Here is a 71,433-nt window from a genome sequence, read left to right on the forward strand (position 1 = left end):
ATAAACTCCTTTTTCCCTGACCCCGTCTCTGAGTGCTTCTTCCTGCCCCCCGCGCCCCACCGAAGGTGGCTGTCCTGGGTTGAGTGAGTGGTGGAGTTTTTTGGTGGCAGGGGAGGGGGCTATCGGGGCGGCCCCTGTGAGAAGCTTCTCGAAGCTCCCCCAGCTCCACGTCAGCTCCACTTCTGTTTGGGAAATTGAGCCAATCGGCTGCGCCTCTGCGACAACGTATTTAAGAAGGGACGTGGTGACGGGCAGTCGGACTTGTGAGGAGGAGTTGCTGCAGCTGCATGAACACCAAGGTCAGTGGAGGAACGGAGGAAGAAAGGAGGGGGGAGGAGTGCCGGAGCAGAGACCCCCCTGTATCCTGTGGTGAGACGGCAGGGCGGCCCCCCCCCCCGCCACCCGTGAAGATCTACGGTGGAGCAGACATTGATTTACAGCCTGTTGTTCCTGCTTGGCTGATCAAGGTTCTGTGCCCGAAGAAGGCCGGGGTCTCATGGAAAAAGGTAGCCCCGCTGCTGTAATTCAGTGCTGGGAGGATTGCAGCATGCGGGGGAGTCCCACGCTGGAGCAGCTCGGGAAGGGCTGCAGCCGTGGGAGAGAATCCAGTCGGAGGAAGTTAGTGACCCATGACGGAGCAGTGTGGGGAACGCTGCGGCCCATAGGAGGAATTCAAGTCAGAGAAAGTTTGTGGAGGACTGTCTCCTGTGAGAGGGGGACCACGATGGAGCAGGGGGTAACAAGTTTTGGACACTCCCCTCACCGAAGATGAAGGAAGTGGCAGCACTGACTGCACCCCCCCATTCCCTGCCCCTGCGCCACTGGGGGAGGAGGTAGAGATATCGGGAGCAGAGCTGAGCCCGGGAAGAAGGGAGGGGTGGGGGGTGTTCTCAAGATGTGGCAATGCTTCTCACTGTCCTACTCTGTTATGTGTTGTTAGTGTCTGTAATAAATGTATGTTCTTTTTTTTCTTCCCCTAACGAGTCTGCCTTTTGCTCATGATCATAAAAGGGGGATTTTCCCCCATCCCAGTCCTATCTTGAACCCCAAGCCTGGCTCTCTGTCCCTTCTCATTGCCGGAGGGGAAGGGAGAGAGAGTGCTGCATTGTGGTTGGCTGTCAATCAGGCCTAAACCACGACAGTGGCGCCCGCCTGCTGGGGGGCACGGCCGTGGGCCCCCGCAGCCCCAGGGCCGTGTCGGCGGCGCCTCCTCCCGCTGGGAACCCTGCTGCAGCCGCCCGCCCGCAGCGCAGCGGAGGCCCAGGGCAGAGCGGGCAGGGGGTGGCTTGGCCGCAGGCCGACGGGGACCCAACTGGGCATCACCCCCGGTCTCTGCTGGCGGTCAGTGGAACCGGTCGCGATGAGCTGCAACCCTGCCCCCTCCAGCACGTGCCTCTGCACCCCACAGCGGGTGACGAAGCAGGAAGCTCTCCAGGTGGGCTGATGTCTGTGCTGCTGGAGGTGTCTGCGCCTGCGCCGGGGTTTGGGCTTCGGGTCTGTGCGTGCAGAGCTCAGGTTCAGGCGTCTTTGGAGTCGGTGAGGCAGCCCGGTGTGGAAAGGAGTGACCCGCCAGCGAAGGGGCTGGATAATCCCCCGAGTTCCGCTGTTTCTCGCGTGGCTTGGGTTCAACAGCTGCTGACCACCAGCGCTTCAGCGCCGACATCTGGCCTGCTGGTGTGCTGGAGGAGCGAGTGTCACAGCCGCTCTCCCTGCCGCAGACGGCCCGTGGATTTGCGCCGCTGTAATGTGGAGAACGTTCACAAGAGGGTGCAGAGACCTGATCTTTCTGCTGGGTTCAGCAGCTGCCGTGTCGCGTGGCAGTAGGAATCACGGCAGCGGGCTCCTTTGTAGATGCCCCATTGCTTCTCCCCAGAAAAGAGCCCTCGGAACTCTGCTTTATAACAACAGGCTCCTGCCTCCCTTGGCTGTGCCCTGGCATCCAGAGGAGCCCAGCTGCTGTCACGGGAGGCGTGAGAACAGACACAGATGCGGAATGGTGCCTCTTGACAGATCTCATCCCTGCAGGGCGCAGAGAAGCAGTGCCTGAGGCGAACTGGTGCTTATGCCCTGGGAAATGCCTCGTCAGCTTTCTGCCCGGGTCTCTCCCGGAGGCTTTGCTTTAGGAGAGGGGTGACCTGGAATCCAGAGGACGGTCATTGGTTCTGACAGGGATGGACTTTCTTAACGTTGAACCCAGCCTCAACTCTCCCTCAGTGCCCTGAACTGCGTGAGAAACAACTTCTTGCTGTGTTTTGGGGAATGCAGGGGGACTGGTTTCAGCAAAGGCCAGACCTGAGGGTGAGAGCTTCTTCCACAGCTCTCCCACTTCCGCATTGCCAGCCGAGGAACTGATGGCTGCCCCGGCTGCAGCGTCTCTGTGCCACGGAGCAGCTCAGCAGTGGACACGAACGCACACGGGTCTCGTCAGAGTTATCACGCTGGGGGTGCTGGCTGTGCCAGCAAGCAAGGTTGGACAAGGAGCCGTGTGTGTGCCCTTAAGCCCAACTCCGTCGCTTTGGCAATGCCTCCAGGTGCCGTTACAAATGCACATCATCGGGGTCTTGGGAAGGCTCCCGGTGCAAAGTGCCCCCGGTGCCCTCCCCTGTCCGTGGGACCGGCTGTGGCTTAAGCTGCATAAGCAGAACCTGTGTCCGCGGCAGGGAGGAAAGAGGCGATGGCTAGATTACTGCCTGGCTCCCCAAAACACGACTTAGGGATACATTTTCACAACGAACACCGGCCCTTTCCCCACTGCTTGCCACACACAGGGCTGTCACTTGCACCACCTCCCTCCCATCACAGTGGGACAGGACCACCTCCCGACCCTGCCCTTTGCCTCCGTGTCTTCTGTGCGCAGGCACCGACCTCCCCTAACTGCCCACGTGCACCTGAACAGCGATGACGGGCTGCAGGGCGTCACTGTTTCCATACTCTTAATTCCTTCCCAGACACCTCCAGCTCACGGCGGGTACCTTTGCCAAGTCATCTCAGCCTCAGTCACCATCACGCTGGGGTCTTTTTCAGTATAAAATGTCTCATCCACCTAAAATAAAGCTCTTGATAAGATTAGTCTTATAAACTGTGTGGATGCTGAGGCGGTACGCTCCAGATTGGCCCACAGTAACAGAGTGTCAGGATCTCAGGAAACGGCTTCTGCACGCCCCCCGTGCCTTTGTCTTGGTTGCAGAGCAGAGGCAAGCACGAGGCCCACGGTTTGACGGACATGACCCCCCCCCCATCCTTGAGAAACCACTGTGAAAACAGAGGTGACATCATTTTGTGAAGGACACAGCGTTCTTCCACTCACACAGGCCATGAAAAATAGGTGGCAAAATCAAACACGTGAGGCACAATTTATGTCATAAATGTACGGCAAATTTGAACCACTGGCAGTTAGTCAGGTTGTTGGCTTCTGGTTTGCGGGGACCGGTTGTCCCTGCAGTGCTGTGGCTTAGGCCATAGGGTAGTTCATGTCGCGTGACTGATCTGACACTGAGCCCGGTAAAGGCATTCCAGCCTGTTCGGATGTTCTTCGCGTCTCCCTGCTGAGGCAACCAGGAATTACAGGTTCATGCGAGTTCATCTGTACAAAGCCACAGAACACCTCCTTTCTCATGCAGGAACCTAGCAGATACAGTCCGCTATTGGCAGGGATCGCTAATGTGATGCAGGAAGACTCATCCTCGAACAGTTTTCCGCTCCTCGTCCTGGAAGAAAAGTTTATGCTTGCAGTGTTGTCCAAGGACAAAACCAATACAGACGTTCAGGAACAGAATTTTTTGTACCCAAATGGAAGCTGCATCTTCTTAGTGCGATCTCTCAGCCATGGCATCAGTTGAGGCAGGTACCGAGAGGTAACCCTCATTTCAGACCGCAGGGTTGAAACCGGGAAGACCAGTCGAGAGAACGAGAACTAGACCCTGATGGAAGCGGGACAAAACCCGCCTTCGGGCGACCGTTACCGCCGCGACGCGGCCCGCGGGCGCCATCTTGTGGGCAGGCGGCCATTAGCCGCGGGCGCGCCGGTCACGTCCCCCTTCTCCTGAGGGGGCTCCCGGGCGGCCGGGCCGATCGGTACGGCCGGCGCTGCGGAGCGCGCGGGCCCCGCCGGTCGGAGCGGCGGCGGCTGCCGGCCCCAGGGTGCCCTGAGGGGGCTCATGTCGGGGGCGCTGGCGGCTGTTTCCAGCACAGCGCCCAACAGTGACCTGAGTGCACGAGTTGTGGGGGCGTGACGGCTCCGAGGCTTTCAGAATTCCCTTGTTTCCCCTTTCTCTCCGAGCACTTGATTTACGGATGAAAGACTTCGCAACTCAGGGTTGTAAAGCAGGTATGCTTATTCGGCGCCGGGCGCACGGCGGAACGCTCCCCCGCAACAAGCGTGCGCGCCCCCCTGCCGTTCTAGTCTTGCTTATATGTTACAGTGTGTTGCGTATTCATGAGACGCGTATACATATTCATAACCTATTCCCGCCTACCCTCGCTTCTTATTATAATTAGGTCTCCTCCTCCTTGCGGCTGCGCAGTGAGCTCCTTTGGTCCGGGGCAGGGGTCGTGAAGAGCTGGGCAGTGGTCGGGGCAGGAAGTATCTCCTCTACCTCACTGCTGGACTTTTCATCCTGAATTCCTGCGCAGTCTCTGTCGCCTCCTGGACCCGGGCTAAACCGCAGAGCGGGTTTGTGCCGGTTGGGAGGTGATATTTTGCTGATACACACTTATTTAAGGAAAGGAAAGGGGGGCCCTGTTTTGAACAGGAAATAGAGGCAGAGCGATACAAGCAATGTGTCTTGTCTCGTGCAAGCATGATACCAAATTTGGCTAATATCCCATTTCACACTGACCCTTGTTTCAGATCTGCTGAGGGTTCTCCTCTTGGCTGCTGCCTGGGGAACGCTCACTAAGACCTGGCAGCTTGTACTTTATGACAGGCCATCCATTTGCTACTGAGTGCCGAAGGCACCCTCTGTGGTGGCTGGAGGAAGTGCCCTGAGCCCTTCTGGAATACGTGCTCATTTCATGGCTGATGCGCCTGCAGGAGATGAGATTTAGTGATCCAGGTAATCCCTGTTTCTGTCTTGCCGCTGCTTTCCTAGCAGTTCAGTGGACGTGCACAGTGGACTCTGTGCCATGAATAAGCGCAGTTCCCCTTGAGGGATCTGGGCCCCCAGAGGAGGAGGCACATCCAGACGGCCCAAGTACCAGGCTAGCCCCGGTCTCCTGGGCTTTTCGTATGACCTCAGAACTACTTTTAGCCCAAGCCTATTGGGAGTTTGGGCTGCATCGGTACGCGACATAGGCATCACAAGGGTGGAAGGGTTTATCGTTATCATTATTGCTGTTTTCATGCGGCAAAGGCTCTTCTGGGCTTTCTCTATCTAAACATCCCGAGTCAGTGCGAGTGCCAAGTGACAGTTTGTATTCGCAAAGCACGCGTGTCCGTACCACAGTTCGGTGTTTGCCTTGTCAGTAAATGGAAAAATACAGTTCCTGTGATGGAATTCTCACATTACAGCAAGACATCCCAATTTCGGCATTTCTGAACACCTGCCAGTGCAGAGCCTGGCTCCTGCCACCTGTGGGCATTGGTTTTCTTCATGCATTGCTGTGAAGTGTGGGAGAAGCGAAAGAGTGAAAAAACTGTAAAATGCGTATTTCCTTAACACTTGGTGCCCCAAACAAGCACAGGACAGTGAGAAGATCCAGTGTTTTGTGTTGTCATGGCGCCACGGAAGAATGTGAATTGGAGGCCACGTGGTCCTATTCTCCCACTTTTCTCAAGGAATATTTGACAGAATTATACAGGTTTATCTCCTGCTCTTCCCCTTTTCTCAAGGAATGTTTTGCACAACTCCGCAGACACTCTCTCCCATGCTTCCGCTTTTCCTACCGTAACTGCGTGCACATTGTGCCAAGGAATGTGCTGTATCTTTATTCCAGAAACAACGGATTGACCACAGTCCCACCCACTCGCACATACACATCCAGATAAATACTACCCCAAGTTTGTATGTAACTCAGAGGGACGATAATCTGACAGGTCCTGCAGAGGCCGAGGAAAGCCTTGGGCAGGTCCCAGCGCTGGAGGTGGCCGGGCTGGCCACGAAAGGCTGGCTCGGCTGGCTGGGCTCTGCCTTCCCAACGGCGGCAGCCCGTGCTTGCCCTCGCCGCGCAGTGACTCGCAGGCAGCCAGCCCTCAGCTGCCGCGCCCGCCCTGTCCCGGGTCTCGGCCCTGCCCGGCTTCACCCCCGGCTGCTCTGCGCTCTTCTCGCTGCAGACTGGTTGGGGCACGAGGGCCCACGAGACGCCACCCGGAGCAGCGGGCTGGGCTCGGCCGCTCCTCTGAGAGCTACGGGCCTGAGCCCGGCGCTGGGGCGCTGGGGCGCTGGGGGCCCTTCTCCCCGGCCACAGAGCTGAGGCCCTTTTCTGCTGTGTCCTTTAGCAAGGGGGAGAAGACGAGGCTGCTGGAGCGCCGCGGGAGGGCCCAGGGACTGCCCGCCATGCCAAGGAGCTGCGAGCAGCCCCGAAGAGCTGTCACGGCGCCCACCCTTTCCAGCCGGAGAGCTGCCAGCAACGGTGACGTGTGGAAAACAGATTCCACAATCTGATAGATTGTAAAGTAGGTAAGTTTATTCAGCGCTGGGCACACAGGGGATCGCTCCTCCTAATGTGTGTGCTGCCATGTGGCACCGTTGCCTTAGATTTATAGAGCAAATGATTACATATTCATAATATTTCGCAATACGCCTATACATATGCATCACCTATCCCCGCTTCGTATTAAAATTAGCATTTCCATGATCTCCTCCCAGTTGAGTCTGCGCAGTGAGTTCCTTTGGTCCTGGGCAGGGGTCGTGAAGGACTGGGCGGTGGTCGTGGGAGGAAGTATCTCCTCTTCCTCAGTGCTGAACTTTTCACCCGAATTCCTGCGCAGTCTCTGTCAACCCCTGGACCCGCAGAGCAGGTTTGTGCCGGTTGTGGGGTAATCTTCTACTGACACCCACTTACTCAGGGGTGGAGGAGGCTTTGTACTTAAACAGGAGATAGTGGTCGAGCAACACAAACACAGCAATATCTGTCTCGCACAAGCTAAGCAAACTCTTATCTCGACTATTTCCCTCGTCATCCCCTTCTTGCTATTCCCATATTAACCCTTACATCCCCTGTTCCTATCTAGGCCCTGTATCAACGGGTGGCAGGGGCGAGGAGCGCCTTTCCAAGGGGAACGTGCCAAATTAAGGCTGCTGGTGCCTGGGCCCAGCCAGCGTGGCCGTGCTGCTGCCTGCCTTGCCTTTCTCTGCGGCCACGGGCACGGGAGGGGCCCCGCAGCCCCCTGCTCGGAGGGGTCTCTGGGCAAATGGCCAGAGGACTGGTCCTGCCAGCCGGTCACCACAGGCCATGCGACCAGGAGCGCGGTGTCCCTTCCAGGACATGGGCCTCAAGGTCTTCAGAGCACAGCTTCTCTGCATCTAAACACCACTTTTCATGGATGACCAGAGCTCCGTGGCTGGTCACATCACTCTTAGAGCAGATTCACACTGCCAAAAGAAAATGGTGGGCCTGATGCTCCTTGAAAGGCTACACTCCTTAGATGAGCCCTTGGCTAACTGTTGGGCCTGATGCTCCTTGAAGGGCTACACTCCTTAGATGAGCCCTTGGCTGACCGTCAAGAACTGTCCAATGACCTTTGCAGAATGTTTATTCATTTAGGAAGGAGCATAACTTTTGAAAAAGCCCTTTTTTTGCCAGGTAAAGCACTGCACACAGGAGAAAACCATGATTTGAAAGGGTAAAAGAGCACTAGGAGCAGTATGTGCAACTAAGCCGGACATGTCTGGAACATGAGGTGACTCTTGCCTCCCAATTTGTCCACTGTTTGCTCAGGCCTTGGCAACAGCCGCTCTGAACCCTTGTACTGAGCACTGAGCAGTATAAGTGCTCTGCTGCTACTGCAGTGTTAGCAGTATTCAGCCTGCATGTTCTTTGGAGCTCAGACCAACCTCACAAAAGGGAGCAAATTCCAAAATGTGTCTTCTGGCATCCTCAGAAAACTACAACACAAGCGGAATTGCTGGAAAGTTGGGATGAGTGTCGTGAAGGAAGCGGTAGACTGGATTGAATAGAGTATGCACAAGTCCATGGGACCCTGGAATAGGCCTCCCGTGGTCCTGAGCGAACAGGCAGATGTCATTTCCACGCCAGCCTCTGAAATGTCACGGCAGTCAGGCAAAGACCCCGGTGACTGGAAAAAGGGAAACTGCACACATTTTCAAACGAGGTAATAAGGAGGCCCCTGGGAACTGCTGAGCACTCAGCCTCACCTCAGTGCCTGGTAAGATCATGGAACAGATCCTCCTGGAAGTTATGTTGAAGTTATACGTGAAAGTCCTCTGCAGCACCTTGGCCTGAGTTGCAGCAACAGAGCTGCAAAGTCCTTCCTCGCCCTGTTACACTAGAGAGCGTGAGCGGCTGCTCTTGCTATGCGGTTGCACAACAGGAGAGATCACAAGAAGAGTCTCTTCTTGGGTGCATTGATTGCAGCATGTCAGATTAAACAAACTATTCCAAGCATGTGAGAGCTCTGTTCATGACAAGCTGCTGCAGTGAAGCTTTGTGTGCTGGTATTCCAGACTTCTTAGTTTGAGCTGTTAAACACCTCACACCAGCTTGGTTATGCAGCTTTATAATTATACATGGTTTGCTTGCTAACAAGAAGTCAACTGTTAAGGCCTTGAGAATGAATCCTGTTTCATTCATGTGTACCCCAGCACGTCTGGGGTTTTTAGAACCTGCTGTGTATTACTGTCCATTTGTCAACATTAAACTTTTTTCACCATCTGTCAGGCCATTTGCAGAGCAATTCCAAATCCTTATTAAATCTGTTTGAAACTGGCTTAAGGCTCAGCATTTCACTTTCTCCATCAACACTCCATGGAGGTGATCTGCACAGAAGAAAACAACAGGGGCTTCAGTTCTAGTCCCCTTCGAGACCTACTTTAATACTTGGCCCAGCTTGAAGAGGTCCTTCAGTATTGTGCTGTCTTCTGTTTTATGGACCATTACCTTATTGGGTCTTTTAACTGGGATCCTCACTACCGAGTGTTGTGCAGAAGCTTGGCAGAAAGTGAAACTTTTTAAAGTTCAGATATTCTACGCTATTATGTGAGCTGTTCATCTGTCTCAGCAGTGCTAGCAGGGACATAACTTCCTGTTTGTCTTGAAGCTATTCCTGAGGTTTTGTTTAAGGCCTTCCAAATCACAGCAAATGGCTCTTCTAAACTTATTGAATACTAACTTGTGAATTAAACTACACATATACGTGTCTGTGGCCGAAGAGATGAATTAGAAGCAGAAATAAGAAGTTTTCTTTTAGGTATATTATGAGAACAAATCCAAATTGCTGGCAGCTTGTCAAGCTTGAAAGAAGATTTGTTCATTCACACATAAAGCACTGCAAGTTACCCAGATAACGGAAAGGAGATTTTCCTCCTTTCTATCATTCCCATGGTTTTTCCCTTTTAATAAATTTGTTCTTGAGTTGGCTTGATTTAGCCAAGCAAAAATGATAGAAGAATTTATTTTGTCACAGTTGGTGTCCAGTCAGGCAAGACAAAGCAAAATAACATGCAGGGGAACTAGTTCAGCTTTTTTAGCTTGGGCTGAAGAGTGTTGCCTCTGCATTGGTTCTTACCTTACCTTCCTCTTTTAGGTCACAAGACAGCTTTAAATCTGAGCAGGGAAAGTAAATGGATGTTACCGGGAATTAGACTTTCATAGGAAATGCTGAGAGACAAACTGTCTTTTAAAGCTCTGTGTGTGTGTGTGTTGGATGTATTTCTCATGCAGCACAAAACTCAGACATTCATTTACTCAGCAAGTGAAATCATTACTTAATTTGATCATTGACTGTTTCCTTGCTTTTCCCTGGATGTGGGATGGGGCTCTGCCTTGGGAGCTGAGGCTTTAAGGATGCTGAGATGCGTGGAGTTGTGACTCTTAGTGGCCAACAAAATGAGCAATCAAAGAACTGGAGGGAGAGTCCTGGGAAACTCCAGTTGTTTCTGAACACGCGTGTAAGTAATATTGCATCAAAACTTTGTTAGGAATTCCCAGGGAAGCTGAGGTTGCACAAAGGCCTGTTTAGGAGAAAATGTCTGTCGACAAACTACAATAAACTGTACATCCTTTTTCACTTTGGAGTTTGGTTGGGAAGAATCCCATCAGTTTTCTCAGGGGCCAGAAAATGCACAGACCAAGGAAGTTCTATAGGAAAACCCAGCGTTTTCTTTTAAAACTTTGACTTTCCCTTTCTTTGTCATGAGAATGAACATTCAAAGCAAAATTCTAAGTTAATGGATGATGTGTAGAGAAATCTTTCGCTTGCCATGTGAAATCTCAGTCTTGAGTTAAGGGCCTGTTGCGTTCTCAGGGATGAAGAAGGTTTTTAATGCATGGTAAAATATGAAAGTGATATCCTTAGATCACTTCAGGGTAGAGGAAAATTACCATTTTTAGTGCACATGTATTGTCGGAAGTCAACGTTATTCTGCCTTGCTGTGGTGTGATGTTTTAGGATATTGACAAAATGCTGGGTACTTTTCCAAAGCTTTGCTTGAAACTTGGCATCATTTACATTCATCGCCAAAGTGCTTCAATTCATTTACGGTTAGAAAAAAGAAGAAAACCAAAACTTGGCATCATTTACACTCATTGCCAAAGTGCTTCAATTCATTTACAGTTAGAAAAAAGAAGAAAAACAAACCAAAACAAAACAGACCAACTTCTTCATCGCTATGTTCATATGCATAACTGGCAATCCAGTGGTACAGTATGTCAGTGGTTTCAGTACCATAAAGACCTGCACACGAGCCAACTCCCACACATTGTGCTGCCTTAATTTGACTCTTATAAGAGGAAACAACACATGCCTGCGGAGAGACCGAATGACTGCAAATGTGAAAATCATGAACCAGAGCCTCTGGAGAGCAAGAAGCATTCGGGCAGGGAGTACTGGTAGGGAGCAGGCAGGAACTTTTATGAAGGAGAAAAAATAGTCAAATGAAGGAAGCCTTTTCCTTTCAGCCACAGATATGCAGTGCTTGTACCTAACCAATTGCATTTAACCCTCTCCATGATTTTAAAATACTTTGAGGAAAGGTGTCCAAACATAGGTGTAGTCATCAGATACGCAGCATTCCTTTAACCTGTCTCAGGGAGAACGGAAAGCTGGAAAATAGCATACCGTCCCAGTGCCACCTGGTTCTGTATGATAGTGTAAGATCCGTAAGGTCTTCTCCGCCACTGCCAATTCCTATTTGTACATCCAGAAAGCTTGCTCTGAGGGAAGTGGGGGGAAGCAGTCGCTTTACCAACTCCTTGTTAGAACGTGAAGCTGCCGCAAGTTGCCTGCTCTTTGTGACTCCGCAGGGAGAAAGCAGCAGCTGAACAGGGTCCTGTTAAAGACAGGTGAGCTCAGGGGCCTGTTGCCCACTGTGACCAACACCTCACCCCTGGGAAAAATGGTAAGTTGAGTGAGCATGACAGCCGTCCCCTGAATGCCCTCCGACAACGTGGGGCCCTGCTGTTCAGGTTGTCCCAGAGCAAGAGAGATTTTTTCTGCCAGCCGTGCCCTGTGAGGAGAATAATGGACTCCGGCAACTCTGTAAGAGTCATAAATCCAAGACGTTTGTTGCCGATACAAGCGCGCTGTTTATATATCCTCCTAGCAACTGATCACACATAAACAAAAAGCTTGATGGGTTACATGCATTCTTCACACGCTGTCCATGCGCCTAAGGCTAACATCTGATTGGTCACTACCCTCTGTCCGTAATACACCAGACAGCTCATCGGCTACAAGTCCGTTACTGCTATCCTAGGCCTATTGGTTCATTAAATCTCACACGCACAAACACAACGTTCTATGCACCTTTAGCTCAAGGTAGAAAACTCTCCACTGTTTAAGAAACGGCCAGATGTTTTCCATTAACCGTCGCCTTGCATGTTTTCCTCAGACAAAGCTCGGCATCCTTGTCTTGTTTTTCTGCATTCCTGTTTGCTAGTCCCGAGGCTTCTGGCCGACGAAGGTCCAGATGTCCTCATCATGCACCAGCTGTACAGCGCGCTCAGTTCTTCTTCCTCTTTTCGCGTCCCTTTGGCGATGTAGCCAAAGACTTGCTCTTGTCCAGCGTTGCCATCGTCCTCCAAAAACGATCCCACAGCCCTATGGGTTTTTCTTTCCAGAGATTTTTTTCCCAGCCCTTTTTCAGTGCGCACCATTTTAAACAGCAGCTGCCAACCACTTCCTTTCAGCACTGCCGCGATTGGAAGAGGCAGCTCAGTACTCATTTTTTTTTTGCCACTTCTCACGGTTGTAAGCTTTCCATTAAACGTGCAGCTTCCTTTTTCCAGAGTGAAAATTCTTGTCTGCGGGCTTTTCCAGGGTAGTCTGTGTCTTGTTGTTTGTTTACTGGAAAGTCTGAGTGGACAACTGCATTTATACATGTGTGACTTGCAGATTTTACACAACAGAAACAAAGAAGGAGGATGCAGTTTTAGTGGTGTGAACACGGTTATTGGAATATGAATACAGTATTAGTGGTAGTGTGGCATGGTGTACACAGTATGTGGCAGCCCAAACGTAATACTGGTTCAGTGACAGCATCTTTTGTCTGTAAACAAGACCTAGGAGGCAGAGTGGCTTCCTCTTTTCCTCTCACATCCCGTGGTGGTCTGTAGACTTGCCATGCACTTCAGCCCTTACCTTATGGTCCATGTGAAGGTGTTTCCACTGGGTTTTTTTGGAACTTTTCCGCTGGGGTTTTCGGATGGCAAAAGAAAGAGAACCTGAGACTTAACAAGTGACAGTACTGCAGTTTAGTAAGTTTAAAGTAGTGGGTACAGATAACGGGTTTTTATGAGAATGTTTCGAGCTATCCAGCTTCAAGAGGAAATCAAGTTTTATCCGCTGGCTCTGACGAGCAGGCTGGGGAGATATCACTGAAAATAACTGCTAGAATGTAGAGCTAAATCATGCACAGACATAAATTTACAGTTTTGGGTAGTGGAGGCGAATAATATAATATCTGCATTGAAATGTGTTGCATGTCTTTTTTAAAAAAAAATGAAGCGGAAAAAAAGTATTTACAGAGAGTTACCAACAATTGTCACATTTCAATTTCCTCATGAATGGTTTTATGGGCTGCACTCGTGGAAACACCTTTTTAAAGGGAAGGTTAACATGGTTATGTCAAATACAAACTGGATATTTTGTATAATGTAATGTTATGTGTACCTAACCCATACAATTTACTAAACGTTCATTCTGTTAAATAAAGTGAATGTAACAGTGCCACTGCAGTCTTTGACGAAGCAATAAGCCAGTTGTCAGGTGGATAAACTTTGAAGCCAAAGGGAAGGAACAGTCTTGTATGAATGGGATACCACATGAACTATGCAGCTTGGGTCAATATGTATACATATTTGTGTCTTTGTCTGTTTAAAAATAAATAGCTGTTTGTGCACTGAATGCAAAGTGAAGAAGTACAAGGGTGTACTGGTTTTGGCCAGGATGGAATTATAATTTCTTCATAGTAGCTTGATTAGGTCTAGGAGCAGTATGGTGCTTATCTGTCACGCGGGGTTAAACCACAACACAGGGAGACAGTGGAAATTATTATACCAGGACGGCCAATGCACACTTCCATAGAAAAGGCAACATATCATGCTGGTGGAGAAAAGTTTCAACTACAAATCTCACTTTTATTTGTTCAGTAGTGTAATAAATAAGCTAAAAAGGCAAAAAGTCCCATAGTGTGGCCACTACAACCACTTTGCTAAGAAAATTCTCCAACGCTTTTGACTTATGAGAAAAATAGTTGTGAATCATCCAGAAAAATTTTCCGTACCTCTGTCATAAAGAATTAAAAGAGAAAGATAAAAGCAGATCACACCTAGGCATTCAAATCCTACCATATGATACGATGAGGAAGAATGTCTGACTTATCTGAAAACTATTTTTTTGCATCTAATTGCTGCCACATGATGACTGTCTAAGCTGAGTATATTCTACATAAAGCTTCTCCCAAGTATGTGCTTAAAATGAGAGACACCGTGTCTATGCGATCAGAAGGAGATAATTCTAACTCACTCTCTTTGCATAGAAAGTATACTTGCCCTTTGGGTTAAGAAAGTATGTTTTGATGTGAGACATATGAATCTAATTCTACGACTCTATTTTTCAGGTAATCATAGGTGAAACACAGGGAAACTGAATTGAATTCACCTTTGAATAAGTGGGAAAGCAGAAAAGTTTCTTTGTTCATCGCTACCGCACTCTTTCTCCATTCCTTTAGTGTGTATTTACAATATAGTTTTTTAAACAGGAAAGTAAATCAAGATTGTAGAATGCTGCTGTATGAAAAACATGATCAAATTCAGATCCCTTTTATGGTAGGATGAACGACAGCTAAAAGTCATCAACATACTTATTCCATAATGCAATCTATCTTAAAATCCTAAAAACCCATTATGTAAATTGGGCTAGTATATGAATGAGAAATGTTTTGAAAAACTTCAACTGTTTAAAAAACCCATCTTTTCATTTCAGAAAAGAAAGTTTATACGATGAGTGTATCTGTTTATGCTTATTAATTGACAGTGGTTCCTCTGAACCCGCCAGGGTTTCTTATTCACAATATAAAATTCATCATAAGCATTAATCTTTACAACATTGGATTGAAAGTATTTACTATTCACCTTCTGGATCTGGCCTGCATTAATGATACTGATGAAGTCAGTATTTTTCAGAGAAGATATAAACTTGGAGTTCCAAGTGATAATGACTCTCCTGGATTTCATGATTCTCTGGACTCTTGGACAATTTCACTTCAAACAGTTGTTTTAGGACCATCTAATTTTTTTCCTTTTCTGAAAGAATGTCCTTTGTGGACATCCTTGGAACTGGCTTGAACACTCTGGTGGCCTTCGGATTATAGGATGATCGGCTATGATTCAGTATCTCCTTGAAATGCTACTTGTTTTTGAAGAACTACCATGTTTTAAAGTAGGAGTTGTTGCCTGTCGAATAATGATGACCCAAGCATTTAGGTACAATTTTAGTGTTTATTGGACACCTGAATTATTTTTCTTGCTGTCCTGGGTTGAGTGAGTGGTGGAGTTTTTTGGTGGCAGGGGAGGGGGCTATCGGGGCGGCCCCCTGTGAGAAGCTTCTCGAAGCTCCCCCAGCTCCACGTCAGCTCCACTTCTGTTTGGGAAATTGAGCCAATCGGCTGCGCCTCTGCGACAACGTATTTAAGAAGGGACGTGGTGACGGGCAGTCGGACTTGTGAGGAGGAGTTGCTGCAGCTGCATGAACACCAAGGTCAGTGGAGGAACGGAGGAAGAAAGGAGGGGGGGGAGTGCCGGAGCAGAGACCCCCCTGTATCCTGTGGTGAGACGGCAGGGCGGCCCCCCCCCCCGCCACCCTGAAGATCTACGGTGGAGCAGACATTGATTTACAGCCTGTTGTTCCTGCTTGGCTGATCAAGGTTCTGTGCCCGAAGAAGGCCGGGGTCTCATGGAAAAAGGTAGCCCCGCTGCTGTAATTCAGTGCTGGGAGGATTGCAGCATGCGGGGGAGTCCCACGCCGGAGCAGCTCGGGAAGGGCTGCAGCCGTGGGAGAGAATCCAGTCGGAGGAAGTTAGTGACCCATGACGGAGCAGTGTGGGGAACGCTGCGGCCCATAGGAGGAATTCAAGTCAGAGAAAGTTTGTGGAGGACTGTCTCCTGTGAGAGGGGGACCACGATGGAGCAGGGGGTAACAAGTTTTGGACACTCCCCTCACCGAAGATGAAGGAAGTGGCAGCACTGACTGCACCCCCCCATTCCCTGCCCCTGCGCCACTGGGGGAGGAGGTAGAGATATCGGGAGCAGAGCTGAGCCCGGGAAGAAGGGAGGGGTGGGGGGAAGGTGTTCTCAAGATGTGGCAATGCTTCTCACTGTCCTACTCTGTTATGTGTTGTTAGTGTCTGTAATAAATGTATGTTCTTTTTTTTCTTCCCCTAACGAGTCTGCCTTTTGCTCATGATCATAAAAGGGGGATTTTCCCCCATCCCAGTCCTATCTTGAACCCCAAGCCTGGCTCTCTGTCCCTTCTCATTGCCGGAGGGGAAGGGAGAGAGAGGTGCTGCATTGTGGTTGGCTGTCAATCAGGTCTAAACCACGACAGTGGCGCCCGCCTGCTGGGGGGCACGGCCGTGGGCCCCCGCAGCCCCAGGGCCGTGTCGGCGGCGCCTCCTCCCGCTGGGAACCCTGCTGCAGCCGCCCGCCCGCAGCGCAGCGGAGGCCCAGGGCAGAGCGGGCAGGGGGGAAGGTGGCTTGGCCGCAGAGCCGACGGGGACCCAACTGGGCATCACCCCCGGACTCTGCTGGCGGTCAGTGGAACCGGTCGCGATGAGCTGCAACCCTGCCCCCTCCAGCACGTGCCTCTGCACCCCACAGCGGGTGACGAAGCAGGAAGCTCTCCAGGTGGGCTGATGTCTGTGCTGCTGGAGGTGTCTGCGCCTGCGCCGGGGTTTGGGCTTCGGGTCTGTGCGTGCAGAGCTCAGGTTCAGGCGTCTTTGGAGTCGGTGAGGCAGCCCGGTGTGGAAAGGAGTGACCCGCCAGCGAAGGGGCTGGATAATCCCCGAGTTCCGCTGTTTCTCGCGTGGCTTGTGTTCAACAGCTGCTGACAGCACCAGCGCTTCAGCGCCGGCATCTGGCCTGCTGGTGTGCTGGAGGAGCGAGTGTCACAGCCGCTCTCCCTGCCGCAGACGGCCCGTGGATTTGCGCCGCTGTAATTGTGGAGAACGTTCACAAGAGGGTGCAGAGACCTGATCTTTCTGCTGCTGGCTTCAGCAGCTGCCGTGTCGCGTGGCAGTAGGAATCACGGCAGCGGGCTCCTTTGTAGATGCCCCATTGCTTCTCCCCCAGAAAAGAGCCCTCGGAACTCTGCTTTATAACAACAGGCTCCTGCCTCCCTTGGCTGTGCCCTGGCATCCAGAGGAGCCCAGCTGCTGTCACGGGAGGCGTGAGAACAGACACAGATGCGGAATGGTGCCTCTTGACAGATCTCATCCCTGCAGGGCGCAGAGAAGCAGTGCCTGAGGCGAACTGGTGCTTATGCCCTGGGAAATGCCTCGTCAGCTTTCTGCCCGGGTCTCTCCCGGAGGCTTTGCTTTAGGAGAGGGGTGACCTGGAATCCAGAGGACGGTCATTGGTTCTGACAGGGATGGACTTTCTTAACGTTGAACCCAGCCTCAACTCTCCCTCAGTGCCCTGAACTGCGTGAGAAACAACTTCTTGCTGTGTTTTGGGGAATGCAGGGGGACTGGTTTCAGCAAAGGCCAGACCTGAGGGTGAGAGCTTCTTCCACAGCTCTCCCACTTCCGCATTGCCAGCCGAGGAACTGATGGCTGCCCCGGCTGCAGCGTCTCTGTGCCACGGAGCAGCTCAGCAGTGGACACGAACGCACACGGGTCTCGTCAGAGTTATCACGCTGGGGGTGCTGGCTGTGCCAGCAAGCAAGGTTGGACAAGGAGCCGTGTGTGTGCCCTTAAGCCCAACTCCGTCGCTTTGGCAATGCCTCCAGGTGCCGTTACAAATGCACATCATCGGGGTCTTGGGAAGGCTCCCGGTGCAAAGTGCCCCCGGTGCCCTCCCCTGTCCGCGGGACCGGCTGTGGCTTAAGCTGCATAAGCAGAACCTGTGTCCGCGGCAGGGAGGAAAGAGGCGATGGCTAGATTACTGCCTGGCTCCCCAAAACACGACTTAGGGATACATTTTCACAACGAACCGGCCCTTTCCCCACTGCTTGCCACACACAGGGCTGTCACTTGCACCACCTCCCTCCCATCACAGTGGGACAGGACCACCTCCCGACCCTGCCCTTTGCCTCCGTGTCTTCTGTGCGCAGGCACCGACCTCCCCTAACTGCCCACGTGCACCTGAACAGCGATGACGGGCTGCAGGGCGTCACTGTTTCCATACTCTTAATTCCTTCCCAAGACACCTCCAGCTCACGGCGGGTACCTTTGCCAAGTCATCTCAGCCTCAGTCACCATCACGCTGGGGTCTTTTTCAGTATAAAATGTCTCATCCACCTAAAATAAAGCTCTTGATAAGATTAGTCTTATAAACTGTGTGGATGCTGAGGCGGTACGCTCCAGATTGGCCCACAGTAACAGAGTGTCAGGATCTCAGGAAACGGCTTCTGCACGCCCCCCGTGCCTTTGTCTTGGTTGCAGAGCAGAGGCAAGCACGAGGCCCACGGTTTGACGGACATGACCCCCCCCATCCTTGAGAAACCACTGTGAAAACAGAGGTGACATCATTTTGTGAAGGACACAGCGTTCTTCCACTCACACAGGCCATGAAAAATAGGTGGCAAAATCAAACACGTGAGGCACAATTTATGTCATAAATGTACGGCAAATTTGAACCACTGGCAGTTAGTCAGGTTGTTGGCTTCTGGTTTGCGGGGACCGGTTGTCCCTGCAGTGCTGTGGCTTAGGCCATAGGGTAGTTCATGTCGCGTGACTGATCTGACACTGAGCCCGGTAAAGGCATTCCAGCCTGTTCTCGATTTCGGATTTCGCGTCTCCCTGCTGAGGCAACCAGGAATTACAGGTTCATGCGAGTTCATCTGTACAAAGCCACAGAACACCTCCTTTCTCATGCAGGAACCTAGCAGATACAGTCCGCTATTGGCAGGGATCGCTAATGTGATGCAGGAAGACTCATCCTCGAACAGTTTTCCGCTCCTCGTCCTGGAAGAAAAGTTTATGCTTGCAGTGTTGTCCAAGGACAAAACCAATACAGAAGTTCAGGAACAGAATTTTTTGTACCCAAATGGAAGCTGCATCTTCTTAGTGCGATCTCTCAGCCATGGCATCAGTTGAGGCAGGTACCGAGAGGTAACCCTCATTTCAGACCGCAGGGTTGAAACCGGGAAGACCAGTCGAGAGAACGAGAACTAGACCCTGATGGAAGCGGGACAAAACCCGCCTTCGGGCGACCGTTACCGCCGCGACGCGGCCCGCGGGCGCCATCTTGTGGGCAGGCGGCCATTAGCCGCGGGCGCGCCGGTCACGTCCCCCTTCTCCTGAGGGGGCTCCCGGGCGGCCGGGCCGATCGGTACGGCCGGCGCTGCGGAGCGCGCGGGCCCCGCCGGTCGGAGCGGCGGCGGCTGCCGGCCCCAGGGTGCCCTGAGGGGGCTCATGTCGGGGGCGCTGGCGGCTGTTTCCAGCACAGCGCCCAACAGTGACCTGAGTGCACGAGTTGTGGGGGCGTGACGGCTCCGAGGCTTTCAGAATTCCCTTGTTTCCCCTTTCTCTCCGAGCACTTGATTTACGGATGAAAGACTTCGCAACTCAGGGTTGTAAAGCAGGTATGCTTATTCGGCGCCGGGCGCACGGCGGAACGCTCCCCCGCAACAAGCGTGCGCGCCCCCCTGCCGTTCTAGTCTTGCTTATATGTTACAGTGTGTTGCGTATTCATGAGACGCGTATACATATTCATAACCTATTCCCGCCTACCCTCGCTTCTTATTATAATTAGGTCTCCTCCTCCTTGCGGCTGCGCAGTGAGCTCCTTTGGTCCGGGGCAGGGGTCGTGAAGAGCTGGGCAGTGGTCGGGGCAGGAAGTATCTCCTCTACCTCACTGCTGGACTTTTCATCCTGAATTCCTGCGCAGTCTCTGTCGCCTCCTGGACCCGGGCTAAACCGCAGAGCGGGTTTGTGCCGGTTGGGAGGTGATATTTTGCTTGTTGTCCTTTCAGTGCTGTGTCTTAGGCCATAGTTTAATGGCATGTTGCATGACTGATCTGACGCAGGAACCTAGCAGATAAACTCTGCTATCGGCAGGGATCGCCAACGTGATCCAGGAAGGCTCATCCTTGGGCTTTTTTCCGTTCCTCATCCCGGAAGAAAAGTTTATGCTAGCAATGTTGTCAAAGGGCAAAATCTTTTTAATGTGATCTCTCAGCCATGGCATCAGTTGAGGCACGTGCCAAGAGGTAACCGTCATTTCAGACCGCAGGGTTGAAACTGGGAAGACCAGTCGAGAGAACAAGAACGAGACCCTGATGGAAGTGGGACAAAGCCTGCCTTTGTGCGACCGTGGCCGCTGCGCCCCAGCCTGCAGGCGCCATTTTCTGGGCAGGCGGCCATTAGCTGCGGGCGAGCTGGTCACGTCCCCCTTCTCCTGAGGGGGGTCCCGGGCGGCTGAGGCCTGCGGGAGCGTGGGGCGCGGCTGGTGAGCTCCCAGCCCCGCTCTGCAGACGGTGCCTGTGTTGGTAGCAGCAGGTTCGTTGTGTCAGCGCTGCGCTGAGGGTGCCCGAGGATCCCGCCTGTCCCCGCGGCGCTGGGTGGCGGTGGTTCCGCCTGCTCTCCAGGGGTGCACGGCCTCGAGGGGCCACAAATCCCCAGCCAGGACCCGCCGCGTCCCAGGGTCTGGTGGGACACAGCGGCTGTGAGGCTGCCGCACGTCCAGGGACAGCATGGTGTGGTGTTCTTGGGAAGATGCGCATTGCAGCGCCTACCTACTGCTTGCTGCAGGCGTTGCCCCGGCTGGCCGTCGGCAGCTGTCAGGCAGCCTGTTCCTCATCGCAGAGCGTGCTTCGGTGGGAGGCCGGGACGAAGGCAAACGCCGGTTAACGGACGAGCTCAAACGTAAGGACGTAATCGTATGTCACCACAGGAAGAAATGCATCAGTGAAGCTGTGGTAGTGATACAGGGCCTAGATAGGAACAGGGGATGTAAGGGTTAATATGGGAATAGCAAGAAGGGGATGACAAGGGAAATAGTCGAGATAAGAGTTTTTAGATCGTACAAGATAGATAGTGCTGTGTTTGTGTTGCTCGACCACTATCTCCTGTTTAAGTAAAAAGCCTCCTCCACCCCTGAGTAAGTGAAGATTACCCCACAACCGGCACAAACCTGCTCTGCGGGTCCAGGGGATGACAGAGACTGCGCAGGAATTCGGGGTGAAAAGTTCAGCACTAAGGAAGAGGAGATACTTCCTCCCACGACCACCGCCCAGTCCTTCACGACCCCTGCCCAGGACAAAGGAACTCACTGCGCAGACTCAACTGGGAGGAGATCATGGAAATGCTAATTTTAATACGAAGAGGGGATAGGTGATGCATATGTATAGGCGTATTGCGAAATATTATGAATATGTAATCATTTGCTCTATAAATCTAAGGCAACGGTGCCACATGGCAGCACACACATTAGGAGGAGCGATCCCCTGTGTGCCCAGTGCTGAATAAACTTACCTACTTTACAATCTATCAGATTGTGGAGTCTGTTTTCCGCAATTCAGTAGGGACGCAGCGATGCGTTTGAAGTCCTCTACATCTGCGCTGAGGTGAATTTCATGTGTTTTCGTTGTTTTTTTAGTTTTTAGTTTTTGGTGGTGTTTTTTTGGTTTTTTTAACAAGTAATTTAATGTCTGTTTCTCTCCCTTAGATATGGACCTAACTTGCAAAGCAAATGTGGAAAATGTCTGCAAGCATGGGACTGAAAGAGATGACACTTGGGGAGGGAAGTCTGTGAGACGGTCAGTTTGCTGCTGCTGCCACTGATGGGGAGGTGAGGGCAGGGAAAAGCTGCTGCTGTTGGATGGGGGAACCTTTTCAACAGCAGTGCTTTGTGCGTGCTCTGACCTTCTCTCAGTGGTAACGTGATGGCTGGGTTTCTTTTGCAGCCTCTTGAGGGTCGTGGTACCATCTCAGAGCAACGACCCAAGGAGGCAGCTGACTTCTGTCAAAGTCCCTGTTCTCTGTTGACCAAAGGCATTGCACCGGCTGGTGAGATTTCTTCTTCCCCCTTCCTCTTCCCTTTCCCTGCTTCCCAGGGGAATCGGATGATTAAGTGATGGAGACTTAAGTAATAGCAACGATCATCAGCAAGACTCAGAAAGAGAACTGCAGTGCAAAACAAACAAACTTTCAGCAGGAACCCATTTTTAATATACTCTGCAGCACGTTTAATAATGTAATTCTCCAGTGCATCTGCATGTTTCACTATACTTGTGAAGGAGAAGAAACACTGGCTCATGCAAAATTGCTCTGAAGCATTCATTGATACACCGAAAATTCAGCAGGCCTACACCAAGTTATGATGTTGGGCTTTTTATGGGTAATTTGATGCAAAGGAGAAACTTTTTTCTTTCATGCGTGCAGATTTTGTCGAAGGTGGTGACTCTTGGTTTTGTGAAGATAAACTTCTTGCCTTTTCGAGCATAGACGCGCCTCTGACCTTATCTCCAGAATAGCAATAGAATTTATTAACACGATGTGGGGCCCCATGTGAACTGGAATACCTTTGCTTCACTTGCTTCGGTTTTGTGTCTTTGCTCATTTCTAAAGGGGGGAAAATAACAATTTTCTGATAGTTTTGTCTGTTGCTTCCGGTCTTGTGAAACTAATGGTAAAATATTCGAAGTGTTAATCTTTAGGTGCATTTTTTTTTTCTACAGTCTGCCAAATTCTGTTAGCTAAAACACGGCCAAAAAGTCACACTAAGCATGAGAAAAGACAATGGAGTAACCTTTGCCAGCTGCTGTATAGAACACCAACTTTTGTACAGCTTGGAGAAAAAATGGAGTATCAACTCCCTGGGAGAAGAAAAAAAGGAGCATTTGATGCTTTGATGGTGAGAGAGGAGCTATGAACAATCTCTCATTTCAGTTAAAAATTGTTTATACTCCTGATTTACTCGCTGGAGATACCACAGTATCACTAACAACTCTTTGGTACCGTTTGTGACAACTGATAATTGAACTGCTTTAAAATGGGAGTGACAGTTCATCTCAGCCGTGACACAGAGCAGGCTGTGGTGTTCTCTGCAGCAAGGAGCCGCTGCATGGGCAAGGGAGAACTGTTGAAGCTGCTTCTCCTCAACTTCCACTGGCAGACAGGGATGTCGCCAGAAATCAGCAAAACCAGGGCCGGGCCAGCAGCTGGGGCAAGTGCAGGCTCCAAGGGCACTTGGAGGCCCTTGTTAGTAACCTGAGAGTAAAAGAATAAAGAAACCTCTGACAACTGCAGGAAAAGTCTTAGTCTCTCATGACTGCAAGCAGTGCAGCTGGCGTCGCTATTGCTGCCACCCGTCACGGTTTCTCCTCCTTCTCCTGGTGCTCTACTCACCTTTCCCCTCGTGTTTCCATTGCTTGTGTCCCTCTCCCGTCTACAGTTATCCCACCATCTTTCTTTCCTGCTTTCTTAAATGGTACTGTTTTCTTCTATTATTCTCATAGTGTTCTGTCTCTTGTTGTTTTAGAGGGATTCTGTTATATTTCCAGAGAGCTTCCTTCCTCTCCAGGTACTTAATGCAGATGCCACTTTTGGCTTGGACACATCCTCTAGCTTTTCATATTGTCTCAGCAGAGCAGCCATGGGACGAGCTGAATGATGCTGGTTTGATGCTTGTGTCAGTCTCCGCAAGCTCTGCTTAAAACCACATGAACTCCTTGCAAGCACAGAAAACCCGTGTGTAGGCCATAAGTAGGTGTAACACAGGCGTTATCTCCCTTTGTTTAAAAACAAGGTATTGATGACTTGCCTTAAAGAGTGACCTGTGTGAACCGACTCTACTTAGGTGAAGTTCACTTTGCACTATTAATGTTCCCAGTATTTGTAAGGCTTTTTAAATTGTAACTTTATTATATAAATGGTCTCACAGAAATTCCAAAGCAGTACAGGCTCATGTTTAAAATTATCGGACCTCAACTCCCCATACCTTGTTCTTTCTGCTGTCTCACTACATTATTCACATGGAATAGTATTCACTTCCCAGGAATTACTTTTGGAATAAACTAACAGTATGCCAACAGGGCTCGTAGAAATACCTGTAAGAACTAATTTTTCATAGTCTTTACTCTTCCCGAATATTGATTCAGTGATATTTTCCATCATTCTGCTTACCCAAATGGTGCTGAGGAGCAAAGACTGTGGAAATAGTTTCTTACGCTCTGCTGGGCTCAAACTGACAGGGTTTGATAAGGGGTAGAAGGAGGAAGGGACGTCAAAGGAAGCTGAAGCTGAGACGGATCATGGTGTACAGAACTAAGGTAATGCATCCAGAGTAGCCCAAATATGTAGCAAGCACTGTGTCTTCTGAGTCTCAGTCCAAAACTTCAACTAGAAAATTAACCTTTGCATTTTCAGTGGAGGCAGAACCCAGCTTTTATAGAGACAAAGAAATTGTGAGAAATGAACTGTTTTCATTCCCCTCAAAGTTACCTTGGAACTTGTATCAGTGTTGCAGCATATATGAATGGGATTAATACAAATATACCAGAAACGAATAAGGGAGAAAAGGCTGGGGGGGAGGAACTGTTTTGTTGTGTGTGTTTGTTTTGTTTTGTTTTGGTTTGTTTTGTTTTGTTTTACCAAGGCTTTTGTTGAATACTTTTGTTCAAGAACTTAGAAAAGATTAAAAAAATAACGTCTTTTGGATTATCAAAGTGTGGGAATGGAGCTGCTTTTACATCCAGAGCTGTTTAAGAGTTTGCTTTTACCTGGCATCATGCCTTTGAGCATTTGCATAAGACTTTGATCTAAGTGTCTGGACAGGGCACAGTGGACGGCTGCCTGGACATTATCATTAAGTATTCTGTATTTGTTCTCTCAGCTGCTTGTTTTGCATTCTAACACACTGTTATTTTTCACACAGTTCCCATCCCCCAGGCAGACACTGGCACAGGGGAATCCTTCCTGCAAGTATCACTGAGCAAAGGTTTCTAAGAGCAAAAGCAAACATTTATTTGACACTTTCTGTAAAACTGCATTTGCACACTTCTTTGCAAAACAGTTTCCTTATGCTGCCAACTCCACCAAGTAAAAATGTTTATTTTGAAATTCACTTCATAACTTTCTCTCAGAGATTTAATTAGAGAAAATGGTATCAAGAGGTCTGCACCGATCCCAGGATAAGATGATTTTTAACTGGGGAGCTGTTGTGGAAGTTTTCCTTTGCCAGCTTCCCTGAGTTCCTTGCAGACTCTGTCCTCCAGCATCTAGCAGCCTGTAGACAGAAACGAATACTTCTGGAGAAAGTAAAAGCTATTAGCAAATTACTGGAACATTAGCCAAGTTACAGAATTCACAATCAGTTACATTTGTGCTTTCTCTTCTGAGTGCTGGGAGGCGTGTGGAGGTCTTGATAACAAATGTGAGGCTGTTTCAAAGAGATTACTCGGAATAAAGAAGTGTCAGTGGCAGAATACTTCCAAGGAGAATATATATCTCCTTGATACAAGAAGTGAGATGTCAGAAATAGACACGGCAAAGTATGACAAATTGAAACGCATGAGATTAAATGAGTGATGAAATGAGTAAATTTTCTCCATTAGCTTGCCTATTTAGGAAGGACACACCTAAGTAAGAAATAAACTGCCAAGCCACAGTACTGTAAAAATGTGAATGCCTGTGCCAGGGATGTGTGTCACCTTATGCCAAATTAGATGTATGAGCAATAAGTAGGGCAGGGGCAGATTAGCAGAACAGGCAGAGAAAGCAGCTCTCGTTTTCCTTTCTCGCAGGGAGGCTCATATTGCATATGCTAGCAGGTGAAACTGATATCATAATACAAGCAGACACACGCTGCAAAAGAGAAATCTAGCCACAAATAATTAAGTCATTTAATTATCCTTTTTTTTTTTTTTTTTTTTTTTTAATTTTTAGATGACACTACCTTGCAGTATTTTGACCTGGCATGGGTCAAAACAAGCAAAAGAAATTGGAGCAGAGTTGAATGGAAAAGTTGCTTCTGATGTTCTGACGAGGGGTTTCCAAAGCCCTCAGCATCTTTCTGATGACAGCAGTGGTGGATGCTGCCTGACTGAGTTACCTGTGGCAAACTGAAGTTTGAATGAGGATTAAGCAGAATAGTAACGTGCTTCGAAGGAGAAAGCTTTGGAAGAAAATTGCCCATGAAAGAGATCTAGAACAAACAGGAAACAGTGGGAACCCTGCGGGGCTGGTACTCTCTACCCTCCGGCCCGTGTTTTTATAAAAACTGAAATGCCTGTGAAGGTAATTCTTAGTATTTTAGCCGTTACTGGCCAAGTGGGTAAAAGGAAGTCCTGTGGCAAGGCTACAGCAGTAGGCAAAGGCATCTTTGTCCTCTCCTGAGAGCCAGCCAAACAAGTCGCTTCAGTCGTCACCACTACCTTACATCTCCCAGTGACTCAGTCTCTTAAAGGAGAACAATATTATCAGCTCAGAGCAGGTGAGATTTACAAAGCATTATTGTACTGCTCTCAGCCTGTGCTGTAGGAAACAACAGCATTTCGGGCTGGGGCTGTATTACCACATTAGCTGAAGGTTTGACTCGGGGTCTCAGCTCAACCCCACTCCTTACACTTTGCTTTAGCACTAGTCTGGCACAGGCAGCTGGCTTCAGGCCTGAGGTTTGTCTCACCTTTGAGCTGCACAAAGCGGGTGAAGGCATGGATGCTGACAGTCAGCCCAAGGGCAGGTTTTCTTTTTAAATGCTCCTCTCGGATACTTTGGAGGAAGGAGCTTCCATCAAGCCAAGTTTATTAAACTTTAGAAAGCACGGAGAAGTCTTTGAAACGGAAGAAGTTCTACTAATCTGGTAAATGAGTGTTATTATTTCCACACTTCTGATCACTGGGAGTTTATAAAAAATCAGATAGGTGTGGTCCTGCTTTGGAAGGGAAGAGGATGCAGGAAGAACAGCATTGCACAGCGGCATGCCATTTTCACAGTCATTTAATGAAGAGCATGGTTACCACGTTGGGTTGCTAACAGAGGATCATAACTCCTTTCATTTTCATGTTTTGGTGGCTTGGGCATGTCTCTACAAATGAGAAAGCCACCCGTGCCCTGGGCTGCAGCCAGAGCAGGGGGGGCAGCAGGGCCAGGGAGGGGATTCTCCCCCTCTGCTCCGCTCTGGGGAGACCCCCCTGCAGTGCTGGGGCCAGCTCGGGGGCCCCCAACAGCAGAAGGACCCGGAGCTGCTCGAGCGGGGCCAGAGGAGGCCACGGAGATGCTGGGGGAGCTGGAGCAGCTCCCCTGGGGGGCCGGGCTGAGAGAGTTGGGGGGGGTCAGCCTGGAGAAGAGAAGGCTCCGGGGGGACCCTGAGAGTGGCCTCCCAGGGCTTAAAGGGGGGACAGGGAAGAGGGGGAGGGACTCTGGATCAGGGGGTGTGGGAATAGGATAAGGGCTAACAGTTTTAAACTGAAAGAGGGCAGATTTAGGTGAGATGTAAGGCAGAAATTGTTCCCTGTGGGGGGGGTGAGGCGCTGGCCCAGGGTGCCCAGAGCAGCTGTGGCTGCCCCCTCCCTGGAAGGGTTCAAGGCCAGGTTGGACGGGGCTGGGAGCCCCCTGGGCTGGGGGAAGGGGCCCTGCCTGGGGCAGGGGTGTGGGACTAGGTGATCTTTAAGGTCCCTTCCAACCCAAACCATTCTATGATTCTACAAAAGGAAAACAAGGGGCACACCTCCTCGGATATCAGGTGTGGTTTTTACTAGCGGGTTACACAAAGTTCCCACAGACAAGAAACTCTTGGAAATTATCCCATCACTGAAAGCTGACGACAGCCCTTTGGTCCTGTGCTGGTCTCTGTCACGTAAGCAATGGGGTCGAGGCTGCCTGTCCACAAGAGCAATGTGGTGATTCCTCAGGAGCAGTAGTGCTGATGCAGCCTGTTCTTAAAAACAAGGTGTGCTGTGGGGTGATGCTGTGCATATGTAGCGTGCATGTGCAGATACTCTGTGCTGTTTCCATGGTCAAAAGGGGCAGAAGATTGCATATGCTTCGTTTAGACGCTTCCTGACCTGCAGTTCAGAACCTGCCCTGAACTCTTTCCTTGATGAACTGGGTCTAATGGTCTATGATTTAATTTTACTGCAGATTAGATATTGACAACCTGTAACCGTTACTCTCTGCTGACACCCTGATAAATGTTTATGGCTTGATGTGTAGAATGTGAGATGAGCTGTCTTCCTTAACATTACCGTGAAAGCAGAAAATAAACCATTGGGGAGGAGATTATGGTGAACAGCATATCACTGTGAATGTTACCACATTGTGCTAATTAGATGTGGAAGTTGTGATGGTTTTTGTGATGCATATAAATAATTTGTTTGCCTTTCAAAGCTTTTGTGGAACAGATATCCTGCTGAGATTAAGCCATTTGCACAAATACAGAACAAAATATCTTGCTCTACTTTTCATTTCATGGTATTGAAAGCTAGTCAGGCACCTTTGTGTAGCACTGAGAAAAAAAAAAAAATCTCATATGAATTTTGCTGGATTAAATAGCAAATGCAACCCTTGGCATGAACATGTGGACTCATGGCATAAATGTGCACTCTGTTAATTGCAGTGGTGTTATGTAGATGGTTATATCAATCTCTAATGCAGCCAAGGGTTCAGGGATCCACTTCCCATAGGAGGAATGATGACAAGGAAACAAAACAACCCTGGAATAAAGTATCATATCTTGAGAGCTGTTCTCCAGACTGCAGAAAGGGGATAAAAATACTTTTACCTGGGTACTCCCTTTTCACATGTTCCTGGCAGTGTTGGAAAATATGTGTGATTGCTGCTTTGAAGACAACCTCTAAGGAAGTTACAGAAGGGGCGAACATCCATGCTCTGCTCAAAGGCAGCTCCCTTGATCTGGCACCTGCTGCCACCTCTGTGACCAGATCTTGTACTTCAGTGTCAGGTGTAATAAAGAAATCATGCTGCAAAGCGTGAATGCCGTTTAAAATTTGGTCAGGTAGCACATGGACTCATTCACAAGTACTTTGTTCTATGTTTGTGTGTGTGTGTGAGTGTGTGTGTTTTTACCAGCTTTGTGTTAGGGCCTTCCTTTGCTTATTCCTTTTCCCTGAACTTGAGCGCTTCTCTCCTCAGATTTGCAGCTTTGCCTTAGCTCACGGTGCCAGAGGGCGCTTTCAAGAAGATCCAGACCATTAAGCATTGTGTAGTGTAAGGCTCTTCACAGGTGTCTATGTTTGCTCCATACGATAGTACCATTTCCACATGACATCTTTTGCATTGAGAAATCTTACTCAGACACGATTTAAACATCTTCAAGGTGTTTAAGTCTCTTGCCACATTTGCATGTTTTTAACGGTGCATGGGTCATGTCATTGATTGATTCACACCATATGTGTTCAATTAATTATGTAGATTCTGGTGGTTTATTTCTTTTTGTTTGTTTGTTTTTTGGTTTTTTTTTTTAAGTTGTTTCACAGAGATAATAATTTTCAGAGATTTCAGTCAGGCAGCAGTTGCTGTACAGGTTTGCAAGTTTGTACATTAGTTTGCAAGCACCTTGTCCAAATGTTGCGTTAGAATTAAATTCTCAGACTGTGACACAATTAAAGAGAGTGATGGAGGTCTTTTAACATTATTGAGAGCTCTCCTGGGTCTCGTGGGTGAGGCAAGTAGAGATGAAACATGGTAGACATCTTGAATTTTCTGAGGTCCTACTGATTGAAGATATATTTCCTACAGTCAATCACTTAAATCAGCAAGCAAATCTGTGAACATCTGTGTAATGAATTGAATAACATGAGCTAACCTGTCGGGTTTTGTTTTAAATGGCTTCAAAAGGCCTTGCAGAGAGTTAAAACCCTTCTGCTCATCTTGCATCTCTGCTGTATTTTCTCATTAGAGACAGATTTTAGGACCAAACCTTCCTTGTCTTTCATGAGTTTTGTTATCTGTGCCACGTGAGGATTCAGAGTTTAATTCTTTGTCAGTGTCCCCTTCTTTCTGTGCGTTTTAAGATATTTCCTTCCCCCAGACTCAGCTTCAGGCTACTTCATAAACGCATTCATCCTCCCTTGTTCTGGGCCATTTGATATATAGAGCATTTATTCCAATTTATGGTTATTTCTCTCATCCGTAATGGTCTGAAAATAAATGTTCTGACATTAATTATATTCTTTAGTATTTCATATCCTGCGCTCAGAGAAATCTACTCTTACGTGTGATTTTTCAGCTTTTCTAGGTCATCTCCTGTGCACGTCACTCTCGTCCTAGGATCAGTATGCTTCTTCATCACTTTTTAAAGGTAGAGTGACTACACACACACACAAAGGAAAGGTTCTCTAACCATTTTAATAAATACAAACGTTTAATACCGTTTTATAGAACTCTTGCCTTAGACCCAAGAAATTAAGTTAGGCTGGTGCTGTTACTCTGGATCTGCATCCATGTAAAAGAGAACTTACCTCTGAAGCTTTAGATCAACAGAGGTACGAGGAAACACTTTTTGTGTGGAATTCAAAGGGGTGAGTTGAGTTGTGTACAGCAAAGATTGTGGAAGGTATCAGGTGGTCAGTCTGAGCAGCAGGTGATGTGGCAGCATTTTTGTAAATACTTATTTTAATCAGAGTCCACTGAACCTTACGAACGTGGGATCTTCTTCTGTCACTAGTAAGCATCTCAACATCATAGACCATAGGACTGCATCCCAGTGTGAGACACTGCTTTAGCTTGGTTTGGGCATGGCATCTCTGAAGTTACAGAAATACTAAAATCCTTTCCTTTCAGTAAAATTATAAACCCACAGTCAGTAGAGACAGAGAACATTCCACCTCGATGTAATGCTACTCCGAGTGACTGTAGGTAGTAAAGAATTGTTTGGCTTTTCTGTGAAATACAGCATAGGTATTCATGGCAGAATATCCAGCTGAATAGAGTGTGACTTTGTCCTACTGTCGAAACTACCTATCCCCATTTGCCACTTGGACTTCCCCACAGATGAAGGCTTTTCCATGTAAATCTCTCCTGGAGTTATTTGTCACAGTCAGCATCAAACACCAGTAACATCTTCAGATGAACTGGGACATCTAAGCTCTCTGCACAGTCAGTGGAGGCAATGGTGTCTGCAAGGTTATTATGCTGCTAAATCCGGTGGTTTTAACATAATTTCCACCTTTTGAGGACCATCATCCGAGCATGAGACACAAACATGAGTGAACCACTATGCTTTGTACGCCTATCCCTGAAACGTCTCAACAGTCCCTGTGGGATGGTAGCAATTTCCAGGAGATGTATTTGCTTGCTAGATGGTAATGTATGGACAATATACACATGCTTCCTCCACCACTCCCAGAATCATCCCTGTTCTTTAAAATAGTTGTGTCTCTGAAACTGCAAGTTGTCTGAGGGAATGTCAGTGGGAAGGGAGGAATGCCAGAAAAAGCTGTGAAGCAGTCCTTCACTAAATCGCAGTCTGGCTTGAGCAAGGCTGAGGACAGCTGGTGGTTCCAACTCTGGCAAGAGTTGCAGTAGGATCTTTACAGAAACTGAGACTGAATGTCTCATTCTCACTAGTAATTTCCCCACATGTCAAGCTCGGAGATAGTTCCCTGAGCACCGTGTAAATAAAAATAAAAACTGCCAACTGTCACTAGACCAAAAGAATTAAAATGTCCTCCAGTTTTATAAATCACCGTTTATTAACCAGAAAGGATACATACTCATGTCCGACAACGCATTCATCAACTTCTGCTTGTCACAGTCATTTAGACATATGGCCCAGTGAAGGCTGTTCTCTTAGAGTTTCATTCTTTTTCTACTTCCAGAAGTGAATAATTGGGTCTTTTATTTCTAAAATAAGTTCTGACATACGGGGTACAATGCCAAGAACAGTCCTTGCAGTCAGACAACCTTGCACAATGGGACAGAAGAAACACATCTTTAGTAAACGAGCCAGACAAAAACTACTGCCCTTGCTTCATAAGCATCCAAGGAAGAGCTAGAGAGAGAAGAATCTGTGCTGATTAAAAACCTGTGTATGTCTGTCACAGGAATCGATCTAAAAAACTTATTTTGTTTTATTTTGTAACAGGAAGGGAACGCCAAAACCAGATATGATGAGCGATTTCAGAGGACCGGTTCAGCCTGGTACTGGAGGAGGTTTGTAAATTCAAGTGTGTCAACACTTCTGTTTGTTTCTGTGGATTTATTCGCCTGCTGTGCATTGTGCGCGTATCGAAATGCCCTGAGGAGCTGGAATCTGATCTGCAAGTTGTCGAGCTGAGTTTTACAAAACTGCCGAACAACATACAAATCTGAAGCATGTCTCTGAATTAGAAGACTGCCAAATGTATATGTTTCTGGGACTTGACCTTATGTACAAAATACAGACCAGCATGCACATCAATACCCCTGGTCTTCTAGTAAAGTGTACATATTTTAAACCTTTTGTGATCTCTTGCTTCTGACACAATTTAGTAATAAAATACAGAATTTTAATCTGCTGTTTCTGTTCGATACTTTTATCAGAGTAAGAAATTTACAGTTAACTACTATCTCCTTTTGTCCTATGGTTGCGATGGAAAGGAATAACTTTCATATTATTATTTGCATTTGAAAAGATGTCAGAAACATGCAAAGTATTGGAATTTCTCTGTATCACAAAGGATAGGGTAAGTGTCATCATCAAACCTATACAATGCGTATCTATGTTCATTAATAGATTTTCAAAACAGTGTTTAGTTAGTACTTGTTCAGAGTTGTTGGGATCTTGCTGTAAAGAAAGAAGGTTGTTAAAAGATCTGGGATGAATATTTAAACAGGGTGTTGTCAGGACTACACAAGATTCCCAGAAATCCAGCGGTGAAAGCGGTAACATTGCATTAGTGCTGATTAGCAGCTAAATTTTGCAGAAAGGCACACTGAGAAAACTCTTTAAGACTGAATTAATTAAAATGGAAGTTGCAGACACAACTAGATGACAAGACAAGGAGCTAGAAACTCAGCTGGTACAAATCACTACAGCACCCTTGAAAACAAAACCTAGCTCAGTTGTTGCTGGAGGACTTTCTATCCTGATTACAAAGCGTCTTACGGAATTTGTGCTGTGCTACTTTAATTGTACCAATTAAAATTATAGTGTTCCTGTAATCAAATTCCTAATGACTATACAATGTAATTAACAGATTGTATGCAAACTATAGAGGTTTTTTTTTTCCTTTTGCATCACAGTATTTCTGTTTACTTCAGCTAAAAATAAACATTTTTAAAAGGCTATCTTTTGTAAAATTTACATTTTAATGCTATAATTAATTTTGAAAAATATGAGCCTTAGCTCCCTGATCGGAGTAAGATTTCTCCATTTCAGAATAGTGGCATAGGGTTTTGTGACGGACATGATAAATTTTCAAGCAGTCAGCCCGAGCGAAGAACTTTTCTTGCTGTAAAATGTTTAGGTCATACTCTTTTCCTTCAAGCAAACAGGGATCCTTCTCTTGCCACATCAGTGATATTGTTCTATCAGTTTTCACTTATATTTATAATATGCCTTGGGGAGGAGTTTGACTTTTAGGACCTTATTTAAACAAATGGGTAAATGCCATCCATAGCGATTTCAGTTTGTCATGATACAGCAACCAAGTACTCCAGTTTTGATTCAGTTATGTCAAAGTTCATGACACTGGCTCTCACCGTTCACTTTGATCAGTATAACTCATAGAGAAACTGAAATTATGTTGTCTTTTTACATTACATTCTCAGACTGTGATACAATTAAAGAGAATGATAGAGGTCTTCTAACATTATTTACTTTTTAGAGCAGATCCCATCCCCACTTGGTCAGCTCAGACAAGAAGAGGCTTATTCCTCTTTTGTCCAAGGGAAACTGATACCCGCATGTCCTGTAACCAGTTCCTTGTAGAAGGAAGGAAAACTGGATGATTTACAAACAAACTAACAAGTCTGAGTGAACTGTGAACAGAGTTCTCCCTGCAGTGGTTTGTTCTCACCTTCTGCTTTTACAGACTGGAGAGGGTCCAAGGGGGGGCCACAAAGATGATCAAAGGGCTGGAGAACCTGCCCTGTGAGGGAAGGCTGAAGGAGTTAGGTCTTTTCTCCCTGATGAAAAGGCTCAGAGCGTATCTTATCACAGTATTCCGTTACATATAGGGCAGCTACAAGAGGACATAGGCTCTCTTCATGAGGAGCCACATGGAGAAGACAAGAGGCAATGCGTACCAACTGCACTGGGAGGGTCTTCATCTCAACATAAGAACGAAATTTTTTACAGTAAGAGCAAGAATTTGCTGGAACAACTTCTCCAGGGATGTAGTAGGGTCCTGATTGCTGGAGGTTTTCAAGATGCAATGGGACAAGGTGCTAGCTAATCTCATCTAGGCTCCCTTTCCCACAAAAAGCTGGATCAGATGATCTTTTGAGGCCCCTTCCCACCCTGGCTCTTCTACAGTTCTATGATAAGTGCAGGCAATTGCATTCACCATTCACTTTTTCCAGGCTATTTTTCAGTTAAATCAGTTCCTTGCCTTGCTCAGCACACAGCTGTGTTAAGACTAGTGCAGATGCAATGCAGAGAAGAGAGGAGGAATACCTGAATGTAGAAAAAGCATGTAGAATCTCCTCTCTTGTTAAACCTCTAGATGTAACCACAATCTCAGCAGTGCTCATCTTTCAGAATTGACTTGTCCTTCAACCTACTGTGAGTCAGGTTCTAGGTTTCAGGGAGATCTTCCCTTGGCTCCTTGTGCTGCTTTCTGACTTACATGCTCTTCCACAGGTTTTTGGCGTCTGTTAGTCAAGATGCACCGGATTCAGTGAGAATTGCCATAGATACAGTCATATTTACTGTCAATTCCCCAAATACGAGCATTTTGGAATTCCCAATATATAATAGTTCAGAAGTTTAACTGATAGTTCTTGTTTGACATTGACATATGTGGTTGATGAGCAAGGAAACTTCTCTTGGACAGTCTGACTTCTGACAGATCCGTTGTGAGGATGCAGAAAGCAGAAGAGTATTGGTCACCAGTGCCACCTTTTTAATGATGAATGTAAGCCTTAATGTTTGCCAAGAATCAATATGCTCAGACTTCAATTCTTATTCAAGACATAAATTCCCCTTCAGCTGCTAGACAGAATTCAGAGTGCTGTGAAACCAAGGTGGATCTCAAAATTACCTGTATTCTTACGTAGATGGCAGGATTACAAAAGCTTCTGGAGCTTAAACCGACATTCTGTTTATCACAGGAACAAATTATACAAATATAGCTCAGTCTCTGTGATTATTTCCTGTCACAGCAAAATCAGGGCTTGCTTATGGAAGGCATTTACTATAAATACTGGAATCCTTGACAACACCAGAATCTAATAAAGTGCTTTGTAATGAGCTACTTTAAAAAGAAAAAAAAAAAAATCTTTAACTTGTAAGATGATATGATAATAAAACTGTCCCAAGGCCACTTTTGGAAAATATTTTAGGTGTTACTTTATGTCAGATTTGTGCTGTCACCTTAAAATACAATATTGCAAGACATATTAAAATGTCTCAATTTTCTACCAGGCATACAGCGTGCAATAGCTAAACTGGTGTAAAATCTCCTTTTTTTTTTTTTTTTTTTTTTGTATTTGGTTATCTTTTCTGAAATATAGTCAAAATAATGTCTTAACAGTCCTCATATTAATTAGAGCAGTTGACATTAACATAACATGTATCCGCACTATGCCCAGCTTTTCCAAGTGTATTTCTTCCATACGGTTATATCTCCATTTAGGTAACATGAAAGCAGAGCTACTCAATCAGTATTGACACATGAAGTATATAAATACAACCTCTGAGATAGGATGGAATTGATACGTCATTATTTCCGTTTTCTTTGGTGTCAGTACATCCAGGCTTAACAAGTAAATATCACAGAATAAGAATAGCTGATCTTGATTTTACTATCCAAATGCCCGTGGAAGGGAAGTTGACATAAGCACTCCAGGTTCAGAGCGTTGATGACGGCCATGGTTTGAGTTGGAGCCACCAGTTATTCTGGTCCTGTGCTTGCATTTATCTGCAGGGTGGAACAAAGGGCCAGCCCTCATCATTTTTCAGTTCCACACTATTGTGTGGGTTACTTTCCAAGCATTTTGAGCTTCTGTCTAATGAAAAGCTGGATGTCACACGGCAACCTTGGATTTACTCCGTAAAAGCAATGCATCACAGAATGCTGAGCTACTTTCTGAGAACATATCCAGTGCTATATTCAGCTCTTCTTGAAAAATACTGGGAATAAACAGGTGCAACTTGGCAAGTTAAAAGAAAATAGCCAACCTGTCCCCCAAAAGTCAACCAATGTCAGGAACCTGAAGGTATAGAGTAAGAGCTCCAAGTAAATGGATATGTGTTGGCATACAGATGATAAAGAAATGAGAACGGCCACTGCTGAGGAAGGCAAAATGCCTAGCTTCTTACAAAAGGGCAATATTGAGGTGAAAAGAATCAAGAAATATTTTGCGAATTTGTTCTTCAGATCTGGGGACTAGTCGGACATTCCCTTCCTGGATTCATGTTGTTACATACTTAGTATGAAAGGGATGTGCACTCAGCTGTGCTGTAAACAGGAGCAAAGTGCTTCTTATCCATAGATTTGAGGGAACATAGCTATACGTGGAATGGAACCAGCCCTTTTCAGGTGTTTCTAGTGCCTCTGTCATCTGAACATCCAATGTGCTCCACTGCACAGCCTACACCATTTCTAGTTCCTGTAGGGCACGATTTCCTGTTCAGAATCACCAGAACAACGATGAGGATGCCTATTTATTAGTTACATATTTTATGTTGGTTTAACAGTTCCTGCCTCAATGGGAACTGAATCAATGTTGCTGCTCAACTGATGGGACAAGAAAATGTTAATCCTGAGCTTAAGATTGTCATTAACCTTTGGCAGTGATGTGTACATGCTTTACAATCCTTTCAGCAGTCCGCATGTCCATGAATGATCCATAACAGTGCACTAAATAACGTTTACATGATGCCTCTGAATAGGTCACAGTGCAGTCAGAAAGTGATAAATGAAGACGACATGTCTTTTACTTGGAAATTAGATCTCATGTGACCTAAAATGCAGATAACTCATTTTTTTTTGTTCAGAAGGAGTATATATTTTGGTCTCAAAGAGCAGGTAGCTTGGTTTAAAATGAAAACATTACTAAACATTGTTGATAACTGTTAAGGAGCTTTGGAAAATCTCTTATTTGGAATAAGTGGAGGGCAAGTAAAATTTCAGTGCAAACAACAGGAGTAGAAAGCAATAGATATTAATTGTCTTTGTTTGGGAAGTTTTTATATTATATAATTATGGCATTGATTCAAATTTTGTTGCCTACCTCTTGCTTCAGGATGCTCATTAGAAAGTGACTGAATCAAATAAACCATCATTAAAACCCCCAACTTCCTTAATATCAAAAAGAGAAAGGAAGAGGCTGAGGAAGTGTCATGAATGTGTGCAGAAATCTGCAGTGATGTAGAATGGTAGTGTTATATCTGGAGAGCGCTAGTGCCTGTCAGAATACCCACAGCATGAATTAATACTGAAATGCCTCAATGACGCAGTTAGAACTGAACAAAGAAACCTTTTGTAGTAGCTACCACAACTCTTTGCTGCTGTGCTTGCCCTTCAAATGCCTCCCCACGTCCCACCGTTCACAGCTGCGATCTGGGGCAGCTGTACAGGGAGCCATCTGCGTCCTGGGTGTCTTGCAGGGAGGGGTGTGATGGTAATGAAGGGGGGTTGTTTCTTCCTCTTTGCTGGGAGGAGGAAGACATCAGTGTCGACAGCATCTTCCTTCTTGGCCTTGGGTCCACCCAAGTTATATTTTATAAAAAATAAACCTATAAAAATATGACTGCCATACACCTAAAGGGAGAAGCACACCATTTGAACAGAAAATGCAAACTTGGCACATTCTCTGCCAGTCCTCCTTGAGGAGATGCTGGCCTGGCTGCAGAAAAACCTCCTGGAGACTTCTCCTTTCTTCCTTGGCAGCTCCAGGCTGGCAAAGGGACAGAGCACTGCTGGGTGACACAGATCTCCCTTCTCCTTGAAGATCTGCATGCTGGAGGGCAGCCTGTGACACCAGCATCACAGCTGATGCCTTTAGAGAGCTGCTGGCCAGGCAGAAAAAGCGTTTGTACAAGAGAGCTTCTCAACTTATGGTTAACAGTGCAAGCCCTCCAGGGAGACATCCAAGAAGGTAATGGAGGCAGCAGCTGGTGATATTTTAGTCTCGCCATGGCCTACATTTATGCTTCACATCTTCTGTGTCCCAAGTATTGTCAGGGGTAGTGAAAAAGAGCAACCAAGACAAACCCCCCATAAGATTAGGAGGAGAGAAACTGCAAAGCCCATGTTGAGAGTGGTTTGGGAGATCTTTCATACCTGTTCTGAATGCACACAAAACCCATGGTATTCTACAATAGCAGGATTAGTGAATCCCACATCTCCTCAGTCTTCCATTATTGCCCTCCCCTATCTTCTGTGTCCGATGCCTGCAGCCTGGTAAATATGGTACTTTGGCATTCCTAGTAACATTATTGTTGTATTGGCCTAACACCACAGGGTCTCAAGATTTCTCTGGGCTATATCTACCCCAAGCTGTTATAGCCTGCCTGGCTGTGATGGCAGCTGTCTCACAAGCAGATAAGCATGGCTTCAGTTTGATGTAACTTCTCTTCAGCTTATGGTGACAGCAGGCAGTTATTTCGTGTGGACTGAACTTTTCATGACCGTACAGTAAAATGTGGTGTGGCAGAATGCAGAGACAGGGTGGTGCCAGAGGTCCCAGGCCTTAGGCACAGATCACAGCAGTCGATCAGAGGTCACTGAGGCACGCAGGGCTCAGCTTCACTGGGTAAAGACAGTTTTAGAGCAACAAAGAAAGCAGAAAAACTGAATAATTTGGTATGGTATCAGTGGGGGAAAAAAAAAAAAAAGAGCATGTTGGCAGACTTTGCTAGAACTGTTGGTAACAGCAGTGTGTGCTGCAGCTTGTGCTGCTGTAGGTTTTGGACATAATGGTGCATAAAAATGTGCAATAGAACTAGATTTGGGTTTAACGTGCTCTGCATTTTCAAGAGGGCTCGCTGACAGGATTAGGTGACATCACTGGACTCTGGATCAAGCTGTGACTCAGTCAGTCCTTCAAAAAGAGAGTATGTTTGAGGGCATGACCAAGCCTTCATCCTTACTGTGTTTTCTGTGGCATTTACATTGCTATTTTGTAAAACTGCAGAAATTTTAATCAGCTTTGGCCCTGTGAAATATGATTAACATCAGCAAAAGTCACCATACTTTTAATACAGAAATACAGTTTTTGACATCTGGGAACTGAAAGGTTGCTTTTTTCTACCGCTGTTGACACAGTAAGAGATCAGGCTGGTGCCCTTGAGCCTATGTCTGTAACTGTTGGCTGAAGAGCAGCTTCTGAAGCAGCACCCTATGGCCCTGGATGGCCAGAATGAATGCCCAGGAAGCTAGATATGTCTTCACTACTGAATCTTTGATCTTTTATGCCAAATAGGCTTATACATTCTTAGAACTATATATTTTTAAAAAGGGGGAAAAAAAAAAGAGCAGACTATATATACTATATATATATTTATATACGTAATGTGTCATACCTTGAAAATAACCACGTTATAATAATACACTCTCCAGACATCCATTCTTTTTTATGACAGTAATCCATGAGGGAATTGCATGTACATTTTTAATCCTTTGATCCTAAGTACCTCACCAGCTGACAATAATTAGTATTGCTTACAGGGCCTCAGCTGCAAACGTAAAACATTCAAAAGTCAAGCTGTTTGGTTGTATTAGAAAACACCCTTTGCTGAGGAGGCTTACTGTGCTTTTATGAGCTATTCATTAAAATGTCCTGGGCCTGTATACTCCAGGCACTGGGATTTTTTCAGCAGTAGCAGAGAGAGTGCAGCATGTGTGGGAAAGTAATTCTCTTGCAACGTACATGCTTGGAAGCTACTTGGGTCGAAAGAATATTGCTGTGCCATGGGCAGAAGAACCATCACCTGCTTTATCAGGGAAAGAGAGTTTTTATGAGGAAGGGAGAGTCTTGTCATTGGCCCCCTTCAGAGCCACAGATGCCTAAAGCTGGATAGATGCTCCTCCCAAAGTAAAGAGTCCTATGAGGGGGGTGGAGACACTTCTCTGCAGAACTGACCGTTAGTCAAGGGAAGGGGGCTGGTGCCCAGAATCCCAGCCCAAGGTGCCCGGGAAGGTTTGCCACATCTGCTCCCTTCTCTGGTAGTCCTGCCCAGTGACCCTGAGTGCAGCAGAAGGCATCTGTGAGCACAGGGAGGCAGAGAGCATGGGCTCCTACTGATATTTCTACTTTAAAGGTAGAGTCTCAGGCCAGCACTGACAATTCTGGAGCTCTGGCTTCACAGATGGTGTTGGCAGTGCTGTGACAGCCTCTGTCACCAAGCAATAGCATCCTGCAGGGGAAGGATGGTGTGACGATACCTCACAAAGAACAGAAAGAATACCTTCAAACATCATCTTACAGAATTAATGAAGGTGCTGTAAATTACATTTGAAGGGGACAGATGATAAAAGCCTCCCTATGTGAAAATAAAGAGACAATATGAGTGAAAAGGGAAGGTGAAGGAGGACGGAAAAGGGAAAAGGAAAGCGGGAGGGAGAGGGAAAGGGAAAGCCTCATGACCAGATTAATATCTGGGCAGAAAAATGAGGAAGCTTTTAAATTGCCGTAGGGATAAGAATAACGGGACCCGTTCTAAATGTCTGCAAAGTCAGTCTGCTAAGTCAAGAAATATAAAAAGCAAGCAGAAAAAAAGGAAGAGTTAGGGTAAGAATTGTCTGTGTATCACTAGTGAGAAGGAAACCATAAACAAGTCTCTTTTCTATGCTTTTAAATACATATTGTAGTTATTGGCTTAACAGAACTGGTAGATGATGAAGGATTTAATATTCTGAGATATCAGAAAAACAAAGTTGAAGGGCATGGAGAATGTGTAGATTCTTGGAGTGGGTTGGGCTCCCTGTTTTTCCCTCACATGACTGAAGCTACAAAGGAGAGGCTATTTTAGATCTGACACGAAGCAATGTGATGGAATTGACAGAGAATTTTAAAGTGGAGGATTCTGATTTTATCTGAAAGACATTTTCTGACATTGCTTTGCTACCATAAATACTCTTGTCCCCTTTCCTCTATGCTTTAGTTTTCTAGCTCTTGATATCAACCAACAACAGTGAGTTTTAAAAATGATAGGAAAACTTAATAAAAAGTTTTCTTTCAGGACCAAATATCGGACAAAGACCGAGTACAATTGTTAATGGTTTTGGAATGTTGTATGTGCACAGGAGTGATCAAATCATTAAAACAATTAAACAAAATTCTTAAAAATCACCATAACTCGCACTGTTAAGGTGGCTGCACAATATTTACAATATACAATATTCATAATTACAAAATAACAGTATTTAGTCAGAGATTCACAGTGTGGTGTGGATTTTCATATAGCCTTGATAACACAGGCTTAATAACACTACTTCATGCACACTTAATGTCATAGAAAATGATAGCTCAACCACTTTTGTCTTGATAATTATTTACTGTAGCAGTTAGCATTTTTGTAAGTAAAGCTTTGTTCAAAAGCTTTTTTTTCCCTTTTCTGTTAAGTACCATTTCCTGACAAAGAAAGGAGCAGTCCCATATCAAGCCTTTTCATCTTGTCAAGGAACAAGCTGCACTCCAAGTGACTACAAAAGAATACAAGATTTTAGAAGTCTGGAAGGCAAATGTTTATAAACTTGACTTGAATTAAGTTTTGACTTCTGAAGAATTTAAATCTTGCTGGGAATAAAAGTGCTTAACATTTTCTTAATTATATGTGAGAGGCCAGAGCAAGGAAAGAGGATCTGACTTACTCTGCTGGTGCTTGGTTAAAACAACATACACCGGACTTCAGTAGGGAAATAACAGTCTAAATTATGTGAAGGTCTCTTGCCTCCGTGAACCATTATTCTTCTGTGATGCCCTTTATCTTAATACAGAGATCAGGTGGTTTGCTGGGTGTTTTTCTTCCTTTGAACCACAGATAGGTCAAAATTCTGCTTAGTAAGACAGGACTTCTACTTTCAGTCAAAGCCAAAAGAAAGCTCTGCAGGGGTGCTTCCTATATAGAGAGAAAATTCTCTGGTGCTCTTATCACACCCTATTCTCAGACTTCTGGCACCAGATTCAGCTCTGGAACACCAGATCTTCTGTGTAGTTTGGAAGAGGGAACAAATCAAACCTCAAGAACTGGCCCTACCATTAAAGGGAGTATTCCTCTCACCAGAAAACCCTTTTCCTGTGATCTGCAATCCTCACTGTTTGTCACAATAAAGTATTTATTTCTAATTAATTTTACATCGGTCATATATGCTTTATGAGCTTTAATGTCTCCTTATCTATGTAAGCATAATAAAATAATCAGTTTATTATAACTTTCCAGAAACTCCTTTCTCCTTTGTGGTCTGTGTTCCTGCAGATCTTGTCACTGCCCAAAGCCTCTGGGTTTTAGAGCAGTAAAAATCTGGGTTGTTCAGATCCTAACTGTGATGGCCAAACACTAGTTCCCAGCATGTCTGCAGCTTCTGACACACAGATTCAAGACAAAAACCTCTTTCAACTTGTCATTGAAAAATGAAAGAAAAGAGGAAGTTTCTACCTATCAGAAAGTCTCCTTTATTTACCCTGATTTACCGTCTCTTCATTTCTTAGCAGCAGCTCAGCAGCAACAGCAAAAGGCCAAGAAGGATAGAGGAGGTTGATTGACTGATTTGTCCAACTGACATTTTAACAACAGTTGTAAACAAGAGCTCTGTAATAAAGTCTTTGCAATGGCAAGTCCTTGCTGAGGATGAAGAACTATGTCACTTATGTTTGGTTTACATCAAATTAATGGCACGGTAGGTTTTTGTTCTGCAGATGTGACCTCTGTGGTGACAGTCTGCTCATTGTTCAAGGCAGTTTTGTACTCCCAAGGACAGTCTCGCTCTTGTCAGCAGCACTCTGAAGTTTGGCCTCATGTTAACATCTTCAGACAAAATTACTTCTTAAATTAACATTTTCTCTTTGGTCTCTAACCAAAGACTTAACTATAGTGGTTAATGCAAACAAATTTGCTTCCCCTTTATCTAGCCAGACAAGTGTAAAATACTACCACACCCAGATAGCGAGACATTAATTTCTCTTCCACTGGGAAAGCGTCTCTCACCTTTGGAAATGCAGAGGGAGTTGAAGGAGCAGGTAAAGTAAATTTCACACTGGAACGCTGTAAAGTAACATCAGTGTAAATCACCATGAGGCTTGGAGCATTTTATACCAGCCTGGCACCTATGCTGGTGTTAGAGAAAAGAAGTGCTTAAGGTTCAGTGTAGACTTAAGTGTTTGCACAGCAGAACTCAGGCTGGCAGCTAAGGGAGCAGAAATTAAATGGCCCTTCCATACCCAAAACGTTCTTGAGAAATGTTGGTATTTTTGCTCTCCTTCATTCTTTACAGTGTAGCAAGATATTTATGAGGTTTTTGAATCGCAGCTCAGAATCGCAGGCCAGATTAAGTCATGAAAATGGTTGTAGTGCATGTATAATTGTGGAGACCAATAACGGTGTAGCTTCTTTTGATAATAGAAAGAGCCCTTTTTGCTTTTCGTTCTTAACTGCAAGGCCTCCTCCAGGCTGTACAGCAAACAGGTCATTTAGACTGTCTTTTCACGTAACACAAAACTCCCCCTTTAATCTGCCTGAATTACACCATTCTCGTCTGTATTAAGGAGTTTCATTTAGTCTCTCCAGTAAATAAGTGATTTCTGTACAACAGGGTTGATAAAGGATAAACTAGAGCCTGAAGGAGTGGAATTTATTAAGAGTTATAATTATTCATCCCCCACTTTCAGCAACCCACACTATCAAGCCTGAAGCTAATACGAGTCCTTGTTAAATATTTCTGATTGATCACCTATCACCGTACCAAGAGGGAATTAGGACTCAAAGCTAGTATTTATACATATATCATGAATCACATTTCCATGCTCATCTTCATTGATTGCTCTGCTCTCACGCAGAGGGCTGCTGGGTTTATCACTCTATCTCAACACAGTGGAGGTCCTATTTCGGGTGGCTCTTGTTGCTCCCAAGAGCTCAGGGACCGGCTACCGCTTTTCCTCCTTCCCCGTTCTCTGCCAGGATCAGTGTTTTCCCTGCTGCTTTCTCCATGTCTGCCTGAGACAACTGGAAGCGATAATGGACTGTAAATGCAGCTTCTGACAGCCGGATGGTAACACTCAACTGTGTATTTTATTCTCCACTGATGCAATCCTTGCTGCCACTAAGCTGTCAGGCTGCCCACACAAAATTACCTCCTGCTTGGAAAGCAGCTGGTGTGAGGAGCAGAAAATGATGCTGGTTGTAAGCGGGAACATTTCAGAGAGCTGGCCAACACATTTTGTGGAAGGCATGCAGCTGCTGGTAGCATGAAGTGAGAAGATCCCATTTAAAGACCCTCACTGCGAAAGGACAGCCTGGTCGCCTCCATTACCAGGAATACTCCGCAGCATCCGCTTTGAGGGCTGGCGTTATCCCTCCCTCCGGAGAAGCAGGTAGCTGTTAGATTTCACATATTCACCATTTCTGACTGGATTACAGTGTCTTAGCCCAGTCAGTTGTGAAGAGGGTAATACAGAGAAACTCTATCTGCAATAAAAGGTGATTTTGTTCCAGGCTTTTCCCTTGGACTAGCATGACAAATACATCTGGGCCACACTCAAGTCTCTGTGTTGGCTGCTAGTCCTGTTCTGCTGGGAGTTTAAGGCTTCGATTCTGTTTTCCAAATCAAGTAATGGAGCAAATCCAGATGCACCAGAAACTGAATTTCAGTCTATAAATTACAGTATTTATTTCTCTCCATTGAAGCCACACAGAACACAAACTTTACAAGGAAACTTGTGTGGGCTGAAGGCACAGTGTCCTCCAGGATCTTCCAAGAGTACAACACTATTCCAGAGGAAGACTGTCAAAACCAGAGTTTAGTGATCCATAGGAAGCATTGCACAACCTTCCTACCTGTAGTGGTATGCACAATTTGCACTCTCTCCTGCATTCCTGAAAGCCTCACTCCTCTAAGATGGAGTTTGGACAGAAAGGGAATGGTTCAGAAAGTTATGGGATGCGGGGGGGCGGGAGGAGGGAAAACTTTGCTGAGTTCACAAAGGCAGTTTTGTTTCCATTTATCATGACAAATGGTAGCACGTAATCTTTTGTTTAGAGTGAAAAAGGGAGGCGCTGAAGGGCAAAAATTCAAAGTTGCAAGGACAGCTCCTTTCATTTACACAGCAAGGTTCGATGAAGGGAGAAAGGAAAGTGTAATCTAACTTTCATGGACATGAGTTCTTACCAAATTATTTTCACTGCAGAGGTACTTAGACAATGGACATTTAGTGCATCTAATCAGGCTCCCAGAGTACCCTCACTTCTGTTTTGCCACATTTTCTCCTTTTTTTGATGTGACTTTTCTCATGACGTAGTCTCTGGATGTGGACTTGTAGGGTAATTCAGGTTGAAGTACCACGTAGGCCTTTAAATCAGTGCTTGCTGGCTTCTGCCCACATATTTAACAGAAAGAAAACAGAAAGGATTTTAATCAAAACTTATTTTTCTGTTCAACTGCTGCTTAATAGAAAATAATTTGAACAGAGTTACATGCAACTTGCTGGCCGTCATCCTACACACTCCTTAAGATAAAAAACATTGATGCTCTTGAGGCATCCAGTGCAATATGTGTCTATAAAAGATGTATCGACAGCAATAGCATTCCTGGTCTTATTGGAAGAACTGTGATATAAATGAGAGCATTTCCAACGATTTCAGTGGGCTTTGTCAAAGGCCTAATCTATGAAGTTTCCTTCTTCATCCAATTCTACCTATACATTATAGCAGTACGTTCTTTTCTTGGGTGCACTTTATGGTCACTAAGTATAAAACCACTGGCATTAACTGTCATAGACGTAGTCTGTGCTGCTTTCCCAGATCTGTAGTGTAAAATGGGCCCAATTTGAACACTGCTTATTGGATTATAAAGCAAACAAAAATGAAGAAACATACAAGCTGGGGAATGGCAGAAATAAGTCAAAGTAAAACTTGTCAAATCTCACTTTAAAAGCCCAACAGATTTCCTTTCTCAGTCCCCACTCCTCTACAACCTCTCCCTGATTTTCTACTTTATCTGCTGTATCTGGGTTTTCCTGCATTTGCAGTCTTACTCATCAGCCATCACCTGGAGCTGCAACCTTTAAGGTTTCACTGCCGAAACTGGTATTTCATTGCTGATGAGGAACAATTTTTCATCTCCGTTATTTAAGAACCTAAGTAAGGATCTGGTTTTCTGAAGGGTCCTATATCTGTGGATCTTGTAACTAGCGGTTCAAAAGGACACTCCGCCCATTCTGTATGCTGAGAAGCGAAAATCAGATTCTCTGTGAAAGCTGTAGCAACATACTGTACACTGAAGTCATTGGCATTTTTTTCTTGACTATGGCTAATAGAAAAATGTTAGTCTTTGGAAATACATGTTTAAAATTACTAAAAAGATTGAATCCCTTTTGTCTGTGACAGACTCATAAGTCACAAAGCCGTGTAAGGAAAATCTGATCCCCTGTCTCTTTATATATAGTCATGCTCATGTCACTCAGCAACCACACATGAAAAAAGATCAATATTTGCTCCAATGAAGGTATAAGCAAATCAAGCAAAAAATTGTTTTTCAGGTAAAGTGAAAATAGAGGGGTTTGTATCAACCAAACAAAATACTCAAATGACTGAGGATTAGATAATTATGATAATCACTTGGAACTTACTTTTTTATGGGTCACAATGGCAAACCTAAAGCCTTTCCCCAGAAACTGTCTGTCATTCTTCAAAACTGGTTCACCTACAGATATAAGTATATCACAGAGCTGATATAAGCATAGCAGAGTTGACATAAGCATATCAGAGCTGAATTCAGATGACACGCAGTTCCTCTTCACTGCTAATATCTGCTGCCAGCTGAACCTGGACGTTTTGCCAGTCTTCAGCTTTTTACTGTAGTTGCTGAAGCAGGTTTCTGTGTGATTTCTTTCATCTTCTTGAGTAGAGTAATAAGTACAATGCAGTTCACACACTAGTTTAATCTACTTTACTGCTATGTATAGCAACTTACAAGGGAAATTTAGATTTATAAAATCTAGAGCTGAAAAGTCCTGAAATCCAGGAATTCCTGAAATCTCCTCAAGTTATATTCTTGTCATGTGGGCAAAGGGTGAAATGTAAACTTCAAATATTTGACCAAATCTACTGGGGCAAAAAAATCTTTGAACTAGCTAAAGGAAAATACTGAGAGTAAAAAAAAAGAAAAAAAAATGTTAAAATAAAACGGTGGTATGACTTGGAAAACTGAAAAAAAAAAATCTGTAAATGTTTAGATTTAATTTTAACTTTTCTTTCTTTCTTTTGACATTTTTGGACCACCTCCACAATGAACTAAAAGGTCAGACTTCACAAAGCAGCTTCCTAAAAGGTTTTGGCTGAATATATTGCCTGCTTCTAGTCACATGCCTGATCAACAGTGTATCACTTTTAATTTAACTGACTCATGTATTCTTCCACCTCAATCTTTAGGATGTGGAAAAAGAATTTAGACACTTCCCTTAATGTCTGAGCCTTAGTCTGTCTTTGTCGGGGCAATGTTTTCTGCAAGTTGCTTGGCATGTTCAGGTGTAGGGTCTGTCCCTCTAGCTAGTTTCTCCCCCAGCCCATAATCCCTGTGCCATGGGACACAGTGACTATTTACACGCTCAAGCCATGTCTACAACTCATCAGGTGAGACGAACAGCACATGAAGTTTTCGTTGCTTTTCAGGGCTTGCCATTGCAGCAACGACGTGTGAATCAAAAATCTCCTCTGTAGACATGGAGCTATGGTAGTTGTTGTTAAACTCTAGTCCAGATTTAGAAGGATAAATTACGTCAGGCTAAGCATGGATCGTAGCTGTGAAAAAATCCGAATCGCATGCACAGAGCACAGTTGACAATGACTTGTTGAAACTCAAGAGGAAATTCAAGTGGGAAATGCACAGTTTGGACTACAGAAAAATAGAAAGGAAATGATAAATGACTCCTGTCATATTTATAAAAAAATCTCAGAAAAAAATACACTTCTGCATGTTGTCTTATTTTCTCTTCTCTCTTTTTGATTAAAAGAGAACAGCTTAGAATGTTGTATATTTATCTCCCTATTTGTTCGGGGCCTTTGTGGATCTCTGTTCTGGGTTAGGACTCCACTAGGATTATTGCGTGGCTAACAGGTCTCCCAGTTATTAAATTTAAGCTGTAGTTTCCACTATAAAACTTAATTTTTCATTGCTTAAAAATATGGAACTTGTTGCTCTGGAAAGATCTTTGCTGTCTGTTCTCAGGCTATGTATTCTTGACTTGGGATACCCGATGCTCTCCAGTGTTGTCAGAAATATCTGTAAAACCCACTGGTAAGATGCCCCTTACCCCTTCAGTTCTGCTCCAGGAAGGAATAACAATGGCCTGCTGCCATCAGCTCCCTGTCCAGTTCTGGCAATGGTGGTTGCGAACAATTTTCATGATCGTGCTTTCATGAGGTTAAGCAGTGAGACTGATTTTTTTCAGTGTTTCTGTTGTAAAATGAAAGAACATTCTCTACCCAATTTTACTAGTAGTGAAAAATGCATCCACACAGAAGAAAACAACCATTTCCTAAATTTTCACGAACTGTATTTTTTCTATTATTTTTTAATTAATCTCCCAAACATGACCATTGCTTCTCTGAAGGAAAAAAAAAGATCTTGTGGAAAACATATGTAGTGATCATGTAATTATCAAATCTTAAGTCGCAATGCACAAATTTCCGTAGGCCTTCAAATTCTAAGACGCTGTCTGTGTAAGCTGTAATGATACTGTTTTAACGCAGGGGCTGCACGTCATCAAATGTTTACAGTAAAACAGATAAGATGGGCAATGGAGCTTATGTTATGACTTGCCTCATGTTTCACCCCTTCAGCTTTAGTTCCTGTACTGCTTTATCCCCTTACAGAGCTATTTATTAAGAATGGTTAAAAATGGTTTTATGTTTCTACCCTGATAGTTGCAAGTGAATATTTATCCATTATTTTTCTGATCATAAGGCTGAAAAATAAATGGAGGAACATACTTATGAATACCAAAGGACAATAGTTCTCTAAATTTCAGCAAAACATCAAAGGTGCTGCTACAGAAAATTCACATGACTGAAACAAAAACACCAACAGAAATAAACCTTAAGCAACCAAAAAGCTGATACCAATGACAGAGCCACTATTTCAACGGAACTATTTGAAATTCTGAACAAAATGCTAAACACTATTGATTTGAAGATGATGAACATTTGAAATCCCAGCTGTGTTCCATAGAAACCATACTGCCAATTCATAGTGATTTCTACGTTTCAGGAAAAAAAGATGACAGTGCGGTTATGCTTTGTTGAGCATAATCTGTCAAGCAGTGCTGGTGGAAAGGCTACATGACTTTTGTTGGTAGTAACACTATGGCATATTTACACTCCTTCCATCAGCTGGATTTCAAGGGCACTTTTATTGATGTCATTTACACAGGGCAGTCAAAACATTAGACTGTCCAAGAATCTGAACATTTTTTAAGAGGTCTGTCTTATAAATGTTTTATAGACAAATTATAGATTGGAGGCGAGTATTAACCTTTTTGAGTCTTGTAGGATTTGGGCCACTGACTTCAAGCAGAGCCACAATGTCACTGAGACCATTCAAACACTCTTCTCTGCTCTAACCCTGACAATAACCAACAAAACGGCAGCAGACAGCCAGTCCTGCCAGGGACAGACTGTCCCGTTGGTCAGGATATATATCACCTTCTTTGCTGGCAGGTAAGGATGCTCCTTCATGTTTCTGTTTTCCCTGCTGGCACCGTTGTCCAAATCAAGCAGCCTTGCCTGTTTTGGGCATCCAGGTGTGAGGCTCGCATTTTGCTTCTGTATCATCAGTATCCCCTTAAATTTGTGGCTGACTCAGGTAAGTGTTTCTTCTTGTAGGCCTCTGATTTACTTCTATTTTTAGAAGATACTTTCTCTCCCACACTTCTACAATTTGACCACAGTCGTTCCTCATTTTCCACACTGATTTACTACTGTTGTGGCTGCTGACACCTCCTGATGTTTCTACACCCTGAGTAGCCAGAACTGCTCACAGCTAAGATGACTGCTGTGGCTGTAAGTGGTACCCTGCAGGGGTTTCCAGGGTTCGTTAATGAGATTACATTTACAATTGTGGTACACACTGGTAGTTTTTCTTGTAAACACACTTCATCTCTGAAGCTGTCCTTGCCATTTGCTGTTCCTACTTGCAGTATGAAATAAGATGATATGGATTTGGTAAGAGAGCAGCTTGCAGCATGTGTCTTTTTTCTGCATTTCTCTTTAGACATTTCTTTTCTGTGCGCTTTTTAAATGCTCAGGTTGTCCCAAAAAGAGGGTTCTTCACCCAGTGTGCAAAGAGCCAACTAACAGACAGAGTCAAGATATTTGTATTTATTACAGTTCTGTGCAGAAAAGGGTGCTAGGCATCCAAAGTGTCCAGTTCACTGACTTACAAACACACACCACATTTATTTGATTCTGAACACAGAAACGCGTGCCTCTATACATAACTATTGGTTATTATTTTATCACAATTTCAACTATTGGTTAGTTTTATTCCTCACTGTCGTGGTTTGGGCCTCTTCGTCAGCCAACCGCCACGCAGCAGCTCTCTCTCCCTTCTCTTCCGGCAATAAGAAGGGACAGAGAGCCAGGCTTGGGGTTCGAGATAGGACTGGGGTGGGGAAAAAATTCCCCTTTATGGTCACGAGCAAAAGGCAGACTCGTTAGGGGAAGAAAAAAAACATACATTTGTTACAGAAATTAACAACAACACTCAACATAGTAGGACAGCGAGAAACCTTACCACATCTTGAGAACACCTTCCCCCCACCCCTCCCTTCTTCCCAGGCTCAGCTCTGCTCCCGATATCTCTACCTCCTCCCCCAGTGGCTCAGGGGCAGGGAATGGGGGTTGCAGTTAGTGCTGTCACTTCTTCCACCTTTGGTGGGGGGAGCTTCTGGAACTTGTTCCCCCTGCTCCATCATGGTCCCCCTCTCACAGGAGACAGTCCTCCACAAACTTTCTCCGACTTGAATTCCTCCCATGGGCTGCAGCGTTCCCCACACTGCTCCGTCATGGGTCACTAACTTCCTCCGACTGGATTCTCTCCCACGGCTGCAGCCCTTCCCGAGCTGCTCCGGCATGGGACTCCCCTGCATGCTGCAATCCTCCCAGTGCTGAATTACAGCAGCGTGGCTGCTTTTTCCCACAAGACCCCGGCCTTCTTCGGGCACAGAACCTTGATCAATCAGGCAGAAACCACAGGCCATAAATCAATGTCTGCTCCACCGTAGATCTCCATGGGTGACAGGGTAGGCCGCCCTGCCATCTCACCACAGGATACAGGGGGGTCTCTGCTCCGGCACACCTCCCCTCTCCTTTCTTCCTCCATTCCTCCACTGAACTTGGTGTTCACACAGCTGCAGCAACTCCTCCTCACCAGTTCAACTGCTTGTCACCACATCCCTTCTTAAATACATTGTCGCAGAGGCACAGCTGATGGGCTCAGTTTCCCAACAGCGGTGGAGCTGACTTGGAGCTGGGGAGCTTCTAGAAGCTTCTCACAGGGGACCGCCCCTATAGCCCCCTCCCCTGCCACCAAAAAACTTCCCACCACTCACTCAACCCAGGACACTTACTTTCATTTACAGTATATACCTATTAATGTATGCATGCTCAAACGGTGAGGGGCTTCATGAAGATGTGAGTAACTTAAAGTATAGAGGTGTGGTCTTCATATTGCACTGAACTAAGTTCACATTTCTGATGGTCATAAATCACCATTCTGTTGGTCATACACTTTAACAATACAATAGTTCAATCCTAGAACTAAGCAACCATAAATTTTTTTATAGCAACAGCAACCGTGGTTATAAAACAAAACTTAGATTCTGAGATGCAGATTGAATGAGAGACAATTGTTTTTGTCCTTTGCTAAATTTTTGCTCTCCTATCCTTTCACAAGGTAAAGAAATTCTCCCATTCTTTCCCTCCCTCTCTGCCTTAGAAAATATGTCTGCACTAAGTACAGTTAAGGTATGAGTTACTCCCCCAGAAGAGAAACTTTAAGACTGTAGCTAAAATGCCTGGGTAGTATAAACACCAGGTCAGATGCACAGAATTGTGGTTCATAATTTATTTCATTCATCTTCCTCACATTGTGGTTTACCATGGCCAATCCAGGTAGAAGGTAGAAAGATAGTGGTGGCTAAAAGTTTTTAATTTATGTCCACAATGACGATATCCATTTTTTAAAAAAAAAAAAAAGTGTCATTGGCCTACAATTAATGAACTGTGTGTTGCAACTACTAGACTTCTAGACCTGTATTTAAAGGACCTCATAAGGGTTTTGGCTCTGATTCAGGGAAGCTGAGCCCAGAAATGAGCATTACGATCATCTTGTCTGAACCCCAGAATAATACACATCATAAAGCCTCTTCTAATAATATCTGCCCTGCATGTGTAAGTTCTGACCTGAACCACAGACAGCACTTGAATTCGGTTTCTCAGCTGCCATTGATGAGAGCCTCCTTTAAATCACCTTCCTTTCTAAGGAAATAAAACGGGCATTCTCCTTGCATTTTAAACAATTTCTTAAAAAAAAAAAAAAACAAAACAGTTTTAAAAACTCTGATACTAAGAGCTACACTAGAGTCTAGCTCTTCTTCCATAGGGTGTTTAATCACTTGTTTGAACAGAAGCAGGCAAGGCACGCGCCTGGAAATGTTAAGAATAGCTCACATTAACCTCTCCATAGAGTGGCAGTTTAGTCCTTCTTGTCGAAAAGCCTTAGTTCTCAGCTGAGTCATTCTGAGCTAGTTAAAGATAGTCTGTACCACAAGAGATTCCCTACCCAATGGTCTCTGCGGAGCCACGGACGAACGACACGCCGAGACGGGTTCTACGTGGAAGATAGAGCATCAATCTACGTGTGTGATTATTGGTCCAGGGTACATATTTATACAGACAATGATAATTATTATGTCTACTAGTCACTAGGTGGTTGGCTTAAGCTCTAAAGGTTGTATTCGCACGGTCCACCTACTTGCAGTTAGCTAACAGCACAAGCTTCTCATAACACTAAGTTTCTCATTTTACTATTTCTAATTCCTCTTGACTTGTTTTTGATACACAACAGTACCAGAACACAATGTTTCTCAGACCACCGTTACCATAACACTGGGTTTCTCAGACCACTATTCCCAATTCCTCTCAACCTGTTTTCGACACACCACAGAACACAGGGCTGAAGCGCCCTTGACATTCTTCATGTATCAGCAGCTGCGAGCAGCTGCAGGCAAACCCTAGTGGGGCCCAGCATCAGCGAGGCAGCATCAGCCCTTAGAACACACTCTGATAGTACAGTTGCTTGGTTGGCTCAGGTCCCTTGTCTCTGAGCCATTCTCCAACAATTCCCCCTTTTTCTTTTTGTATGAGCAGAGCCTGCCCTAACGTTCGTTCAAAGATTTTCTTAATACGTGACACGGCACAACTTAAGCATGCAGGCTTACAATCTATTGGCTAAAGGCACTTATCATGCACCCAGGAGTGCTGTGATAGGTCTGCATCGTTAGCACACATGAACAGACTAAATCTACTTTGTGGTTTGAGCATCCGGGCATTCAAACAGGAAGGAAGCACTAGCTTGACTTCCTCATTCTTGCCCTTCCAGGTGACTTCAAGGGCAGGATTACCACGTGGCAGTTTTCTGCTCAGAGACCCAGCCTGGATTGTCCAAACCCTGTAGGATCAGTGCATGACCCTGATTCCCCCCAAAAAAATTCCTACCAGGTTTTCCCTCTTTTTCTTTTTGGACAATCCAGACTCCTTTTAACGTTTGATTCATAGCATTCATAAAGCAGTTCCACACAGACCCCAATACCATCATGACAATCATAATGACAATCAGCATTGCCAGTCCATGCATCAACATAGCTTTCAGCCACCCAGTAATTTCCAAGTTTTGTAGATTTATAACCATTCTGTCAGTCCATTTTCCAAATTCCCAAGTTTTGTAACCATTCTGTCAGTCCATGTTCCAGTCTTATGCAGTCTTATGGAGCAAGAAAACCACCCTTACAGTTTTAAAAGTGTCAGCAATTGTAACAACAGAATTTAATACAGGTTTCACCATGCTATGTTCTAAACATTGCAATGAACCCACAACATACAATGAATCTGATACTACATGAACAAGTTTTTGATACCAGTGTTGATGTTGAACAACATACAATGACAGTTCAGAGTTCTAAAGTTCGTAAGGAGTCTCCAGACCCCCCGAGGAGAATCTTGTGATCTTGAGTTCCCAGGTGTCCCCCATTCGTTGTCACTACCGGGCAGGCCAACGCCCCAGCAGCATGCCAGTCCCCTTCTAACAAGGCATCACGAATCACCCCACTCCATCGGGACTGAGCTAAAAGCGGAGCTGGTTCTGATAAGGGTGATGGGAGTGGGTGTGGTGGGGCTGCCGGCAGTGCTTCCTTTTCTTGTAATTGTAAATGCAGAGTTCTGTTCTGTAGCTTAACTTCTGTAATTTTCTTTCAAGTTCTCGGACGTTGTCACTGTCCTTTACCGATGTGTGACCCTGTTGCTTTAATTCGGACAGAGCCGCCGTTTTTCTCTCCGACTCAGACGCTGACGCGCTGTCAGGGGCGGAACCATCCGAAGGGTGGGGGGGGGCGGGCAGAGTTTATGGTGGCACGCCGCTCCACCCTGTTCTCCCGCGCCACCTGATTTCTCTGTGGCTTCTTGCACAGTGGAGCAAACAGGAATACTTGGTGACACGCCCTTAATAGAGTGGAGCTGCTGATTAACCCCGAAGAAGGTGGATAATCGTGAGGGACGATTGGTTTCGGCAGGGACCGGCGGAGATGGTATAGCACCGACAGCCGCCATAGCAGCAGCAGCTACTTTCTTTTCTGCTTGCATCTCCCTCAGGGCTTTTACGATCGTTCGCCAGACCACCCCGTGCTGTCGTGCTTCACTGCCTTTATTGCCTCCAGTGATAGTCTCGTCCCACAATAAATCACCTACTTCGAGCCACTCCTGTTGACTAAATATTAGCGAGGGGCCATTGTCCCTCTGCCCCTCCGCCTCTGAGGGGGGGGTGAGGGGGGCATGACTGTAAGGTCACTGGCGGGGGGCTGGCCTCCGGACTTCCCCTACTTATGTTAACTGAAACCGGCACTCCTGTTGATGGTACAGGAATATGATCACTGTCAAAAAGCATAGATCTGGATGCCTCACTATCTGGGGTAACAGTGGAACTTTTCCCCCCAACTTTGTAGTTGCCACAGCTGCAAGGTTCTTTTCAAGCCGATACCGCTTAATAGTATTCACCACGTCCCGCCACAGTTTCATCATTTTCCTTGCAGCTTTATCCTCGTCAATTACCATATCCCATAAAATATCACCTAATCGTCTCCACTCCTCGACATCAAAAGAGAATTAGGATCTTGAAAACATCCTTTGACCCGTCCTAATGCTACTAAACCCGCGAGTGATTTTATACAATCCACTCCCCGCTTCTCTAAAAAGCGCTGTAATAAATACAGAGCTACCTCCTGTTCCATATCGTCAACCTGGTGCTCCTTGATTAAGGCACCTCCAGTCCTGTGCTCCCTGGATAAGGCACAGTACTGTTACTGCCGACCCACCCCTGATTAAGGCACCGTCGGCACTGTGCTCCTTGACTAAGGCACAAAAATACTCCCGCAGGCCTGTGCTCCTTGTTTAAGGCACAGAAATACTCCCGCCGGCCTGTGCTCCTTGTTTAAGGCACAGAAATACTCCCGCCGGCCTGTGCTCCCTGCTTAAGGCACAAAAATACTCCCGCCGGCCTGTGCTCCCTGATTAAGGCACAAAAAATACTCCCGCCGGCCTGTGCTCCCCGCTTAAGGCACAAAAATTACTCCCGACGGCCTGTGCTCCCTGCTTAAGGCACAAAAAATACTCCCGCCGGCCTGTGCTCCCTGCTTAAGGCACAAAAATTACTCCCGCCGGCCTGTGCTCCCTGCTTAAGGCACAAAAATACTCCCGCCGGCCTGTGCTCCCTGATTAAGGCACAAAATTACTCCCGCCGGCCTGTGCTCCCTGCTTAAGGCACAAAAATTACTCCCGCCGGCCTGTGCTCCCTGATTAAGGCACAAAAAAAAACCCTTACTTTGATATGTTGCTGATGCTCCGTGATTAAGGCACCAGATGCAGCTCTTGCCAGCAGCCCTTGCAGACAGTGACCCTCTATCTCGGTTCAGGTCCTCGGAACGACCCATCGGAGATCCTCTGTCCAGTCGTTCTTGATCGGCTAGGTGCTGCTGTATCTGATGTTTTCCCGTGTTCGTTTCTGCTGCTGCTGTATGCAGCGCCTTTCCGCATCAGCTTCCGGGGCCACTCTGCATTCACTTCTAGCATCCCTTCGCATCCGCCCCTGGGGCTGCTCAGCGTCCGCCTCTGGCGTCCCTTCGCGCCCTCTCCCAGGGCTGCCGCAGTCGGCTCCTTACCGCGTCTGTTCCGGCGCCTCTCTGTGTCCGCTCTCGGGGCCGCTCCGCGCCCACTCTCGGGGCCGGTCCGCCTCCACTCTTGGAGCTGCTCCGCCTCCACTCTTGGGGCTGCTCCACCGGCTCTCAGGGCCGGTCTGCCTCCTCTCTCAGCTCGTGAACCCCGGACGCTCCTGTGTTTGGTGTTTCTCTGGGTCCGTTCTCGAATTCCTCGGTCGTTGCTGTTTTCTCCTGGTCCGCCGCTCTGTCCGTGTTATTCTTCTATGCAGGTCCCTGTTCGGGCGCCATCTTGCGGAGCCGCGGACGAACAACACGCCGAGACGGGTTCAACGTGGAAGATAAAGCATCAATCTACGTGTGTGATTATTGGTCCAGGGTACATATATTATACAGACAATGATAATTATTACGCCTATTAGTCACTAGCTGATCGGCTTAAGCTCTAAAGGTCGTATTCGCACAGTCCACCTACTTGCAGTTAGCTAACAGCACAAGCTTCTCATAACACTAAGTTTCTCATTTTACTATTTCTAATTCCTCTTGACTTGTTTTTGATACACAACAGTACCAGAACACAATGTTTCTCAGACCACCGTTACCATAACACTGGGTTTCTCAGACCACTATTCCCAATTCCTCTCAACCTGTTTTCGACACACCACGGTACACAAGGCCGAAGCGTCCTTGACATTCTTCATGTATCAGCAGCTGCGAGCAGCTGCAGGCAAACCCTAGTGGGGCCCAGCATCAGTGAGGCAGCATCAGCCCTTAGAACACGCTCTGATCGTACAAGTGCTCGGTGGGCTCAGGACCCTTGTCTCTGAGCCATTCTCCAACAGGTCTCTTCTGAAGCTTTTGCTTGGGTCTTTCTAGGATGCCATGTGGCCAACATAACTCCTGGTAGCTGGCCATTATGGGAATAGTGCGCAGTCCTCCAAAGGTAAGCTGGCACAAGAACTGTTAAGTTATCCAGCAGAAGAAGAGGTAAGCAAAACCATTAGGCACACATCTGTTTATCTAATCAAAAGGAAATCAGTTTCTGAGAGCTGGAAGGTGATCTTATTCCTCATGAATGATTCCATTACAGTTGTGTGTGGTTCTGCCTTCTCAACTAAGCCCTGTTTTCAGTGATATGCTGAGAAATCAGTTCAAAACTTACAGGGAGTTTTGTTTACAGATTGAAGAGTAAAGCCAGGTCTAGCAGTAATAAGTGGAAGTTTGCTACCGAAAAGCAGGATTTATGTTTGCGCACAATTGCCTTTGTCACTTGAGGATTTATCAGTCAGTGAAATGGAATTACTGAGACAAACCACCATACTCGCTCGTAACTGTGCTCAATAAAATATCAGTAGAACTGCATTCTCTGTTTGAGCAGCGCAAGGTAATGACAGATGAAAACCAAAGCAACACATATGTCTCTTGCAATCAAAGAATGTCTCTCTCGTCTCATTTCCACATAAGCCTAACCAATTGCTCCTCCACAAGTGCTACTCAACGGCTTGCTATTTAAATACTTTACACTGTATTCCACAAACAGAATTTAATTGGGAAATAATACATCTGGGTGCTTGGAGTTAATAGCAAGGACCCTACATAGCAGGAATTTGGTCAGTACACTGAGCAGAAGTTGTAGAAGCATTTTCTCTTAAAGACATTGCAATACCACAAATGTCTTGTGAGATCTGTGCTGAGTCACAGTAAAGTTTGTGCTGTTGAGAAAAAGTCATCACTTCAGACTTGATATTGTGTGAAATCACTTTAATTCTTACGATACAATTGACTCTGAAACTGATTCACAAGCTCACTTTGCTGTCATAAACCAAGGCCTTTTTTGCTGTTCTCTTAAAAGAAGGTTGGATCAATTGGAGTTGGTGAATGCTATGGCCACTTTCAAGCTTTGACTGATACAATGTTCGATCCGTTATCCCAACAATCGCTGGGCAGTTTTGTCTCTCTGCGGTAGGTTAATAAGATCAGCACCCAGCCCTCTTCCAGAGTGTGCTCCTTCCAAAATGATATAGGTGTGGAAACAATGGGCAGGGAATACACGTGTATGCTATGAATTAAATAAATAACTCTGTGCAAGAAGAAGCATCATTTATTTGTTAAAAACTGTCTACATAAGAAGCAGAAGTCAGAAGACACTTACACCGGCAGAAGCCATGTGGGAACCTTCCTCAGGTCTGTTCCTTATGTGCTTTATGATAAGCCTGAAATTCTAGTGAAAGAAATTATATATATATTATGAAATATATAAATGCACAAAAATCTGCAGATGTCAACATTTTTTTTTTCCTGAAATAAGTTTGCATGAGACATCTTCATTACCAAGCTGACAGAAAGATAAAAATCCTAATGGGAAGGTGGAAGATGGAAATCCTTTTTCAGTTGTGGAAGATGAAGATCTTTTTTTTCCATTTAATTCTGGACAGAGAAGAGACAATCTATGATTACGAGAAGCGAAGGTCTGGAACGCTCTCTTCACCTTTGGGGACCTGAGATAAAGACTTTGCTTTATTCCTAATTTTGGCTGGAGTCTCTCTGCACTTGTGAACTTTTAATCATCCACTGTAAAGTTGGGAGATAGAACTACCGAAGGACTTTTAGACGCTTTGGACAGTAACATAAAATGGAGGTAAAAACATTTTTTTCCTGTAACAAAATAAAGTAACAAAACAAAGAAGAAAAGCAGCACTTTGACTTGACAGCCTACTGAGCTTAAACAGGTTAATATGCCTGTTAAATTCAGTGTGATGGACTTGGGCTCGTGGGTTCCAACATGCTTAAATGATACACGGTATCAAGATCTTTGCATCTCTTCTGTGTGATCATTTCCTCTGGATCTGTGGGATTTCTTGCAAGTTCTGGTGCTATTACCAGGAAAACGTGTGTTGTAACACTTAGGAATTAGCTGCAGAAAATATGAGCTGTAGGCATGACAGCCATCTCTGCCATGATTTTGAAGATTACTTTTGTGGAAGGTTAAAAATGGGCAATAAGAATGCCTCAATACCTATTCAGAAATGCCGAGTTATCATCAGATTTAACTGTAGCCATTCTGCTCATCCTGCTGTTATTTTTGGTAGCTGTCACCTGTGGTCCTGGTATGACCAGAAAAATAGTTCTGTCTTCACAGACCTCTTGTGTAAACAGAAAGACATCATGGGCATTTTTTAACCTCTTCTTCTGTGTTTCATCTTTCTCTGCCTGTTGTGACTTTCTCCAGTGAGATGAACAGTAGCTAAGGATCTAACCTTGGATCAGTCAAACACAAAATGCTGGCCTTGTTCTGGCAAGTTCTGAATTGTGCTGCTCCAAACGCATGTTGTCTCTGTCACTCGTCCTTCTCAGTGACTCTGTATGTCTCCTGCATGCTTTCTGTTAGCTGCTGCTTTTCAGGCTAGAGCTGGCTATGTTTCAGTAAAATGCATATCCCGTACCAAAGTGCATGTGCAAAGGTGGAGACTCCATGCAAACCTTCGGTGTCCATGCCAACCTTCGGTGTCCATGCCCTGTGTGTCATAAGTTGCTCATAAAGAGCATATCTCAAACAGCTTGAGCGGGAGCCCTGTGTGTGGGAGAAGCGGGGCGAGCTCTGGGGCGGTAGAGTGACGGGCCGTTTCTCTCTCTCCCTCCTGTTGCTGCCCAGAGGCATAAATTGCCCAGCTGTGCCGGGGCAAGCCACAGAAAACAGGAACCTTCTGGAACAACCTATTGCACCGGTGTAAAAAAGACTCTGTAAAGGTGACACCCCCGCCTGTGTCTTTGTCGACCCACCAGCTACAGACCAAGTTAGCTACTCTACACCACCACAGCATGCAAAGGGTGGTGATTCTGCTCTTCCTATTCTCCTCTTTTCTCTTTCCACTTTCTCTCCCCTCCTTCTTCCATATATCAAGGTATATAAGTTTTGTATGAATTACGATGGGTTGTTAGGAAAAGAGTCTCTTCCTCAAAGTGCCTTTAGTCATTCGCTGAAGGATAGCAGCTGATTGTTGCCAGATTGTCTCCACTTGCTAAAACTGTCAGCTAATAAAGATAACAGCTAAATTGTTCCTCTCAGTCATTGTCATGACTTGACCTGCTCTGACACTCTGCAGAGCAGAGACCGGATTGTCCTGGGTATGAAGGCCCTTGGAGAATTCAAAAGATTCACCCCCCTCGTAACACACAAAAGTGGGATGAGACACTGATGTCTTTTCTGTGCTGGGGGCCCCAGAGCTGGATGCAGGACTCCAGATGGGGTCTCCTGAGAGCAAAGTAGAGGGGGAGAATCACCTCTCTCAACCTGCTGAGCACCCCTCTCTTTATACACACCAGGATACAGAAAGGCTGGTTAAGATTCAGAGGCAGGAGAATCATTTGCATCCTGATTTTTGCAGGTCCGCCTGTCTGCTGATGAATCAGTTCTTCTGTGTAAGTTGATTATCCATGTTACTTACAGGCTAGGAGGGTCCAAGCCATAAGGTGTTGTACAGTATATTTTATTTCAATAAATAAGTATGGATTATAAAAAAATGATTTATGGTATTTTCAAAACTGTAATTTTATACAGTGATGTGAATATTTTGATGTATTTTATATGGCTATTTATAGAAACTTTTTTCCTATTAAATTAGATAAGTTGAGGAATGAGAAGTTCAGAGAGTTCTTCTTAGCCAATCATGTTTGATAGCATAATTTAAATGGAAAGAGGTGTTGAAAGGTTAATTTTAAATGTGGCTGTGCAAATAGGGTTTAGGAATAGATACATTCCTGAGTCTGAATAAATATATTAAGTAATATTCATTCATCTAACTCAGTGGAAAAGAACTTGGCTGGTGAAGACTCTTTATGACTGAAAAGGAGGGCCTTGGAAAGCCAGAGGTATTTTTTCTGCTCAAGATCCATTTTCTGTCCTTTTAGTCAGGATGTGCGGCAGTTCCTTCTTGCCTTTGTTGGGGTGGCATGGTCTCGTTTTCAGGCGCAATAATTAGGTATTTTGGTGCATAAACGTCAGATTGGCTGGGATGCTCAGGGTCCTAGGTCCTGTTCTGCAGTCCTGCGTTATCCTTGGAGAGACTTGGATCCTGTCCTAATACAGGTCCTACTATTTCCTTTTAGTTCAGGTGTGTCAGTTGTACCTCAGCGTGGAGGGACCTGAGAAATATTACTCTTAACTTTAGTGTAATTCTTCTGCCGAGCTGGTCTGGAGTCTCAGGATCAACATCACCTTTAATACCTCCATGGGCTCCCTCAGAGTACCTTCCTCCAATTTCAGGCCTCTCACTGTCAGCTTGATTCTGTGAGGATTTACATCTTTTGCTCCTAAGGTTTGGGTTAATATTTCCACCCTCTGCCACTTAATATTGTCTTAGAAAGTCTGTTTAAAGTCTAATGCCTGAAATTCTGCTCTACTAGATTCAACACCAGTGTTTGTAACACCTCAACAGAAGTAAGATGAGATCTGCCTTAGATGGAAATCATTATAACAAATACAGCCTGAAACAAAGTTATCAGGGGAAATAGCTTGGAGTCCTGTGCAGCTAACATGACACTTTCTCTGTTGAGCAGATCACAGTTTCCTTTGTTTCTCCCTCACGTTTCACAAACACTTCAAGAGAGGTGCGTTATCACCATGTTAAGCACTGGCCTCTTTGGCTTCATCTACTGGCTGGAAGAATCATGTGAGCAATTCCTGGTCATCAGAGGAATTCAGGAAGATAGGGGTCTTTTTCCACGTAATTTGGATTACTTAGCACTTTTTAATATAACCACCTCCAAATTCCAAAACATTCTCAGTCTTTCCACTGTCCTGGGAAGAAAGCATGTGGTGATGTAAGCTAGCTGCAGGTAGTGTATCCTTGCTGGTGAACCGTTCCTCCTGGCCATTGTGGCTCTGTGGGATGGCTTGTGAGAGTACGCTGGGCAGGCAGTTTTGATGGCATAAGGTCAAAACTCCTATTTTCCATCCCTGCCATCAGGTAATCTCTGAGATTTTTAATATTTCCTGCCTTTGAGGGAAGTGATTTCTATTTAAGTCTGTCTAGGGTAACCGTCTGGCTTTGCTCCTGAAAGAGCAAGAGAAGAAATACTCTGGAGATTATGGTCATATGACAAATGTTTGAACGTGGTGGGTTTTATTTTCAGGAGAGTTAATGTTCTGCAGGACTCACTGATTTATTGGAGTTACTCTGCTTGTAGGACATCTGCCTCCCATCCTTTACTTTGGCAGTCTGCAAAACGGCAAATTGTCTTCAGGTGCTTACACTCATTTTTAAAACCAGTAGTTCCTGAGAAATTAACACTGCGCTACAGTTTATTGTGCTATTCTGAAATTGTCTGTAATCTGTGTGAGGCAGCACTATTTCTGCTGTAGGAAGGAATGCCTGTTGAGCAGATGCGCTTTTGAAAACCTCCTGCCTAAATCCATAATAATATTATCACCCACAGAGGAATCATGCGGAAATATTCATGTCTTTGAGGCTCTTTGAAGGAGAAAAAGTTGCTGTATGTATTAACTACTGTCACATTAGAACCACATTAGAGGCTTTGTTGATGATAAATGGAGAGTAAAGAGTGGCAGGAGTACAGGTGGCAATCAAGAGACATTTGGTTTGATGGCTAAGGCTGTATTCATTGTTTCAAGAGAAGATTCAACTTCATCAGCCAAAGACTGGCTAAATGGAAGAGCCACTGAGATAATATCTCAGCGTGCCTTGAGGAGAAACTCTCCTGAGCATGAACAACTTCATAACTAATCATATGCTAAAAATTTTCACTACTGAAATAACAGACTGAAATAAAGTAGAAAGTCAAAAGAATGACACAGAAGCAATTTAAATCCCCCAATAGCTGCCAGCTTTCCTCAGGCTCCATGATCTCTGTGTATATACTAACCTAATTCTTGCCGAATCTTAATTGCACTGCCTCATTGGAGACTTGACAGCAGGGTCTCATATCTGAGGTGAGCATTGACTAAAATCAGCTCCAGAGAAACATCTTCAGCTGCTTAAGTGTAGCAGAAACACATATTCCCTGCTCTGTGACTGCCTAGCAACAGTCGCTGGTATGGATTTGGAAGCATTGCTTCATGGATTACTCCTGGGAAGGAACTGTCTGCAACAGGCACAATAGGATTGCTTCTGTCTCCTGTAATTACTCCAACCAGAGAATGGTCAGAGCTTCTAGGCAAAAAGCACTGTGACAGAATTCTTGATAATATTTCCCAAACTTTCCCCGTGGTTTCGATTTTTCACCTGATTAAGGTCAGTGAAGAAAGTAACCCAAAATACCTGGTAAAGCTCAGCCTGAAAATCAGAGTGCCTGATCTTTCTGCTACCTTTACAAACAATTTTTCAACTTACATGCAAAAAAAACCTATTTGCTTTTTCTATACCTGCCCTGAATCTAACTCACCCCTCCCTTTACTTTGATTTGAGATCAAAGCACCCATGTTTTCTGGACAGGGAAATAGGAACCAGCTGCAATTACGAGCTCCAGGCATGAACAGTTGTTTCCTTCACTGCAGGTACTGATCTGTATTTAGGGATCGAAGGCAGGGAAGTAGTGCCCTGGAAAATGTGAATGTTTAGTAATGAGCTGGCGTTCTGGGTTTAAGTGAGTGGTGGGTTTGTTTTTTTTTTTTTGGTGGCAGTGGAGGGGACTATAGGGGTGGCCCCCTGTGAGAAGCTTCTCGAAGCTCCCCCAGCTCCAAGTCAGCTCCACTTCTGCACCAAAACTGAGCCAATCAGCTGCACCTCTGCGATAACGTATTTAAAAAGGGACATGGAGAGAAGGAGTTGGACTTGTGAGGAGGAGTTGGTGAAGCTGCGTGAACACCAAGGTCAGTGGAGGAACGGAGGAAGAAAGGAGGGGGGAGGTGTGCTGGAGCAGAGACCCCCCTGTATCCTGTGGTGAGATGGCAGGGCGGACCCCTCCTGCCATGCATGGAGATCTACAGTGGAGCAGACATTGATTTACGGCCTGTGTTTTTCTCCTGCATGACCAAGGTGCTGTGCCCAAAGAAGGCCAGGGTCTCATGGGAAAAGGCAGCCACGCTGCTGTAATTCAGCACTGCGAGGATTTCAGCGTGCGGGGGTGTCCCACGCCGGAGCAGCTGGGAAGGGCTGCAGCCGTGGGAGGGAATCCAGTCAGAGAAATTTCATGATCCATGATGGAGCAGTGTGGGGAATGCTGTGGTCTATGTGAGGAACTCATGTAGGAGAAAGTTTGTGGAGGACTGTCTCCTGTGAGAGGGGGACCACGATGGAGCAGGGGGAACAAGTTCCAGAAGCTCCCCCCACCAAAGGTGGAAGAAGTGACAGCACTAACTGCAACCCCCATTCCCTGCCCCTGAGCCACTGGGGGAGGAGGTAGAGATATCGGGAGCAGAGCTGAGCCTGGGAAGAAGGGAGGGGTGGGGGGAAGGTGTTCTCAAGATGTGGTAAGGTTTCTCGCTGTCCTACTATGTTGAGTGTTGTTGTTAATTTCTGTAACAAATGTATGTTCTTTTTTTCTTCCCCTAACGAGTCTGCCTTTTGCTCGTGACCATAAAGGGGAATTTTTTTCCCCACCCCAGTCCGATCTCGAACCCCAAGCCTGGCTCTCTGTCCCTTCTTATTGCCGGAAGAGAAGGGAGAGAGAGCTGCTGCGTGGCGGTTGGCTGACGAAGAGGCCCAAACCACGACAGTGAGGAATAAAACTAACCAATAGTTGAAATTGTGATAAAATAATAACCAATAGTTATGTATAGAGGCACGCGTTTCTGTGTTCAGAATCAAATAAATGTGGTGTGTGTTTGTAAGTCAGTGAACTGGACACTTTGGATGCCTAGCACCCTTTTCTGCACAGAACTGTAATAAATACAAATATCTTGACTCTGTCTGATAGTTGGCTCTTTGCACACTGGGTGAAGAACCATAATGGGTGACTTATCCTTCCCTGTCCTATCTCAAATCCCAAGCCTGGCTTATTTTTCCCTTCTCATCACAGGGGCAAAGGGAGGAGTGAGCAGCTGTGTGGTGCTCAGTTGCCCTGTGAGTTCAAACCGTAACAGCTGGGAATTTTCCACAATGCCCTACCAGCCCATGGTCCCCACTGCCATAAACTCTCTATCTGATCTCCCTAAGAGTATAGAAGAGGAGACTAGAACTAAATAGCCAAAAGGTTAATTCTGTTAATAGGTGAACAGTGAATTTCCAGTATTATAGACCTCATAGAAGTGAGTATTCACATTTCCAGTTAATACATGTTGGTGGTTTTACTTTGAAATCTATCAGTCTGTATGAATCAAGTTATCGGTATGAGGGAATTTGTTCTGTGACCTAATTAAAAGGACCTATTTATCTGATATATGCAGAAGTTTGCAAGGATTTCGTCATCAGCTCGCTGACTGCCTTTTCATTTTTCCTTTAGTGGCTATTCCACAGTAAAGGTTTTGCAGAGTGCTCAGTCTGAATGTAATTAAAATGATGGTATATTTCATGTACCCTTTTTAGCATCAGAGCAAAAACATAAGACTGCACAGCTGAATTTTTTTACATCAAGAGCCTTACTTACAAGTGTGCTGAAAAACTGGTGGAAACTAGAATTTCCCAATGTGAACAGATGGAGGCTTGCCTCTTTGGGAAAGCAACTCCTAACAGTTTAAATTTCAGATTAATGTCCTCCTGGGCCGCAAATAACCACTGGAGAGCTCCACGTGCGCATAAAGGAACACACACCTTAGAGGCATTTACAAGTGGAAATCACTACAGACTGACCGCATGGGTTATAGTTTTCCAGGGCAGGAGGCCAGGCTGTATGACTTCATTCCTCACTATTTTTCCCCTTCCCCTTCCCCCCTTTTTTTTTTTTTTTTTCTGAAACCAAGCCAGAAGTGATTCAGTTTCACGCACAGAATTCATCAAGAGAATGGTTTCTCTCAGCTCACTGCTCTCCCTTCTTCTCCTCTGCAAGCTTCTCCACTGACAGGCTTAAATTTTTTTCTTTGTAACAATTAAAAATGCTAACTAGTCCAAAACATGACACCTGAGAGGCTTCAGCAGAAAGTCAGCATCTCCAAAACAATCCTTCCTTTATAATTATTTGATGCTTCTCTTTTAGCCATTATTTTAAACTCTATTTTGAACAATCCCTGGACACGCATGATGCCTTTCTGTATTGTGGCATTTTGTCCGGGATTTTGCTGTTATTTCCTAACCAAAGTAGGAAAAAATACCTTATCAACACTTTCCACTGTTCTTTTCCCTCTGCAGTGTAACTTGCAGACTTTATGGTGAATCATATTCTCTTCTTTTATTGTCATGGAGAGATTTGTTGGTTCATTTCTTTTCCTCAGCCTGAATTCATTATCACTAGAAACTTCCAGTTATGGTGAGAAACATGCACACAAAATTATTATTTGCATTTTGCCAGGTACCTGATTATCTAGCAATATCTTTAGGTGCCTGTTATTCGGGATAAATCTAGCTGAATCACACCCCATTCTTGTGATAGAGACATGAATATTGCACAAAAGCCTCATGTTATTCTTACTGCTTTTTCCTGGCATTCATAGGAAAGATGTTTAGCTCAGTCTTATCAAGCCCATTTCTAATGTTTTTCAACTTTGTATCCACTGACATCTCTCCACCATTTCAGAAATATTCAGACAAACATAATTTTCCTCTATAAAGGCAATATTGAGTGGCCAGTTTCAGGGGTATTAGAAACATGAGATGGGTCTGAAATATCCATGGAAGGCTGTTTTGTTGCCAGTTGACGGGGTTAACACAAAGGGCACAGACACTAAGCTAAAGAAATAGGCTTATTTTACTTTAGTTTAAAGCAGCAGAAAGAATAAGCAAGGCAATGCACCTAGTCATTACTACATAAAGCTAGCTATGGTGATTAAGAAAGATACATCACCAATTGCCCTCCTACTTGACCATCACCCCGCCCGTGCATCAGCTGGGGAGCCCCGTCACAGCGAAGGGTCGGAGAGCCTGTCCCGGCAATTGGGAAGCCCTACGCAGGGCGTCCGCTCGTAGGTGAGGTCTGCGTCTGTGCTGTGAGAGGGCCCGGCTTTTATACAGTTTAACAAACAAGTCTAAACAAAATGCACAGGAGATAGCTGGAGGATTGACATGCCTCACTCAGGCATGTCCGGATCTGGCCAGGATCCTGGCACGTCTGAGGAGTTTCTGTTTTTCTTTACATTTGGGATTTATAGTTACTTCCTGTTGTTTACTCATAGTTCCCAGGGATTGTTCCCAGGGTTGCATTTCACGCTGATGAGATGCTGGTTGCTGGTCAGGGAATTCACTCAGAAGTCAACTTTGGTTTGAGGCCGATTGTTTGGGCCTCTTTTGTTTCAAAGGCACAGCTTATTTTCCTGTATCTTCCCGTGCCTTTGCTTCTGTAGGAACCCATGTGATTATTTTATAAGAATTTTTATTACTTATTTTAAGCAGGATTTATGCTTACAGAGCTACTGATCCAAACTCCATTTTATTACTGCTTTGTCCCACTAAGAATATCTGAGCAGTTCAGCACTCTTCCGTGGTCACAGTTACTTCTGGCATGAAGTTCTGGAGGAAGTATGCTTGTGGGAAATAGTCAGAAGGTAAATAGAAGTCTGAGATTCTCCCTCATCACCAAGAGGCTTGAAAAAAAACATTGAGAGACTTCAGTTTTCATGATCTTGCATAGTTGTCAGTGAATTGTAGGTCTTTTTTTCCTTTTCAATACTGAACAGACTTCTCATACTTGAGGAGACTTTTATATTGTCCATGAAGGTACGTGGGTCTATTTTTACTGTTGATGGGGTATAAGTAAAACTGACTAAATACCACTAGGACTGGAATTTCTTTTCAAATCTAGCTGCCTTCTCGCAGACTACCTTTTGAATTCCAGTGAGTAAGGTGTCATCTTTACCTTCTCCTATAATTGTGGCTACCATAGGTTATATCCACAGTTGAGCCTGAATACAACTAAGCTCTAGACAAGCATTATTTTGAGATGTACCAAGGGCATTCACAATCAACTGGTTGTCCATTTCATTAACTTGGAAGCCCCTCCGAGCAGAGGGCTGCGGGGCCAGGAGCCCAGGAGGCACTGCATGGGGAGGGGAATCACAGACTGCTGCCTTTGGGAAGGCAGAGCCCAGCAGCTGAGCCAGCCTTTCGTCTTCAGCCCCCCTGGACTGGGGTCCCCTATTGAAACATCGTGCGGAGCGCATTGCCCACCCACGTGGATGGGACATGGTGCCCGGTTCAAAGCCGGATGCTGGAGCTGGCTCCGAGCCCACAGGGGGCAGCAGGGAAAGGTCTTCTGTCCCTGTTCGGGCTGGAATAGAGTTCCTGTTCGTTTTGGTAGCTGAGGGGTGCTGCAGCACACGGAGGTTCCAGCGGCTCTCCAGCTCCCAGTGCCTTCCCCTGTGCGCGGGGGCGGGGGGAGCACAGCTGGAGGGCTGGGCCCGGATTGGCCGATAGTCCATGTCATGTGACACTGTGCTCACTATATAAGGTCAGGAGTGGGCCGAGGGGGCTGCCACTTCCTGGGAGTGTTGCTGTGGTGTCTCTGTGTTTGGGATCACCACCCAGGAGCAGGCGGGTGTCAGTCGGTGGGTGGTGAGCGGCTGTATTGTACATTACCCATTTATGCTGTCACCGTATTATTCTATTACTGTTATTAAACTGGTTTTATCTCAACCCACGAGTCTCCCTTTGCCCCTCCGATTCCCTCCCCATTCCCAAGTGGGGGAGGGTGGGTGAGCGACTGCGTGGCGTTTAACTGCTGACCAGGCTCAAACCACAACAGCTTCTTTCCCCAGGAGCTGCCGTCAGCTGACGAATGGGCAGGGCAGCACAGGGGGACCCGACACACACATCGTGCTCTGGCTGGGATGCTGCCTGCCTCTCCCAGCACCCCGTGCCTGCCCGTGCACACACAGGCGCACGCAGTCACACACACATGGCCCCCATCTTGTGCCCACAGCCTTGCCCTGAGGATGCACATGCCTGGGGCTGCAGGGCGCACCGCGGAGGTAGCCTCTAATCCTGGTCATTCCTGCATCACGAGCGCTTGGAGGACGCCAAGCTGTGTAGCCTCGGGAAGCCTGGCTGCCTCTGGGGCTTAGAGACACCCAAAATCTCTTCCAGCCTCTGCAGGAGCCAGCACGCCCTTACTCCTTCCTCCTCAACTCTCAATTTTCCTCTGCCGTTTGAAAATATGGCAGCAGCTTCCTGGGCCTGGCAATGGGAGCAGCACACTATGGTTTAATATAGCATAGTCCTTTGCAAAATGTTAAGGAGAGCCTCCCTCCCCCATCAGTGCTGCCTTTCCCGTCACTACTTGTCGCAGAGTCAAAATGGACGTGGCAGGTTCTCGAAATGAGATTTATTCTCATCGAAACTGTTCACCACTCTGACAAGCATTAGTAAACTACAGGTTGGGATGTCTGTCAAATGGAACTACTACTACACAGCCCACTTAAGCTTCTCACCTGTGCATCTCACTCAGCCAACAAGGGGACGGCACTCAAACTTGAGGAGTTACCTGGGGGGCCGTCCCAGTCCCAAGCGAGACTCCCTGACTGCAGAGCCGCTGTTTCAAGGGGCGATGGCTCCATTTCCCCTCTGGCAGGGATCCATTTTATAGCCTGGTCAAATCTGATCTGTGACCATTCATGGTCAGCAGTCTAGAAATGGCTCCCAACCGAGGCATGCGTTGGCTGAGGGCCCTGTCGGTCCACCGAAGGGCCTGGCCTTTCCATAAGTGACCACGGTCACTACTCAAACCCCCAAACCCTGGCTCCAAGTTTTAACTCTTTCAGAGGTCAGGAGGTATCGGTCTGTATCAGAGTGGGTGCACCTGCCCCCCTACTGCAGTGCAGGCCACTGCTAACAGGAAGACTCAGCCTTTTGTAGCAAGGGGTTTTCACCAGACGCCCCAGGACGGCAGTGGTGCAGGGACAAAAAACACATCAGGGAGGCCATGGCATGAGCCCCACTCCCAGCTCGCAGCAGCCCCCACGCCATGAGCCCTGGCAGAGACACCGCTCTCCTGGTCGCATGGCCTGTGGTGACCGGCTGGCAGGACCAGTCCTCTGGCCATTTGCCCAGAGACCCCTCCGAGCAGGGGGCTGCGGGGCCCCTCCCGTGCCCGTGGCCGCAGAGAAAGGCAAGGCAGGCAGCAGCACGGCCACGCTGGCTGGGCCCAGGCACCAGCAGCCTTTATTTGGCACGTTCCCCTTGGAAAGGCGCTCCTCGCCCCTGCCACCCGTTGCTGGCAGCTCTCCGGCTGGAAAGGGTGGACGCCGTGACAGCTCCTCGGGGCTGCTCGCAGCTCCTTGGCATGGCGGGCAGTCCCTGGGCCCTCCCGCGGCGCTCCAGCAGCCTCGTCTTCTCCCCCTTGCTAAAGGACACAGCAGAAAAGGGCCTCAGCTCTGTGGCCGGGGAGAAGGGCCCCCAGCGCCCCAGCGCCCCAGCGCCGGGCTCAGGCCCGTAGCTCTCAGAGGAGCGGCCGAGCCCAGCCCGCTGCTCCGGGTGGCGTCTCGTGGGCCCTCGTGCCCCAACCAGTCTGCAGCGAGAAGAGCGCAGAGCAGCCGGGGGTGAAGCCGGGCAGGGCCGAGACCCGGGACAGGGCGGGCGCGGCAGCTGAGGGCTGGCTGCCTGCGAGTCACTGCGCGGCGAGGGCAAGCACGGGCTGCCGCCGTTGGGAAGGCAGAGCCCAGCCAGCCGAGCCAGCCTTTCGTGGCCAGCCCGGCCACCTCCAGCGCTGGGAGCTGCCCAAGGCTTTCCTCGGCCTCTGCAGGACCTGCGCACACTTACACTTCCCACGCTGTCTGCGGGGGGTGCAGCTCTGCCCGCCCCTCGGACGCCAT

General features: G+C 46.1%; 1 protein-coding gene and 2 long non-coding RNA genes across 5 annotated transcripts in view; 2 read left to right on the top strand and 1 right to left on the bottom strand.

The window, feature by feature from the left end:
• Positions 1 to 3,511: 3,511 nt before the first annotated feature.
• Positions 3,512 to 14,668, top strand: LOC122152906. The gene is made up of 3 exons (XR_006164889.1): positions 3,512 to 4,327; positions 6,437 to 6,617; positions 14,238 to 14,668. It is a non-coding gene; the product is annotated as an uncharacterized LOC122152906 (long non-coding RNA).
• Positions 14,669 to 18,636: 3,968 nt separating this feature from the next.
• LOC116963837 lies at positions 18,637 to 23,724 on the top strand. 3 transcript variants are annotated; one of them, XR_006164892.1, is made up of 4 exons: positions 18,637 to 19,420; positions 21,331 to 21,403; positions 21,505 to 21,595; positions 21,743 to 23,724. It is a non-coding gene; the product is annotated as an uncharacterized LOC116963837 (long non-coding RNA). The 3 variants fall into 3 exon arrangements; XR_006164891.1 differs by lacking the exon at positions 21,331 to 21,403 and having other exon boundaries at positions 21,505 to 21,627; XR_006164890.1 differs by lacking the exon at positions 21,331 to 21,403.
• Positions 23,725 to 70,639: 46,915 nt separating this feature from the next.
• The window catches only part of LOC116962248 (coiled-coil domain-containing protein 81), a 4,812-nt gene continuing 4,018 nt past the window's right edge, over positions 70,640 to 71,433 (bottom strand). Inside the window, exons 10-11 of the mRNA XM_042787999.1 lie at positions 71,381 to 71,433; positions 70,640 to 70,964 (exon numbers count right to left, since the gene is read on the bottom strand). The exon at positions 71,381 to 71,433 is cut by the window's right edge and continues 123 nt beyond it. Coding sequence (XP_042643933.1) covers positions 70,784 to 70,964; positions 71,381 to 71,433 — 234 coding nt within the window. The 3' untranslated portion in view covers positions 70,640 to 70,783. The remainder of the gene's footprint in view (positions 70,965 to 71,380) is intronic.

The sequence above is a fragment of the Tyto alba genome, unplaced genomic scaffold (assembly GCF_018691265.1).
Source record: "Tyto alba isolate M040663 unplaced genomic scaffold, T.alba_DEE_v4.0 Super-Scaffold_13, whole genome shotgun sequence".
Lineage (NCBI taxonomy): Eukaryota > Metazoa > Chordata > Aves > Strigiformes > Tytonidae > Tyto > Tyto alba.